Genomic DNA, 72,089 nt, shown 5'->3' with positions numbered 1-72,089 from the left:
ATACTAGTTCAACCCATATTTTCTCAATACATTTTGCTTTGTGGATTGTCTTATTAGTTTTGTAGTGAGGTGAAGTGACTTGAGGTGATTTTCGTTCTAAGGCCCAAGTCCTATACGTACTAACGGGGAGTTAGTAGTATTTGCACCGTGAAGATGAGGAAAGACCCAAGACCGGATCACTAAGATCCAAGATCGACAAAAGCTAAGGAAGCCAAGTCCACACAAGGGTTCTACATCAACTTTGAAGAAATAGCGGGGAGTTATTTTATATGATAATTTGTGTAAATATTAGATTTATTTTGAGGTGGTAACCCTTGTGTTATGCACCAAGACAAATATTTTTAAGGGTGTAAAGGCTTTTCCGCCTACTAAAGAAGCGAGTTTATTATAAGGGAAAATCTCGAGTCTGGGATAGGAGCTCGGGGATTGGACGTAGGGGTGAGTGAATCTATTAGAGGTTGTGCCATCGCGAACCAGGATAAAATCACCGTATAGTATTTTCTTTCCTTGCACTTTATTTTCCGCACATATAAACTGCATAACTACACGGTAAAGTTTTAAAAAGAGATAAAATATTTTAAACGCAATAATAATTTTTAAATTTGTAATTAAGCTATTCAACCCCCCTTCTAGCTTAATATAGCCCTTCTAAGGGACCTTAAAATTGGTATTAGAGAGATGTTTTTTAATGTGTTTGTTAAGTGATTTGCAGATTTACGGGAACAACAAAAAGTGATCCTAAATGGCATATACTAATCCCGTTGCTTGTGGCGAAGGACTGTCAAGTTCACGACCTCCTCTATTTGATGGCACCAACTTTGCAACATGGAAAACGAGGTTTCGCATCTATGCTAGATCTCAAGGAGTCAAAGTTTGGATGGCTATTGAAGATAGTGTTTGCGTTCCTACCAAAACTGTCGATGACATCATCGTCGAAAAGAAGGTTAGTGAATATAATCTAGAGGAAGAAGCCACAATGAATATAGCCGCCAAGGCGGAAATGGTTCTCACAAGTGCACTTGCAGAAAAAGAATATAAAAGAGTAAATAACACTACGCCATAGATTGCATGCTGCAACCCTTCTTCATGGGGTTTCAAAGAAAAGCGTAATAATAGCCTTATAAGTAAATATCAATGACAACCCCTATTTTTTGATGTTGCGGTAGAGTTACAATGTGTTACCAAAATGGCATATATATAAAGATGATTTTTTTAATTTAACTAATTAATCATTATTTACATAAAATTGAAATAATAATTGAAATTTATATATTTTATTTATTATTAAAAGTTAATAATATAACCTTGTTAATTATAACCTAGTTTTTCACCCATAACAAATTGTTTTAGACAAAAAATGAATATATATTATATAACTACTATTTTTAAGTTTAAAAAATCTAACAAGTTATTAGGGGAGTGATTTAAAATATATTAATGAAATAATTTATTTTTCAAAATAATATTTTTAAAAATTATTTTTTAATAAAGGCAAAAATATTAATTTAAATAAAAAATGCTGAAGGGCGAGGTCCAAAACATAAAAGCGGAAAAATCTCAGATAGGTTGAAATTTTAGCAAAATAAAAAGAAACAGACACGGCCGCTCAAATTCATACCCATCCCACACACTCAAATCTCACACTCAAACACTCACATACTCTCGCATCTCAAACCCACTAGAAAAGGTCGCTCTCTTTGTATGAGTTCAAGATTTAGGATTTTCATCAGAAGATTTGGCTTCAAATTTAAGGATTTTGACGAGGCTAATTAGGGTTCCGATTGGAGATTTTAGTTTGGGGCTTCTCGAATCGGAGTTGAAGTTCTACAAGTTTCGGGAACTGAGTTGGATTCGGACTTTCAAATTCACCTTAACAACTAAGTATGTTTATGCTAAGGTTTCATGTTTTAATGTGGGTAGGTGTAAAGTGTTTGATGAAATGTCTGAATGAGAGTTGATAGATATATGATATATTGTTTGCTGTTTATTTTTATGTTAAAGACTTGAAGGTGTTTGATGTATTGATTGGGTGAATTTGTTAGATGTATAATGAACTACAGGCTTTGTGTTATTGCTTTGTTTCATGTTTTTCATTTTTTATTTTTCTTCATGTTCTGGTAGATGATATCAAGTGGTTCTTAATCTTTCTCCGAGTTAGTACTGATGTGGTTGTAGTTGTTTAATTTTGGTCTATGATTTGCTCTTGCTTCTTGGCTTGGTTATCAGTTTTCTACTGCATCTTGTTTAATTTTATTGGTGCATCAACAATATAGAACTGTAAGCTTTGGAAGTAAAACTACTTGGCTACATTAACAAACAAGATAGAGTTGGACATCAAAAAACTGTAAAATGTAGGATTTGAATACATCATAAAGTGTTAGGTAGAGAATATGCTTCATTTCTAAGCTTATTGTAGTTCAATATGAACTTTGGACTAAAGGCTTCTATGTCTGGTGAGCTTTACCTAGACATTCAAGTTTCCTATCGCATGATGATTTATATGTGCGTTAATGTATAGTGAATTAAAATGAATTGCATGGAGGGTATGAAGAGTAGTAGTTCAGGAGGAAGAACATTGCAATCGACAACAACAGTTTCATCTTCAGGTAAGAGAATACAAAAGTAAATGGTGTTCTTTTGCAGTAGGCCCTCTAAAGTCTGTCCTTTAGATTTTAACTAAATTTAAACGTTCCCTAATTTGCTCTTCCAGGTACTCCAGGCTGGGTTTTCTGCCCCTACTCCCATACATGCACAATCATGGGCTATTGTTTTTCTAAGTCGCGACATAGTGGTCATTTTTAAGACTGGTTATGGAAAGACCTTGGGCTACTTGATGCCAGCCTTCAGGCCTCTTAAACAATGTCCAAAAAATCCTAAGTTGGGTCCCACAGTTTTGATCTCGTCGCCCACTAGGGAACTGGCAACACATATTCAAGATGAAGCTAAAAAGTTTGGGAGTTCTTCAAAATATCTTGCACGGTAGACTGATTTTTTAGTCTATCATTTAGTTTTCAACATTTAAATTGATGCACAAGTCTTGGTTAATATATTAAAGCTGTTGGGATAAACTTTAATAATATAAGTGTTATTTAGATGTTTCTTTATTCTTACCTACATAAGCTGTCAAGGTAGAGTTACTATGAGCTTATAATATCTTTAGAACTTCCACTCTCTAGTCAAATGAGTTTAGGACTTTAAAATAACAATTTATCAAAAAGGAAAACAACAACTTAAAATTGTACAGGTCTAGTTAATCCTTCATGCAGTACTTGTGATTTAATTGTTGAACCCTACTGTTAGATCAATTTATTTTATATTTACAATCTCTGCTTTTGAATGGCTGTATTAATATGTTATTTCCTACAGGTTCAAATAAATCAATGATTATGATTCCTAAAGTTTCCAACCTGGAAGGTGCACCTAAGAAGGTGGAAGCCCAAACTGTTCTTTGCAGGTCATATAAGCTTCCTCTATTTTATAAAAGTACATATTGCATTCCATTGTTGCTGCTATTTTTTCAGTCTACTACTACTATTTTTTAAACTCCGCCGCCATTATATAAAATTTTGATTCTTTGCATATTTTTCTTTTAAGTTTTGTATACATCTAATATGGATTTTAGAGACTGCATAACAAGAAAAGTAGGCAAGAAAGTCAATTATCTTTTCGAGCAAAGCAAGCATGGAACAACTCCTAATTATGACTAAAGAGTAGAACATGAAGTAGAAGAATAGTTGTGGATGGTATGGCAGAGCTATTCACCACATTTTCTAGTGACCATGATGATGGCACTCTTGTTACCATGGTCACTCCTATTACTGGATGTGGTTCTACCTAGTCAGAAGCGTTCTAGCAGCATTCTCGTTCTACTTTGTTTTTCTCAGTACTACTATGTTTAGATTTTGAACTGTAACTTTAACTTGTTAAAACTTCCGCTTTTGTTTTATGGTAGGTAGATAATTAGTGGTATAAGGATGGTAGTATGGTGATGGTGAATATAGTGGGTGTATGGGGTAACTGATGTTATGGTTGGTGGATTGATGTTATGGTTTGTGGATTGTGTTAGTTTTAAGACAATGGTCTTATTTATGGGCATGTTAATTTACAAATAGTTCCTAACATTTTTTTTTTGTAAAAGCGTTGCAACAGGTCTTTATAGTATTGCTAATAATCAGTGTAAAATGTTGCAAAAAACACTAAAAAATGACGCAATAAACACTAAAAAACGTTGTAAAAAGGTTGCACAATACCCCCACATGTGGGGCCCATAAATATTATACAGATAGCCCAAACCCTGTTGTAACACTTTTCAAGTCCTATTGCAACCCCATTGGTGTTGCAATAGCATGTTTCTGTAATGGATAACCAAGGGTTGCAATAGGGTGTCCCCAGGGTTGCAAAAAACTCTATTGCAACGCTAAAAATTGCAACCCCGAAAAAAGTCGCAATAGCCTTTTTTTGGCCTTTAGCAACGCTTTTTTGGCCTTTAGTAACGGTTTCTTTAAGTTGCATAATCCAATCTATGGCATAGTATAATTACAAGTCGGCACAAGAAATGTGGAATAAATTAGTGGTAACCTATGAAGGAACCACTGATATAAAAGATTCTCGGATGAAAATATTGATCCAAGAATATGAGAACTTTAAACTCCAAGAAGGAGAAAATATCATCAATATGGAAACAAGATTTACTCGTATTATCGATGAATTATCTCAACTTGGAAAGAATTATACTCAAAATGAAAAGAATAGAAGAGTGCTCAAATCTCTACCTCCAAGTTGGAAAGCTAAAATTACTACTATAAAAGAGATGCACAATCTAAATGAGTATAAGATTGATAACCTATTCGAAAATCTTCGTGCTTATGAGAAAGATAATATTCAGGAAAAGGTAACTCCAAAAGTGGATGATAAAAAGAAAAATATGGCTTTAAGGCCATATTGATAGATGAAAATGACAACGATGAGGAGTTGAATGGAGAACTCCAAGATCTCTATAAAAGTGAAATTGCTTTACTTACGAGACAACTTCGTCGTGTGCTTCAAAGCAAAGCCCAATGATACGGAAAAGGCTTCCTTAAATCAAATAATCAACAAAGAGTTTTTAACTCTAACTGAAGGCCAAATTACTCTCAAAATTATTCTTCCAACTACAAGAGTAATTTTCCGTCAACGAGCTACAACAAAGGAAAAGGCAATCAAATTATGAATACTTAAAGTAATGCCATTGTCTCAACTAATCATCCCGTGTACACTCCTCCAAAACCAAAAGATGCATCTCCGGAGGAAACATAAGATCTGTGTTTTGCATGTAAACAACCCGATCACTGCAAAAGAGAATGTCCTAAACTTTTAAAAGGATGAAGTCTCGTGGATATAAATGGTTGGGATTTAAGTGAAGATGAAGAAGCTCCGGAAGCTAGTGAAGAAGTGGTTAATCTATGCTTGATGGATATCGGAGATGAAACTACCTCAACGGAATTCTCCACTACAAATCAAGAGGTAACATCTAACTACATCTCAATTAAGTCATTATTAGATGAATCCAATGTATCCCTTATACATATGAATAAGCATGATTTAATTGAACTTGTAGTAGACTATAAAGATAAATATAAAAATGTTGAAAGAAGGCTTCACCTATTGTGGTCCGAGAAAATGAAAATAGAAGAAATGCATCATACTCAAAATAAAGAGTATACTCGGATGATGGACTTAAGAGTCCAAGATGAAAATGAGATTACATCTCTAAAAGATCAAAACCATCTTATCAAGATTGAGATAAATAAACTTAGAGAAAATATACTCAATTTTGAAATAGAGAATATATCACTAATTCTTCAAGAAGAAGATATGGTACGTTGTAAGTCATATGTCATAGGCCTATTTGTATATTCGAGGATTCAACTCAACTCAAATAAGAATGTAATAAGTAAATAGTGGATCTACCGTCAAAGAGATCTCACAGAGTAACATCTGTCAAAGGATTCAGAAACAAGGTTCATCTACAGACTTGAGGAATTTATTCACTGGAAGAAGTTCAAGAAATTGATCATGCCTCGGTGATATAAATCAAGATTGTGGATTTAATCAAGTGACAGAGATCTCGTCAGAGTATCATTAATTACAAGGATTTAATCTGAAGAAAATCAGAGTATCAAAGTTAAGACATAAGAAACGTCACGGAAGTTAGTCACTCATGAACCAGACAGTACATCGAGTGTCAACGTTGAAGTGGTGGAATTGATTCATAATTTTCAGTGATTTTCAAAAGATTTTCAGAAGAATGGTTGCTGCTCAAGATTAGTATTAATTCTCTATTAATTAATTAAGTCATATAATTTAATTAAGAAAATAAATTATATCTGCAAAGATTAATTTATTTGATTAATTAAATTAATTGATTAATTAATTCAGAATTAATATTAAGGATTTTCAGAATTTAAATTGGATTAAAAACAGTCTTAAATCAGCAAGACAATTGAAAATGAACTAGCATGACAATCAAGATTGTCATACCGATTGTCATGCCAAGTCATTTCAATTGTCCTACCGAAAGTTCTACTGGGAAGGAGATAGTCTTGCTAGTTCAACTGATTATCATACCAAAAGTCATTGTAGTTCAATCAGATTGTCTTGCTAGTTCAATCCATTGTCCTACCGAAAGTCTTGCCAGCTATAGGATTGTCATTCCAGTTCAATTCAATTCTGTTGAATGAATTAAAAAGAAAAAGAAGCAGCAGAAAGAAAAATAATCATCCAATCAAGAACACAGAACTCGAGAACAAAGAAAAAGAAGCAGACACAAATATTTCATCTCATCTGCAACTTCAAGATCAATTTCTAGATTGTAAAGTTAAATCCAATCAACTAGAAATCTTTATCTTGTTCTTGTGTAACAATCTAGCGGATCAAAATCCCTAGATCTTAATCTCAAATTAGCGTTTAGCATTTGAATCTTTTTATTACAAAAATAGAAAAAGTTCATGTCGAATTTATTCTAGATTTGTGATAATTAATTTGAGATTAATTCCTTGTAATCGATACAGTTGTTGTTAACACCTTTCAAGTTTAATAATATTTTTATTTAACTTGAATTTTGTTTCACATTTTTTTATTCCGCATTTAATTCGATTATTCGGTACTGTTTGTATTCAACCCCCCTTCTACAAACACATTGGGACCTAACAATTGGTATCAGAGCCTTCTGATTAACGAACAAATCAAGATCCTAGACTTTTGTGATTTTTCAACTCCTTGAATTTTTATTTATTCAAAAATTCATAATGACTTCACAAAAAGTTGGAACCGTTAAAATTCCACTATTTGATAAAGAAAATTATATCATGTGGAAGAAGAAGATGCTATTATTTTTACAAGTTGCAAATCCCTAAATATCTGAACTTGTTAAAGAAGGGTCTAAAAACTCCGATGGTTATTGAACCAGAGGTGATAGTAGATGATGTTGTGATTACCATAGCTAGAACCTATCCAAAAGAGCCTGAAGATTTTACTCCTGCTGAGAAGAAAGAAGCCTCCTTGGATGCCAGCCTTCAATTAATATTAATTGATTCCCTTGATCCCTTGATGAACAGACATGTGATGAACTGTAAAAATTCCAAACACATGTGGGAAACTATTGAGGTGATTAATGAAGGCACAGAGGAAGTTAGGGAGAACAACTTGGAGATCCTAACCTCTGAGTATGAATATTTTAAATCAAATCCAGGAGAAGGAATTATTGAAGTGTTTGAGAGGTACAATGCGTTGATCAACAACCTGAACATAAATGGGAAATATTATTCAATCAGGGAGGTCAACAAAAAGTTCCTTTTAACACTGCCAACTCATCTTGAACATAGAATCACTGCCATTAGAGAAGCTAGAGATCTGAGTGAGATTTCTTTGGACAGGCTCTATGGAGTGTTAAAAACCTATGAGTTGGAGCAGATTCAACAGAAGGAAGTCTACGGGAAGGATAGAATGGTTAGCACATCTACTGCACTTATAGCTGAAGGTCAACAACAACAGCAATCTCAACAATTGGAGAAAATGGTACAGTGTTCCAAGGCTGAGGAAAATATGTTAGTAGCAGAATATGATCCTCCTACTACAAATCAATCAAGTGATGATTTTTATTCCTTGGAAGAGCTGGAGCAATTGGAAGACTGAGTCAATGGCCCAAATTGTCAAGAGATTCTCCCATGTCAGATTCAAGAGGAATCCCAAGCTTAAGTACAAGTCCAACTACAACAAATTCTAGAAAGGTGGATCTTCATCCTCTAACACCAGCAGTGGTGGATACAAAACAAGGATGGTTGATCGGAGCACCATCAGATGCTATAACTGCAATGAGTTGGGACACTTTGCCACAGAATGTAGGAAGCCAAAGCAAGTAAGAAAGAACTCTGAACGGGCTTATCTGGCAAAGGGAAGAAGCTGGGATGATACTGACAGTGAAGATGAAGATGAAGGAAATCTTGCTCTTATGGCTATTGATGGAAAATCTTCATCGTCAAGAATAGAGGTAAAACTTTCTGATGCTGAAATGGTTTATCATCTAAGAGGTAACTTAGATTGTGCACGTTGTGATAATGAACTGTTAAGTTTACAGATCACAGACCTTGAGAAAGAGGTCAATGAATTAAGACTTGTGCACATTAATCAAGACAAATTAAAAGAACAAGTATCTTTTCTAGAGAATAGAGTTGACTGTTATAGAAAACTCAAAACTATTCTCAAAGACAAGATCACCGGTCTTGAGACTAAGGTTAGAGCCTACTTCAATTCTTGTTCGAAGGCTAAAGAGTTCTACAGTAAGCAATCTATTAATCAAACATCTGGAATAGGTTATGATTACAATGTTGCTATTGGAGAATTAGGCATAAACTCCCCTCCTCGTGTCTGTGCTAAAGGGAGGGAAGTACCACATGTGTGTAAGGGTGTTGATGAACCCCTCTATAAACCATCAATTGCTGAACCATTTGATGCAACCTCTTCTGTTATTCAGGAAGAAATACGTGCTGAAGATCATGCTAATGAGAAGGTTGTTTCCAAGTCAAGTATGTCGAAAGTTCCAGTCAAAGATGTGAAAGCAACTGAGACTAACTCAGACACACATGAGTTGGATAACAAAAATGCCATGTCTGCCATGCATAAATTGCCTACTATTAATCACTCTCATAAAACATGTGGTGTTTCTAATTGTATGTCTTGTGCTTTTAATATGATGTATGCTTAATTTAATGGTAAGCATATTTCTAATGATAAGACTACTCCTCGTCAGCATGTGAATAACAAGAAGCATGATAGGTCTAAGACTGCTAGTCCTTCTAAGGCTAGAAAGGAGACATTTGTGCCTAAGCTTAAACAGAAATTTGTTAAGGCTGTTTACAAGGTCAAATGTTCAGTCATTGAGAAAGTTGAGGCAATTAAAATTAAAAATGTTGTTTTGCCTGACAAAGGACAGTTCTACAAGTATGCCGGGCCCAACCAAGTTTGGGTTCCGAAGAAGGGCTAATCCATTTGTAGTGCAGGGCATTAAACAGGTGTAACCGGTAGTGTGGATTCTTGACAGTGGATCATCGAGACATATGACCGAGATAGAGCCCTGCTATCAAATGTGGATTGAGAAAGATGGCCCCCTGGTTACCTTTGGAGATAACAGCAAAGGTTTATCTGAGGGATATGGCTGTTTGCAAGCTGGGAATGTTATCATTGAAAATTTTGTATAGTGTGCTAGGTTATTATCAGGAAGCATCATCTAACATATAGCACCAGTGACGAGACTTGAGAATATTACGACATATCAGGCACCTGCTGCACATTACACTTGGAATTGGACTCTAGTAAGATGTGTACAAGTGTACTCCTGGTTGGTGAGTCAAAAGAAGGAAGTCAATGCACCACAGTTCATGGACTTTGCAGCTGTAGATCTATTGGACTATGCAATCTCTTCTTCACAATCTCACTTCAGGTTGGTATGAACTAGTGTACTACTCAAGCAATCGTCAAGAACATGGTATGGCACTCTAACTGAAGTTATTGTTTAATATGAACTAGTAGAGTCGTCATATTTTTAACTCTCTTATCTTTAGGCACAATCATATTGTTTTATATGTGTAGTGATATATTGTTTATGCAACATAACAATTAGTATCTAAAGTACTTGACAAGTATCGGTCAATGATATCTTGTTAACATTATGTTGCAGATATTTGTAAGCCTTTGACATGAATGAGAATTACTTAGACTTTACCCTAAGTGATCAATGTTTTATCAAAAACTCATTCATATTGAAAAACAAAATCAAACTTCTTTCTACATTAGTGATTTCTTATTTCATGTAAAATCTTTTGAAATCACTATTGTAAATCATTTTCTCTCTATTACCATGTGTTCTGTGTTACAGGTTCAGTCTCCAATGACTTTCTTTCATTGACAGTCATGAGGTTGAAAACCCACAACGTCTATCCCAGACTGTAAAGACAATCACAAAAATAGAACCAACCAACACTCTCTTACCACTAAATGTAGTATGAATGAGCGTGAGGGAGATAGTGCCTTAGTGCACCACATAAGGAAGGTTCTGTAGTCAACCCAGTAGCTCTGTCTCCTACATAGATGAGTAGTATTTAAACCGAGACAACTGCTAGCCCCCATACATCTTCTCAAAAAGGATGTAATAGCTGAAAAGGCACAAAAACAGTTACTAGATTCATTCTCTCAACAGGGTGCGTCTATTGAATTTTGCCTGTCGGCCAAGGTATCCGATGTAATGTCACCACTTCAAACATAAACAATTCTTGATGCACAAGGAGAGGTTACACACACAAAGGATGAGTTGACGGAAACAAGAGTTTCGACCATTTTAAGGTCAGATTCGATTGTTCAAGGTTCGTTAATGGACCAATTGCCTTTACAGGTGTTAGGAGAGGATACTGATCCAAAAGCCATATGTCAGTGGTCAGTGTCTACCTCCCCAGGCTTAAATCCCCTGGATGCATCTGCGGATAGAGGATCTGACATAGGTGCAGATCGGCAACTTGTTGACAATGATTCAGATATTACCTGATGAGTCACAAGGAAATGTCTTCACAGACATTAGAAGGGAACTTTGATCTTTATGCTAAATTCGTTGGATCATTGTTTACCTTCCCAGAATTCAAATCTGGAACCCTAAAAGGGAAACTAGCAACTTGTAGATTATGACTCAGATTCATCTGACGAGTTTAACAAGGATGAGGATTTGTGAACTCCCATTGCACCACCTGTGACCTCCTTAAGGATGGCTAAGGTGATTTTCCTTGCAGGTACAGCTGAATGTTGGAGCTATGAGAGAAGAGTGATACACTTGTGAGAATGAGTGTAAACACGAGTGGAGAGAAGAATGAAACACATGTGAGGTACACTAAACAGAATCACACACTCACAGTGAGGAAGAAAGAGAAACTACTTGTTATTTCTTTTCCAACCAAGTGGAATATGAGAATTCCTTCAGACGACTGACATACATTCCTTCTTTAAGGGGGAGATAAAAGCTTAAGTAATAGTTTGGAGGATTCCTCAACTAAGGGGGAGAAATAGCAGGGAGGAAGAAAAAGATCATATGTACACTACACCACACCATTGTTGTTTGTAACTACGGATCCTATTGTACGGGAGAGGTGGTAAACACAAGGTGATTTTCTAGTAAGGGAAGAAGCTATTTTCAAAAGGGGAGTACCATTGGTTTTTATCTGCGGATCCTATTGTACGGGAGAGGTGGTAAACGAAGGTGATCTTCTTTAATCAGTTGATTCTCATAGGGGGAGAAGCAAGAGAGATATGGGCTTCTCAACAGGAAATGTGGTTGTACAAATGAAGATGGAACTACTTGAAGATATGTTCAGTCTAGAGGAACATCTACTTGGAATCTGGAAAATGTTAAATCTAGTCCGGAACTTTTCTACTATTTATTTTGCATTTCTTTTTATATCTTTTTCGTATTTGTTAGTTGAGTTATCCTCTAGGTATTTGTGTGTTAGTGTCTAACAAACAAATAGGGGGAGATTGTAAGTCATATGTCATAGGCCTATTTGTATATTCGATGATTCAACTCAACTCAAATAAGAATGTAATAAGTAAATAGTGGATCTACCGTCAAAGAGATCTCACAGAGTAATATCTGTCAAAGGATTCAGTAACAAGGTTCATCTACAACTTGAGGAATTTATTCACTGGAAGAAGTTCAAGAAATTGATCATGCCTCGGTGATATAAATCAAGATTGTGGATTTAATCAAGTGACAGAGATCTCGTCAGAGTATCACTAATTACAAGGATTTAATCTGAAGAAAATCAGAGTATCAAAGTTAAGACATGAAGAAACGTCACGGAAGTTAGTCACTCATGAACCAGACAGTACATCGAGTGTCAACATTGAAGTGGTGGAATTGATTCATAATTTTCAGTGATTTTCAGAAGATTTTCAGAAGAATGGTTGCTGCTCAAGATTAGTATTAATTCTCTATTAATTAATTAAGTCATATAATTTAATTAAGAAAATAAATTATATCTGCAAAGATTAATTTATTTGATTAATTAAATTAATTGATTAATTAATTCAGAATTAATATTAAGGATTTTCAGATTTTAAATTGGATTAAAAACAGTCTTAAATCAGCAAGACAATTGAAAATGAACTAGCATGACAATCAAGATTGTCATACCGATTGTCATGCCAAGTCATTTCAATTGTCCTACCGAAAGTTCTACTGGGAAGGAGATAGTCTTGCTAGTTCAACTGATTGTCATACCGAAAGTCATTGTAGTTCAATCAGATTGTCTTGCTAGTTCAATCCATTGTCCTACCGAAAGTCTTGCCAGCTATAGGATTGTCATTCCAGTTCAATTAAATTCTGTTGAATGAATTAAAAAGAAAAAGAAGCAGCAGAAAGAAAAATAATCATCCAATCAAGAACACAGAACTCTAGAACAAAGAAAAACAAGCATACACAAATATTTCATCTCATCTGCAACTTCAAGATCAATTTCTAGATTGTAAAGTTAAATCCAATCAACTAGAAATCTTTATCTTGTTCTTGTGTAACAATCTAGCGGATCAAAATCCCTAGAACTTAATCTCAAATTGCGTTTAGCATTTGAATCTTTTTATTACAAAAATAGAAAAAGTTCATGTCGAATTTATTCTAGATTTGTGATAATTAATTTGAGATTAATTCCTTGTAATCGATACAGTTGTTGTAACACCTTTCAAGTTTAATAATATTTTTATTTAACTTGAATTTTGTTTCACATTTTTTTATTCCGCATTTAATTCGATTATTCGGTACTGTTTGTATTCAACCCCCCTTCTACAAACACATTGGGACGTAACATACGTGAAAAGATTCAATTGAATGATAATATATGTAAACTTCACGTCGATCTATTGAACTTAAAGATTCAAAATGAATCAAATGTTCAAACATTTTCTAAAGACAATCTTGATAAAGAAAAAGAGCTATTAGAAACCAATGAGCTTACTATTGAAGCTCAAAGGTTAAAAGAAGAAAATCATAAGCTCATAGCTCAAGTTAAGGATCAAGAAAGATTCCTTAACAATAAGATTGAAGCCTTAAAAAAGATAATGAAAATCTTGAAATTATCATTCAAAGATTTACAAAAGGCAATAAGATGTTGGATCAAATGGTGCACATAAAAACCTCATATAATCATGAAGGTTTGGGATATGATAAGAATTAACCTCCTACACGGAATCCTCAGAGATTTGTATCACCAATAAAGACTTCACCCGAATCACCATCATATAAATGTTCATATTGCAACAAGATTGGACATACCATTCAATATTTCAAATTCAAGAATGGTGAAATTAAGGGGAAACATGTATGGATTTTCAAGGAATCATACAAGAAAGATGATAAATGAATGCCTTACAAGAATATGGAATATAAATATCAAAGGCAACAAAGGTCTCATCAACCTCCCATGTTTCAAAATAGAAACATAATATATCATGTCAATGGTAATGCATTTAGAAGACAACAATCTCTTAATAAGAACATGTATGCTAATTACCATGCTAATAATAGACGTACTGTTTATCATGATTCACCCAGATTTCATGATAGCTCTAGGCATTATCAACCTCAAACTAGGCATTATGCATCTAGAAATATTTATGTGCCTAATGATAAATATACCATGCCTAGATTCTTTCATGAAAATCAAATGTTATGTATGATGTACTAACCTCAGGACCCTCAAGACAAAGGGGCACCTATAAATTTAATTGATCAATTTTGTAGGTTTGTCTTGCCGGGAAACATGACATATGGTACCTTGATAGTGGGTGTTCAAGACATATGACCGGAAATAAGTCACTCTTGAACAACATTAAAAAGGTCACCGCGGGGAACGTAACATTTGGAGATAATAGCAAAGTAAACATTGTCGGCATTGGAGATACCAGTAATAATAATGTTAAAATTTCCAACATTTAATTAGTCACCGGATTACGGTACGATCTTCTCTCCATAAGTCAACTATGTGACAATGAATACAAGGTAATTTTCTACACTACTCATTGTTCAGTTCTAGATAAATCCAGAAAGCTAATCCTCACTTGCCCTCGAAATAAGAATGTATATACATGTGACAAGAGCAAGTGAATGTATGCCTAATCACTATAAATGATGATCCATGGCTATGACATCGAGGATTAGGAATGCCAACATGAAGTTGATAAAGAATATATCAACTAAAGACCATGTACGAGGTATACCAAAGCTAAACTATCATAAAGATCATATTTGTCAAGCTTGCAAAATTGGTAAACAAATTCGAGCCTCTCACAAAGCAAAATTCATGGTATCTACCTCAAGACCTCTCGAGCTATTACATATGGATCTTATTGGTCTGGTTCCTATACAAAGTCTCGTAGGTTGCTCATATATGTTGGTAATTGTAGATGATTATTCACGATCTACATGGACGAAATTTCTCAAAGCTAAAAGTGACGCTTTTGAATTCTTCTCTTCTTTATGTAAAAGGATTCAAAATCAACAAAATAAAACCATAGTCTATATAAGGACTGATCATGGTAAAGAATTCGAGAATTCTAGTTTTACCAACTTTTGTGATGAACATGGCATCACACATAATTTTTCCGCTCCATATATTCCACAATCTAACGGAGTAGTTGAACGGAAAAATAGAACACTCCAAGAAATGGCTAGCATAATGTTAAATGAATATCATCGACCTAAATATTTTTGGGCCGAAGCTATGTCAATGGCTTGCCATATTCTTAATTGGGTTTTGCTACGACCTATAAAGCAAAAGACTCCTTACGAGCTGTATTTTGGCAAAACTCCGAAGTTAAGCTACTTTCGAGTATTCGGAAGCAAATGCCTCATATTAAATTCAAAAGAATACCTTACAAAATTTGATCCGAAGTCGGACGAAGGTATATTTCTTGGATACTCGAATAATAGTAAAGCTTATCGAGCGTTTAATCTCAAGTCATTTGTTGCGGAAGAATCAAAGAATGTGGCATTTGATGAAAGTAAACCACCCGTGAAATATAAAGATCTTGTTGACCAAGAAAATGTGATATTAAAAATATTATTTGACAATTCGAAAATATGGATATCGGGACTCCAGTTCATAAAAATCCATTAGAAATAGACGAAAAGGAAGATGAACTTCCCAAGGAAATTCCTATTATAAAAAGTCATCCACTAGATAATGTTCTTGGAGACTTAAGGAAGGGAGTATAAGAACGGTCACAAGTTCAAAATGTTGTGAATCATCTTAGTTTTCTATCTCAAATAGAACCTAAGACCGCGAAAGAGGCTTTGTTAGACGAGGATTGGATTTGTGCTATGCAAGAGGAATTACTCCGATTTTCTCATAGTAAAGTTTGGGAACTTGTCCCAAAGCCTTGTGATACCTCTATAATTGGTATAAAATGGGTATTTCGAAATAATTTAGATGAAAATGGAATGGTAGTTCGAAATAAAGCTAGATTAATCGCACAAGGATATACCCAAATGGAAGGTATAGACTTTGATGAAACATATGCACCGGTAGAAAGAATTGAATCAATTCGAATACTATTGTCTTATGCATGTCATAAAAATATCAAAGTATACCAAATGGATGTGAAATCTGCATTCTTAAACGGGATATTAGAAGAAGAAGTATATGCAAAATAACCACCCGGGTTTTAAGATGCAAACCATCTAGATTATGTCTATAAATTATATAAAGCTTTATATGGGTTAAAACAAGTTCCAAGAGCTTGGTATGAAAGGTTGAGCAAGTTCCTTTTAGAAAATAAATTTAAGACGGGAACGACCGATAAAACCTTATTTACGAGGCAAGAAAAGATGATATATTGCTCGTACAAATATACATAGATGACATCATATTTGGTTCAACAAATGATGCATTATGTAAAAAATTCTCTGATAATATGAGTAAAGAATTCGAGATGAGTATGATGGGAGAATTAAATTTCTTTTTAGGATTGCAAATAAAGTAATCCGATGAAGGCATCCATATCTCTCAATCAAAGTATTGTAAAGAGATGTTGAAAAAATTTGAAATGGATAATGCCAAACCCATCTCTACTCCTATGTCTACATCCAATAAATTAACGGAATATCCAAAAGGAATTCCTGTAGACACAAAGAAATATCGGGAAATGATTGGTAGCTTGCTCTATATCACTGCAAGTCATCCCGATATTCAATATAGTGTATGTCAGTGTGCTAGATTTCAAGTAGCACCAAAAGAATCTCATTTATCTGCGGTGAAAAGGATATTGAGATATCTTAAAGGAACCATTGACGTTGGTCTTTAGTATCCAAAAGAAATACCATTTGACTTAGTATATTTTTCTAATTCAGACTATGTCGGGCATTTAGTCGACAGAAAAAGTACTAGTGGTACTTGTCAGTTTCTCGTTGGATGCCTAATTTCTTGGTTTTCAAAGAAACAAAATTCCGTATGCCTCTCGACAACAGAAGCTAAATATATAGCAGCTGCAAAGTGTTGTGCTCAAATATTATGGATGAAGCAAACTTTAGCTGACTATAATATAAAGTTGTTAGGAATATGTTGTAAACTTGATGATTAATTAAACAAAACACCTTAGTAGATTTAACTTAGTGTATTTTGTAGCACTCGACGGATAATCTAATATAGTCCCGACGGATAAACTTTACAGTCTCGATAGATGACAGATTAACATCCATCGAGTGAGTAGCTTATGTAATAATAAGAATATTAGCATATTTCTACAAACAACTTTGTGTAGAATCTGTAGGAGTATATGAGTCATTTGACTACTAGTGGATATGCATAAAAGGTTGATTAATTATAAATATAAGATGTCTTATAATAGTGAAATGTAGTCAAGTGACTAATAGCTACCCAACGGATGATCAACAAAGCTACCCAAGGGTTGATCAACAAAGCTTCCTAACGGATGACAAACATGTACCTAACGGATGATCAAATTCAAATATCTGTTGACAGTGACAACACAGTCACATGTGTTGGGTGTTTGTAAAAGGAATGTGGCAGCCTGTTAAGCAGGAATTTGAGAACAAATAAGCATTACCATTTCCATGCAATTGTGAAGTTATTCAAAGATGCTGGAATAGAGTAGTGAAGCAGCATGGAGTTAGACTAGATATGTTTTGTTTTATTATCTTGTCTTATTATCATGTAAAATTGGTGATATATAACCAAGTGTAGCTAGTAGAACATTCAACTAAGCAAACACATTTTAAAGAGAGATAGAAAAAGCTGTACTTGTCAAGAATTTCTCTATAGTTTGTTTGTTCTACTTGTAAAGCAGATGTGAGTCATTTTAAGCTACATAGAGTTCTCAAACTGATATATATATCTCTGGTGGATACATTCAAATCCACTGGAAAGTTTTAAAGCATGTGTTTTATTACTTAGTGTTTTTTGATTTCAATTATCTTTCAATTCCGCACCTTAGTAAATCAAACACACTTATAAATATTTAGTTAGAACCGTTTTTAAAATCTTGAAAAAGGAGCCAGAATTACATCCAACCCCCTTCTGTAATTCTTGTTGTATTGTTACGGAATAACAATTGGTTTCAGAGCAAGCTATTGAAGTACAAAGAGTGTAAAGATCACAACAAATAGCAAGATGAACAAGAAGGATGTTGGAGTCAAAATTCCATTTCTGGATTAAGATAATTATCACCACTAGAAGGTGAAAATGCACCTACATCTTCTTTCCCAAGATGAGGCCTATGTGGATTGCATAGAGAGAGGTCCTCATATACCAATGAGAGCTGCAATTGGCAATGAACCATCTGTTCCCAAACCTAGGCATGAATGGTCAGATCCTGATATTGAGCAAGTCAGGAAAGATAAGAAGGCCATGAACATTTTGTTCAATGAAGTTGATGGTGATATGTTTGATAACATCATTAAGTGTAAAATAGCCAAAGAGGTTTGGGACACAATCCAGATTATTTGTGATGGTACTGAGCAAGTAAGGGAGAACAAGATGTAGCTACTGATTCAGCAATATGAGCATTTCCACTGTGAAAAAAGTGAGTCTCTCACTGATATTTTTAGTAGATTTCAAAAGCTACTAAATTCTTTGAAGTTGCATGGAAGAGTCTATCAAACAAAAGACTCTAACCTCAAGTTCCTTAGATCTCTTCCAAAAGAGTGGAAGCCAATGACAGTTTCATTGAGAAATTCTCAGGATTACAAGGAGTTCACCTTGGAGAGACTATATGGAATCCTAAAAACTTATGAGCTTGAAATTGAGAAAGATGAGAGGATGGAGAAAGGAAAGAAGAAAGGAGGGTCCATAGCACTGGTTGCTGAGTTAGAGAAAGAGAAAGAGATGAAGGTAGAAGCTGTTGAGTCTACATCAAAGGTCTGTGAAAGCAAGGGTAAAGGACTGGTAGCTGAAAATAAAGATCACTTGAGCCAAAATGACATGGATGATATTGATGAACATCTAGCGTTCCTATCCAAAAGATTTGCCAAACTCAAGTTCAAAAAGAATTTTGGAGCAGCCAAGCCAAGTAGAAACATGGTGGATAAATCCAAATTCAAATGTTTCAAATGTGGCTTGGCAGGGCATTTTGCCAATGAGTGTAGAAAGTCAGATTCTAGCAAGAAGAAGTTTGAGCCTGTTGATTATAAACATAAATGTTTTAAGTTGCTCAAGCAAAAGGAAAGGGCTTTCATTACACAAGAAAATGAAGGGGCAGCTGATGGATGGGATGAAGATGAAGAAACAAGCTATGTCAACCTAGCCCTAATGGCCAAGTCTGATGAAACAAAAATAAGTTCTTCAAGTAATTAGGTAATCACCACTAACCTAGCACATTTATCTAAAATTAAGTGTAATGATGCAATCAATGACATGTCCACAGAATTATATCACTTGCGTGCTATACTCAAGTCCCTCACTAAGGAAAATGCTAAAATTGAAGAAAAAAATTTGTTTTTAAGTGAGAGGAATAATGTGCTAGAGTCTCAGTTTATTGAATTTGAAAAATTGAGAATTGAGTGTAAGATTGCTAAGGATGAATTAACTGAGTCCTTAAAGAAAGAAGAGATTTTAAAGAAGCAGCTTGAACAAGAATAGGAAGTGATTAAGGTATGGAAATCATCCAGAGATGTCCATGCTCAAATCACTAAAGTTCAAGGTATTGAGTCCTTTTGTGATGTAGCCTGGAAGAAGAGTAAGGAGAAGCTAGAATCTAAATTGGTTGAAGGATTGTTGACAGATGTGGACTCGACGGATGATGAAAATCATCCGTCGGATAATCAAAAAGATTATCCATCGAGTGACAAAGAGCCACATCATCGGCTGTGAGTAAACCTGTGAGCAAAGCTAAGCTAGCCAAGTTAAATGAGAAATATGGCTCAGTCTTTAAGAACTTTATTCCAGGAGAATCAAGTCAAGTCAGGAAGGAAAAGAAAGTTAATATTGGTCATCTGTCCATCAAGCAATTGAATGACAAATTAGAAAAGATTGAGGTTAAAACATAAGATAAAAAGAAAAACAATAGAAATGGGAAAGTAGGAATTAACAAATATAACAACTACACACCTGACAAATATGCACCCAGAAAAATCTGTGTTTAGTGTGGTAGTGTTCATCATTTGTCTATTAATTGCAAACTTGCTATGCCTACTTCCATATCTGCACCCTCTTTTTTTCTAACATGACTGCCATGCCTACCATGCCTATGAATGCTATCTCTGCTCAGAATATGAATGCATAATTTGCTAATATGCCATTTGCACCTAATCCTTATTATGTTGCATTTAGTATGCCTCAAATACCATTTAGCATGCCTTACTGGAATAACATGTTTGCAAATAGCATGCCTTTTCATGTTAATCAAAATATGCATGCTAATTCTATTTTAATGACTGGTTTCAAAGGTCCAACTAAGATGACTAAGGATGAATCAGAAATTCCCAAGTCAACTGAGATCAAACCTAAGAAACCAAAGAAGAAAGCTAACAAAGAAGGACCCATGGAAACTTGGGTACCAAAATCAACTTGATTTGATTTTGATGTGTGCAGGGAAACATAAAAAATCTTTGGTATCTGGATAGTGGTTGCTCAAGGACATGACTGGAGATTTTACCCTGCTCACTGAGTTCAAGGAAAGAGCTGGCCTAAGTATTACTTTTGGAGATGACAATAAGGGTTATACTGTGGGATATGGCTTGATTTCAAAAGATAATGTCATCATTGAAGAGGTTGCCCTAGTGGATGGTCTCAAGCATAATTTGTTGAGTATCAACCACCTTTGTGATAAGGGCAATTCAATAACCTTTAATTCAGAAGCCTGTGTTGTGACAAACAAAAAGAGCAACAAAGTGGTTCTTACTGGAGTGAGAAATGGGAATGTGTATCTAGCTGACTTCATCTCATCAAATACATAATCTGTCACTTGTCTTCTCAGTAAAGCAAGTCAAGATGAAAGTTGGTTATGGCACAAGAAGTTGTCCCATCTAAACTTAAAAACCATGAATGATCTTGTCAAGAAAGAACTAGTTAGAGGTATTCCTCAAGTGGAGTTTACTAAGGATGGATTGTGTGATGCATGCAAGAAAGGAAAGCAGATCAAAGCATCATACAGAAAGAAGCTTGATTCAACAATTGAAGAACCTTTGCAATTATTACACATGGATTTGTTTGGACCAGTCAATGTGTTATCCATCTCAAGGAAAATATTTTTCCTAGTAATTATGGATGATTTCTCAAAGTTCTCATGTACATATTTCCTAATGTCTAAAGATGAAGCTAGTGAAATCATCATCAATCATATAAGGCAAGTCAACAATCATCCTGATTTTAAAGTAACATGAATCAGGAGTGACATACTGTGATAAGATCATTTTGTGAAGAGAATGGGATTATGCATGAGTTTTCTGCAGCAAGAACTCCATAACAAAATAGAGTAGTGGAAAGAAAGAACATATCTTATTGAAGCTGCAAGGACAATGCTTGAAGAATCAAAGTTACCAACATATTTTTGGGCTGAAGCTGTGTATACTGCCTGCTACAATCAGAATATTTCTTTGGTTAATTAAGCAAAGTGTATGACACCCTACCAATTGTTCAAGAATAGGAAGCCAACTCTAAATTTTCTTCATGTCTTTGGCTGCAAATGTTATATCTTAAGGAATTAAACTGATCAACATGGGAAGTTTGATGCTAAAGTAGATGAAGGAATTTTTGTTGGATATGCTGTGGGAAAGGCATATAGAGTCTACAATCTAAGAACCGGCATTGTTATGGAATCAGTACATGTTGTGTTTGATGACAAAAAGATTGAAGGACTGCAAGATGGAAATTTCCATGAGAGCCTCAAGTTTGATAATGTGGAGATGGTTAGTGATGACAGTGATAATGAAAGTGATCAAGAAACAGTGAATAAGGATAATGCAGAAAAATCTACAATCAATGAAGTAAATAATCAACTTCTGTCGAGTTATAAAATGCTTCATTCGTCGGGAGACAATCTGCCTTATCCGTCGGGAGACAATCAGCTTCATCCGTCGGGACACAAAGTGCATCATCCGTCGGAACATTAAGAGAAGCTGAAAGTCAGAATAGATCACCTACAGGAAGTTCCCCTTTCTCAAATCAAAGATTCACAAACTCAGGGGGAGTTTCTCTTAATCAAAACTCAGTCACACATCAAGACAACAATGAGGCCTCTTCATCTAGAGCTAATCTATCTCAACAAAGTTAATGGACTAAAGATCACCCTTTTGAGCTTATCATTGTTGTTGCTTCTTCTAGAGTTCAAACAAGGAGAGCAACTCAAGAAGAATGTCTATATAACAGCTTCCTATCTAAGGAATAACCAAAGAAGGTAGAATAAGCTTTGTCAGATCCTGATTGGATTTTAGCTATGCAGGAGGAGCTAAACCAATTTGAAAGGAACAAGGTATGGAAGCTGGTACCCAAACCTAAAAGAAAGAATCCAATTGACACCAAGTGGGTATTCAAAAACAAGATGGATGAAAATGACATAGTAGTTATGAACAAAGCTAGATTGGTTGCCAAGGGCTACTGTCAACAAAGAGGAATAGATTTTGATGAAACCTTTGCTCCTGTTGCAAGACTTGAAGCCATCAGAATCTTCTTAGCATATGCAGCTTATGTCAATTTCAAGGTCTATCAAATGGATGTCAAAAGTGCCTTTCTGAATGGTGATTTGGAGGAGGAAGTCTATGTTAGTCAGCCTCCTAGTTTTGAAGATCCAAATTTTCTAGAATATGTCTACTATCTTATGAAGGACACTTTATGGACTGAAGCAAGTAGCCAGAGCCTGGTATGACACTTTATCAAAGTTTCTTTTGGAAAATCACTTCATAAGAGGTACTGTTGATAAAACTTTATTCTTTAGAAATGTTAATGGCTCTAGTATACTTGTTCAAATCTATGTAAATGATATTATTTTTGGCTCTACAGATGAAAAACTTTGCAAAAAGTTTGCCAAATTGATGCAAAGCAAGTATGAAATGAGTATGATGGGAGAACTAACTTACTTTCTTGGTTTACAAGTTAAGCAAGTTAGTGATGGAATATTCATTAGTCAAACTAAATACATTTTTGATCTTTTAAAGAAGTTTGATCTAATGGATTACACATCTGCAAAAACTCCCATGGCTACTGCAACTAAACTTGAATTAAACACTATTGAAAAGTCTGTAGATATTTTAAGCTATAGGGGCATGGTTGGCTCACTTCTGTACTTAACAGCTAGTAGGCCAGATATATTATTTGCTACCTGTCTTTGTGCTAGATTTCAGGCTGATCTTAGAGAATCTCACTTAGTAGCTATTAAAAAGAATTTTCAGATATCTCAAGTGAACACCAAAACTTGGCATTTGGTACCCTAGAGATTCTGGTTTTGATCTAACTGGTTATTCAGATGCAGATTATGTAGGTTGTAAAATAGACAGAAAAAGTACAACAGGAACCTGTCAATTTCTATGGAACAAGCTTGTGTCCTGGTTCAGTAAAAAGAAAAATTCAGTTTCTACCTCTATAGCTGAAGCTGAATATATTGCTGCTGGTAGTTGTTGTTCACATATTTTATGGATGAAAAACCAATTGTTGGACTATGGTCTACAAGTGGATAGAATTCCCGTTTTCTGTGATAAAACAAGTGCAATTTCCATCACTGAAAATCCAGTACAACATTCAAGGACAAAGCACATAGACATCAAGTACCACTTCATTAGGGAACATGTGATGAATGGTACTGTGGAACATTATTTTGTTCCAAGTGAAAAGCAGCTTGCAGATATCTTTACCGAGCCACTTGATGAATCCACCTTTTCAAGGTTGGTAAGTGAGTTAGGTATGTTTAATTATTCTTGAATTATTTCAGATATTTTTGCAAGTTATAATGCAGCCAGAAACTTAATTAATTTTTCTGTTTTGGATGAAATTTTGGCTAAGTCAAAATTTACATCCCGACAGATGCTCATTATCCATCGAGTTTGATCATCCGTCAGAATGTTATTTGTTAATAAAAATCAATTACTTTTCTGGATTATTTTATAACCCGACGGATAATTGATTTATCCTCATCCGTCGTATTGTCTCAATCTTAGTCGTTAAAACTCTGAACGTTATCCATCGGGTATACTTACAGTTTGTGAGTATGACACGACGGATAAGTGACAAAATTTTTACAGTTTATTTATTTTTAAACGACTATTTTGGGCTATTTTGATTGGTTACTTTACTTCACTTTGTTATTTTTGACAGTTTATTTCTGAGATAGTATAAATGCAGAATTCATTTTTATTCTACTCTTTTATCATTCTCAAATCAATTGCTCTAACTTCCTTTCTTCTCCAAAGCAAATATTCTCTCTGCAAATTTCTCATTCTCTAACAATGGCACCAGTAGTCAAATTATGTCTCAATCTGGATATATCTATGAAAAGAACAACTTTGTAGGTCTTGTGAATAAGGAGATTCCTCAGTCTGGAGACTTTCACAAGATGAAGGATTTTGTGAAGAGCTGTAAACTCAGTTATGCTATGCTGGAATCACCCACAATCTACTGTGAAGTTGTGGAGGAGATATGGACAACTGTCGTGTACAAATCATCTGACAAAACCATAACTTTTATACTTAAAGGTAAGCAGTTTTGCATCAAGAGTGACATTGTCAAAGTATGCTTTAGAAATCCAGATAACACTGCTACTGTTCCACACACAGGTACTGATATAGTTAACATGCTAAATTTTATGGGCTATGCACTTTCTACTTCTAAGTTAAGTGAAATTAGGAGGCTAGGTCTTAGAAAGGAATGGAGCTATCTGTGTGATGTGGTAACTAAAGTATTTTCTGGTTAAATTAGCAATTTTGATTCTGTCAACATCTCCATGCTTAACATGTTTTATATGCTAGTTACTGATAAGTACTTTAATTTCAGTGACTTGATCATGTTTGAGTTAGGTTATAAGTTAGGAAAACTTAATAAGAGAGGTAAAAGTGTCTATTATGCTAGATTCTTTATGATGCTTTCTAACCATCTTATTGAGAATATTGCTGTTAAGTAACCCAACCAACAAGCTAAATTGTTGGGTTCAAGAAAGGAGAGTCATTGCTGATCTCAACAGGGTAAGTCACCATAAAGAGGTGCCCCTCCATTACTTTCCAATCATGGGGGACCTCAGGTAAGTGAGGTAAGCACCACTGTCTCCACTCTTCCAACCTCACACATTTCTTTGCCTTCAAGTGGAGCTATGGCATCTGTGTCAATGACCCAACAGATGCCTACCCAAGCTACCAAACCAACAATTTAAAAATCCAAAACTAAGAAAGCCCCCTCTGGTTTCTTTTAAAAGAAATCAGTTGCAAAATCTACTAAACACAAAGAGGGGAGTGTGAAGGAGAGTGAGCAAGGTGAGGGGCATGGTGAAAATCAAAGAAACCCTAAGGATAAGGTTGGTGAGATGAGTGTACCTAAGCCTAGCCACACCACAGTTTCCCAACAAACTGTGGTTATTGATAAGGAAATAAGCTCACTTCTAGTTTCATCCTCCCAAAAGGATGTTGCTATTGAAACAAGCTCCCAACCAGGAGCACATATCAAGAGGGTTAGGGACACAAGTTCACCACAGACCTATGCTAGAAAGAAAAGATCTAAAACCCTTGGGGATGCACCGGGAACACACACACTGCAAACTGAAGCAATAGACTCAATCACTGCACCATCTCAAATTCAGGTTGATGTGGCTCCAGTAAATGTGGAGTTACAATGTAGACATGATTAATACATCACTTCCAAATTCTCCATCTTTAACTCTGTTGGAGAAGCCAAAAATCCAAGCAAGTGAGCATCATCTTTTAGATGATTTGTCGGCTCACTTGCCAATTCTTTCTGAGTCTATTGAGACATCTGTGCCCAAATTTTCATCAATCTGCACAGAGTCTACAATAGTCTCCACTCCAAACTCATTCATTTCTTCTATCCCGGTGGAGATCATTCATCCGTCGAGTAGTGATTGTATCCCGACGGATGTGCCTAACAGCAGTCATCCATCGGCTAGCCAAACTACTACCCCGATGGATATTCCTCATCCGTCGAGAGTCTATGCACAACTTCAAATTTCTTTAATTATCACAAGTGCAGAGGACTTAGTAGTAGTAAAATCACTCTTAGGACTGAGGGAAGGGAGTGAACTGAGTGAGAGGCTGGGTTGCTCCCAGGCAAAAGCTGAGTAAATGAGTGAACCTATGCAGTCCATTTCTTCAGGACTTGCAAAAGTGAGTGAGGGGAGTCCCACCTTAGATGGTGAAGGTGGGAAGCCAAGGGGAGCCCTTGATGTAAAAACAGAGAGAATATGAGAGAAATGCAGGTACTGGAGAGACAAGGATGAACACCATTGCTATTGAGTCAATGAATGTCAGTGATGCAGAAAGGAATAGACTATTTCAGCAAGAATATCAAGCTGTCATAGATTTTATTTCCCTAGATGCTGAGACATTTACTCATCCTACTACAGCTTATCAAACTCTAGTTGTACATGGCAATGAGGAGGCTGAAAAGATGCTCAATCTAGTGCACACAACTGCTTCTCTATAAACAGAAAAAGGTGCAATCACTGCTATGCCATCAAATACTGGCATTGATTTTGAACTGGCTGAAGATTCTTTTGGGGATGCTGGTGGGGATGATGAGGAAGACATCATGAGCATAGGGGGAGATGCAAACATTCCTTCCTGGATGCTAACCAAAGAATGTTCATACTCACATCTCCAATCCACATTGTTCAAGCTCATTCATGACACCCAAACAACCATTCAAGTATCTATAAATGCCAGCACAAAGAGACTACTTATAGCACACCTTGAAGATCTTCAACTGCACAAGATTCAAGCTCTCCAACACAGTCAAAGTGTGGATGAAATAAAGCAAGAAGTTTCTGAAGTAAAACAGGATTTCGTAGCAAGGTTGGATGCTAGACTTCCTGGAACCACCATGACTGAGATAGCTCAGAAACTGAGGAAGGAAGCTAATCTAAATAGAAAGGTCGAGGCTATGGACTCTAGATTATCTGATGTGGAGAAGTCAATGTGTAACATCTGGGACATAGCGTCTAATTATTTTTATCAATAAATGATTATTATAGTGATTATTATGTGAATTTTTGGTGAATTATTTGATGATTGATAATAATATTTGGATGTTTGTATATAATAAAATGTGATGGTGTTAATTTTAATATGTCCAGAATAAAATATAGATAATTAAGGTATTTTTCTGGTAATTTCTGGAGTGTTATATGATTTTATAGTGATTTATGAATTTATTAATTATTTTCTGAATAATTACGAAACTATTTTATAAAGCCGGGAATCGTCCAACTTCAACCGTTTTTACGTTTTTACAACCCGAAACTCTTCCGAAAACTCCTTCCTAACCTAATCTGGTAATTTCAGGACATTTTTCGTGTTTTCACTTTTTCGATCCGGATTACGGTTTGACCCGTACGCGTTCCGACATACAATTTTTGATACGATAATCATTTCGATAAAGCAATAAAACCCGTATTCTCAAAAGACGGGATAATATTACATTATTTTCGTATAAAGTGTTTTATAAGAAGCCCGGTTGGGATAATTATCCAATACGGGTTCCAAATTGGATCGTTTTTGCAGTTACTTAGCGGCTAAGTAACTAATTTATCGATCCAACACGATCCAATATTCCATAAATATATATAGGCCTTTTATTATTTCATTTTATACATAAAATCATAATTAGTCAGTAAATTCCTGTGAAATAAGGAGAAAACCCTAATAAAACGTTGTGTTCTTGATAATGAAACCCACAAACGAGGGCGTTATCGAACTCCGATTCGGGCATGCCATATATCAAATCGAAGCTCTCGAAAAGTACTTTCATAATTAATCATCCATTTTTATGCAGGAATTAAGCTATTTTTCTTATTTATTTGTTTTAATTCAAATTATTTAAAGATTAAATTATGAAAATTTGTTCTTGATGTCGTTGATATGATTTGATGATTCCATCGTGTAGATAATATTTTTCTGGTCAATTTGGTATATTATATGTCAAAAATTGAGTTCAATAACATATAATAATTGAGGTTTGATCTTCTGAAAATTATTGAAAATTTGTTCTTAGTGTTCTTGAGAATCAATCGATCATTTGAAGGTGATTCTGATCTCCAAATTTCAAGTATGAGTAACCAAAGTGAATCTCAGATCACCCTCTATCGTTTTATATCATCAAATAATTTCTAGGATAGATAATTTTTCAATTCATAATTTTAGGGTTTATAGCTGATTTGGGAGTTTCTTGTCTTGAATCGTTTGATGATTTGGATGTGTAAATAAGCTTTATTATCGAATTTGCAATCAAATGGTATATCTAATTGATGATTATAACCCCTGGAGTAGTTTAGTCGAGTTCATGATTTTTTCGAAAATTTTGAATTGATTTTCTGAATTTTATAGTGATTGTTAGATCAATATGATCGTATGAATAGATTGTATATTGGATAAGCTTTGATTTCGTATATATATATTGTTAATTTTGGTTGCGAATTACTTATGTTCGTATTCGCTGGAAAACCGCAATTTCTTGATCGATTTCTATCAGAAATGGTTGTTTGGGGACAATTAGCGATTGATAGCTGGAGTTCTGAATTGCTACGTTAATTTGGATCGATTCGGTATAAAAACCAGTGTAAATGGGCAAGTTTTTGGGCTCGTCGGAGATCACCGGACTCGGCCGGAATCTGGAGAAATTCCAGAAACCGGCGAGTAGCCGGTCGTCTTCTCCGCAAGTCCGGCGACTACGCCGCCTGCTGCAACTGCCGTTCGATCAATTTTCCTGGTTCAACCATTCTGGTTTCTGTTTGTGATTTTTTTAAAAAATTAATGCAAAATTTATTTTTGAATTTCAAAAATTACTTTTAAATTCCAAAAATAATTTAGTCAATTATTTTAAATAATTTACTGAATTATTTCAATTCCAAACCTTATTTTCTTTTATTATTTTTGAAAATATGAATTTGATTTAATTATATATAATTTATTTTAATTAATTATTTATGGATTTAATTAGTTGATTAATTTAATTAATTAATTAAATAATTCTATAAATAGTTAAATAAAATGTAATTATTTTTAATTAAGCCAAATAATGATTTAAAAATCATTTTGAGATTTTAAAAATTAAATAAATGTATTTAAAAGTCAATTAATATTATTATTAATTGAATTATTCTTATTTTATTCATAATAAATCAACCGTTCGTCCGTTTATTACGAAACGAACGCCTATAGACTCAGAAAAATATTCCGCTTCCAATAAGAATATTTTCGAGACCTAAATTCTTTTGTATCAAAAGGGAGTTTGTTCTTTGAATCATTCTGAGTCGATTATTGATCGATAGAATACTCTTTTTGACCCGATTTCAATTCTAAAAATATCGAGACCTATCTTTTGACGATTCAACTTATGTGCTACATGAATTATGTGATTATGTGTTATATGAATAATATGATTACATGCCCTATGTGTACCTGTTATGTGGATAATGAGGTAGCGTATCTTTTAAACGTTATCTGATTGAGATATGATCCTTATCTGTTATTATCGGACAGATATACAATAAGGATAAACATATAGACTAGACAATTATATATTGTCATTTCATTGAATAGTATTGTTTATGATAGATACACATAGTTCGAGACATTCAAAGCCAAATAGAGATTGTAAAAGTAAAGCCTGATTACGTGTAGTCATGAAACGAGCGAATTCAGAATAGAGATAAACCTAAGATGGTAAATGACAAGAAAGGTCAAGTAGTCTGTCAATAGAAATGCAGACACATCAGGACTGAGTGATATAGCAGATAGTTAAAGATCAGAGATTTATCAATTGAGGCAAGTATTCCTAACCTTTCTCCTAAAATACTTCAAATATTTCTTCGTTCCTATTCTATGTTCAGAATAGTTAAATGTTTTTATATTTTGATGCAATTACTCTTATTTATGCAAGTACCTTTTTGATCTTGTTCCTTGATTATCGATTGATCTCTTGAGCAAGTACCCATTCTTTAGGGTTATTTGCGAACCCTGAATCAGGATGTTTTGAAATCAAAATGATTTGACATCAAAATACTCCACGGACTGGATGGTTACGATGAGGGCCAGTGATGAGCTAGGACCCTAAGGGCCATAGATGGCTGGTCCCTTAATTATTAGGCCATAGTTGCCTGGGTACCTCATATGTTGGTTGGGTCTATACAGTTGGGTATAGATCCGCACTGTATCCTGACTGATCAATAGGTTATAGTGCATATGTTGGTTTCTAGTGTCCAATCTAATTTATTGTTGATCTCCATTAACGACATTCCTTCTTGAATAGTTCATAATTACAAAATCAAACAAAGATTTGATTCAAAGGGATGAAACATTGAAACATTCACTATTCTTTTTACAGAAAAATGTGATTTATGATTAAAGGCCAATAAGGGACGACGTTTTGTTCGCCCAACTGTTTTAAATATTTAAAGATGTTTTGAAATCATTCAACAATCGTTTCCAGAAGTTTTTTTGATCTGATACCTGTAAACCATTTATGACACTTGCTGGGCATTTTTGGCTCACTCTTTCTTTGTGAACTCTTATTTCTTTCAGTATCAAATAAAGACAAAAGCGAATAGCTTTTAATAGACAACAAAAGTGGAGAATTTCCAGCTGAAGAAATTAGGAGGTGTCAGAGTGATCAATACGAGGAAATTAGTAATGAGGTAATGAAATTATATTTAGACATTGTAATTTTAGAAGGTTAGATTCTTATTTCATACCATAAACTGTAAGCGATCCTGAATAATCAGGGGTTGTCTATATATTTGTTTTAATATACAGGTTTATATTGTTTAAAGTTGTGGAGTGACACCCAATCCTGACCCCGGATTTGGGGGTGTCACAGTTGGTATCGGAGCTACAGGTTATTGGTCCCTGAAATAAGAATAGGTGGGAGTAATATAGGATCGAAAAGTGGTATAAGATAGGAAAGATCCTACATATACTCATTTTAAGTTTGAGTTGAGTGTGCATTAAGAATAGCAGATCCGATAGGGATTAGTAAGACAGGACATTGTTAAGAGAAGTAAAAGGTAAATATATTAAGGCTATAGATATATTGAGTACCTAGATCCTATAGTTGTGAGGAATCGACAGCTCGACGGAGATTGGGTAAGTTACCCTGCTTTTCATATGATCTTAAAGGAAAATGCGATTGAATTCTGTGAGAATTTTGGGAAGACATGAAAGTTCTAGTATGAGCCAACTTAGAATTGCGTAACTGGTTAAGCTCTAGGCTGGAGGCAATGGGTTGATTGAAGCTAACAAAGAGCCAACGTTGCAAGTTTAAAGGCACCACTGTGGCGAGGAGCTTTTTAGTACTTTTCGGGCACCGCGTAAGGACAATATCTACCCTATAGGATATACTGAAGATTAACAAGAAGATACGACCTTATGTACAGACAAAACGCAGAATTGCATCAATCGGTGGTAACTACGACATCAAAGACGATGATGAAAATATCGAAGATAGTATCGGATGTCAGCATCGGAGTTAGAGTTACGAATAAAATGGTATGCAACGATAAATGAAGTTTTCAGTGGCTAGTGAAAGCGAACTGCATTCAATAAAAAGCAGAAGAGATATTGGAGTGGATGAACCTTAGGTGGTCATTTCATCCATTAGTACCTTGTTGTAGTTGAAGAGAACAAAAACCAACTCATATAATAAGGACGACCAGATGTGCGATTTTCAAAATTATAAAACAAGTTTCCGGAAAAAGACTTTCTTAACAGAATTTCTAAAAGTTCTTTAACAAAATAAGTTTTTAAAATGCGGTTATCGAATCATTACTTGAGTTCTTGTTGTTATAAGTATTAGATTACCCGGAAGAATATTTGATTGAACTTAGTATTGTTAGTACAGAGGGCCAAGTAGACCCGTTAATACAAAGAAGTTTAAAATTTCTTCGGAAGAAGAGTGCAGACCTTGTCGAATAGTATCAACAATCGAATCAACATGCAAAAATGTTATTTATCCAATTCATGGAATTATTAAAGTTTAAAATAGGTTCGTTGACCTAAAAGAAGCCCGAGGATGATTGAAGAAAATGGAGAAATCTTCTAGACAATTGAAGAAGAATAATATTCCTATTGACGGAGTCGAGGTGTTGCAGAATCAACGGTTATATTACGCGATATAGAAGAAATTAGAAATTATAATTATAAATTCCGAAAGAACGCGATTATGGTCGAACTACCAAAATATCAAACATGGAAGCATGACGTTAAAAATATGAAACCTACATGGCAAGGATGAAGCAAGAAGTTAAGACGAAAAATTCAACAAGAAGATAATTATGCTCAGATTGTTAAAATGTTAAAGGCGTTTCCAGAAGATATTCTGAGTCTATCATCTGACGTGGATCTGGAATCTGTTACTCGAACAAGCCTTGAAAGTATGCATCAGCGAAACGTAGATGGCGACCAATGATGTCATTCTTTTCCACGACTACATACACTCTTCTTGATTATTGGATACATGTGAGCTTCTTTCAGTGATAAATATATGAGACAAGAAGAAAATAAAAGTTACTGTATCCCTTTCAAATTATTTCTCTTCTCATAATATTTCTTTTGATCGAGACAAGCAGTGTTATGATGTGACGCTTTGTCGAAATGACGAAGAGTCTGGTGGGACGCCACCTAATCATGTGTTGTATGCCATATAGTATGAAAGACTGGCCATCTTGATTACAAATATGGTTGTCTCATTCCTCTCTAAATCATCATTCATTCATTCCTTTTCGATTATGATTTATTGATTTATGGATCCTTCTGATTGTTTCCTTGTATTCTTATTCTTTACAAAAGTCTTCCAATCAGAATCATATTCACAAATTCTCTTCTTGTATAAAGTCTACTCTTTGAGCATTCTAAAAGAAGTAAAATAACCTCGTGTAGCAGGTGGAATTACTTGTTGAGTATAAAGATGATTGCAAGCCAATAAATGGTGGACATATGCGAATTATTATGCAAATAACGCGGTTATCACGAAGACATCAAATCAGAAGCGAAAATCTGTATACGTGACACGTTTCAAGTCTGAGATTTTGGGTGTGAATTGCAAATAACGCGGTTATCACGACTACATACACTCTTCTTGATTATTGGATACATGTGAGCTTCTTTCAGTGATAAATATATGAGACAAGAAGAAAATAAAAGTTACTGTATCCCTTTCAAATTATTTCTCTTCTCATAATATTTCTTTTGATCGAGACAAGCAGTGTTATGATGTGACGCTTTGTCAAAATGACGAAGAGTCTGGTGGGACGCCACCTAATCATGTGTTGTATGCCATATAGTATGAAAGACTGGCCATCTTGATTACAAATATGGTTGTCTCATTCCTCTCTAAATCATCATTCATTCATTCCTTTTCGATTATGATTTATTGATTTATGGATCCTTCTGATTGTTTCCTTGTATTCTTATTCTTTACAAAAGTCTTCCAATCAGAATCATATTCACAAATTCTCTTCTTGTATAAAGTCTACTCTTTGAGCATTCTAAAAGAAGTAAAATAACCTCGTGTAGCAGGTGGAATTACTTGTTGAGTATAAAGATGATTGCAAGCCAATAAATGGTGGACATATGCGAATTATTATGCAAATAACGCGGTTATCATGAAGACATCAAATCAGAAGCGAAAATCTGTATACGTGACACGTTTCAAGTCTGAGATTTTGGGTGTGAATTGGAGTAGTTAGCAAACCGCATGAGGTAAATTAACCATAAGAAAGTAAAATTGCGTACATCAGACGAGGCAAATAATTGACGGGATAACAGAAGTAGATGAAGGAATTCTCAATAATGACCCATACAAACGATTAATACGTAAGAAGATGAAGCACACTTCAATCATGTGGGAGATACTTGTCCTAAAAATTCAAGTTCAAAGAAATTCTAGTTATAAATAAATTTTGAACGTGCTCTTCAAGGAATTGTTAAGATGTTCAACTCAAGTATGTGAGTTATGGTAAATTTGACGCTCACAGCTAAGCCAGCGACGAAGGTTCCGTATAGAAAGACATAAGTGGAAATGAAGAAATGGGGATCCAATTGTGAAATTTCTTAAGAAGTGACGCTTTAAAACTAAATGAATTCTCTCATATTATGATAATGTTGGTTGAAACCACGTGTTGGTAATCCAAAGTTAGACAAGTTAACTAATGAAAAGAAACGTATATTCTCAAGGGTAGAGGATTTGTTTGATCAGTTGAAAGATGCAGTATAGGTTCTTAAAAGCATCTATATACTAGGTATGAGCCGTGGAAAATAAGATTAAAAGATTTCTTTAAAATAGATTTATGAACAGATATAAGTGATATGAATTGTTAATTAAAGACCTTAATGATAACTAGAAGAATCTTGGAGTAAAGTTTTTGAGAAACTACAGAATAATTTTTTTTATTCACTAGTGATGTTCCGAGATATTTTGAAGGAATAAATGAAAGACATGATTATGTCCCCAGTTTATTAAAAAGATGTATGCTATGTTACTTAGTAGTATATGTAGATATCAGTATGATATGTTCTGAAGTATGGTGAAATGATGAGTTCATGATGGTGGATTGATTTGGATTGGTTGGTTGTTTGATTGTGGGTGTCGGCTTGAGTTCGACTGGTAGTCCATAATATAGAGGAGATGCTGCCCAAATTTTAAGAAATACGCTACCTTTAAAGGAAAAAGTATACCTTTGCATGTTATTCCTGTTGATACTCCAAATAATTGTGATCTCGGTTCCTGAAAGAAGTGGCTGTAGCCAAACTGACTTTATATAATTGGTCTCTAATTTCATTTAGCTAGCCATCACTTGGTTCGATTGATCAATTAAAAAGAGTTAATTGGTTAATTTTACTAAATTATGGTCAGTTAGATGGAAATCAATTCCAATTAGATTAAGTCAAATTCTGATATAATTTTCAGATCCGAAATCAAAGCAATGAGGAATTTGGAAGAAGTGAGGACCCCAGTAGAATTTAGAAGTTTAGCAGAATCAGCGCGATGTTACGGCAAGTGTGCGAGGCTTTAATTGGATAAATATGCCCTTTGCAGTAGATAAGAGAATTAAAATGTTATTTGTACATACGAGTGAGAAGAACGTTTTCAAGAACTAAGGTTTCGAGATAAAAGCCAAGAGAAGGAAGGAAGAGAATGAAGGAGAAATTAATAATCACACCAATATGGATGTTTTTAGATGATTACCGAAATTTTATCATCTACAATAAAGTTTTATTAGAGGATTTGGAAGTATATTGTTAGATATATTTGAGATGTCATGTCTAATGTGTTTCATGTTTAGTTTTTAGATCTTAACAAACATGAAATATCAGTACTTACTGGAATCAGTACTTACTGGAAGTCAGAACTTAAGGATATCAGAACTTAGGTTATCAAAAGATAAATATCAGAAGATAGATATCAGAACTTAAGTACGGGAGGACTTACAGGTAAGGAAGGAAGCTGATTTACAGGAACGAAGATCGAGACTAATACAAAAGAAGATATGCATGGAAAGAGTTAGAGGATAAGAAGACTTGTATAAGATATTTGACTGATATATTTTAGGAGACAGAATTATATTCCATATCAATTAGAAGTTATCTTGTAACTGTGTATTATATAAACATAAGACATAGGTTTACACTATATGTGTTATCATTATCGAGAAGATCAAATATTGTAACCTAACAACTCTCGTGATATTTGTTCATCACTGAGAGAGAACAGTTCCATTGTAACATAGTTTATTATATTGAGTATATCTGTTTCCTGTTACTTGTGTTCAAAATTGATTTAATTGTAATAAACACTGTATTCAACCCCCTTCTACAAGTGTTGTGTGACCTAACAATTGGTATCAGAGCTTATCTGTTAACACACATACAGTAAAGATCCAAACAATCATATCTGAAGAAGCAGAAAATCCAACCAAGCCCACCTAAAACTGAAGAAACTAAAAACACTCAAATCCACAGTCGATATGAGACTATTAGGGTTCCAATATTGAGACCTTCTGAGTACCCCATATGGAAAGTGAAGAGGGTTATGTTTCTGGAAGCTACAGATCCAGAATACCTTGACAGAATTAATGAAGGACCGCATAAGCCAACCAAGCTCTCTGTTGTAGTTATAGATCAGCCAGCAAAGACCATACAAAAGGAGAAAAGTGAGTATACAGCTGAAGATATCTCATCCATTGCCAAGGATGCAAAGGTAAGGCATTTACTGCATAGTGCCATTGATAATGTCATGTCAAACAGGGTAATTCATTGCAAGACTGCAAAGGAGATATTGGATGCTTTGGAGATAAGATGCCAGGGAACTGATGCAATCAAGAAGAACAGGAGGACTATACTCACTCAAGAGTATGAGCACTTTGACTCAAAAGCTGATGAGTCATTAACTGACTTATATTACAGGTTTGTGAAACTCTTGAATGATCTGTCATGGGTGGACAAGGAATATGATCTTGAAGATTCAAATCTAAAATTCCATTTAGCTCTTCCTGAAAGTTGGGATTTGAAGTCTACTACTATAAGAGACAACTATGCTCTTGATGAAACTACTCTTGATGAAATTTATGGTATGCTCAAGACTTATGAACTTGAGATGGATCAAGGGAGCAAGAGGCATGGGAGAAAGTCAAGGACAGTTGCTCTTAAGGCTGATGAGTAATCCCCTAAAGTGGTTATCTCAAAGAAAGGCAAAGGAAGGGCTATCATCATAAAGTCTGATTCAGAATCATCAAATTCTGATGATGAGGATTCAGAAACTGAAAGTTTACCTAAATATATGCTGATGAAGAGATGATGAAATTGTGTGCTCTTATGGTGAAGGGTATCACAAAGATAGCCTACAGGAAATTCAGAAAGGGGAAAGAAGTTTTCCAAGAAAGGTAGAAGTTCTGATAAGAAAGGGTTCAGAAAGTATGAAGGCAAAAGTGCAAAGTCTGACAGAGGAGACAACTCAAATGTCAAATGCTACAATTGTGGTGAAAGAGGCCACATATCTCCTGACTGTAAGAAAGGAAAGAGTGACAAAGGCAAGGCACTTGTCACAAAGAAGAAAAGCTAGACATACTGTTAGGTCACACACACTGTAAAGGGGGGTGAATACAGTGTATAGCACAATCAAATCGAACTCTAATAACTCAAGTAACAGAAAACAAACTTTATTCAAAACAATAAACTCTGTTACAGTATGTAACTATCCTCTCTCAGTGATGAACAAATATCACGAGAGCTGCTAGGGTTACAATGAATAATCTTCTCGATAATGATAACACTTATAGTGTAAACCCTATGTCTGTGTTTATATACTACACAGTTACAAGATAATCGCTAATTGATATGGAATATAATTCTGCTTCCTAAAATATATCAATCAGATATCTTTTCTTCCAAGTATTCCATTCTTCACGGAATTCCTTCTTCATGCATATCTCTTCTTACGTTTGTCTAGAACTTCTCTTCCTGTAAATCAGCTACCTTCCTTATCTGAATATTTCCTTTAAGTCCTGATATTATCTTCTGATAAATATCTCCTGAACCTTAAGTACTGATGACTTAAGTTCTGACTTCAGTATAAGTACTGATTTCAGTTAAGTACTGATTTGTCCTATTTAATTAAGATCTGAAAACTAAACATAAATCATATTAGACATGACATTATCAAATATATCTAACAATCTCCCCCAACTTGTAAATTAGTATAATATACAAGTTTAACAGATATTTGATGATGTCAAAAACATTAAGTACAAATGCATGAGAACTTGACTAGATAACTACAACTTACAGTCCTTAAAGCTTTACCAACTTTAACTTCTGATAACAACTTCAGTCTGTATTCATATCAGAATTTGAGTAGTTGTAGATCTTGACTTGGCTTCACTTTCTGATCTCTCTGATGTCAGGAGTTGTTCTGAGATAATTTTTTAACAAACATCTCTCAGCATATCTAAGTTCATCAATCATCCTCCTTTTAGCATCTTTAAGTTCTGCAGAATCTTCACCAGTTTGAAAGATTGCAGCCCTGAGATCATTAATTTTAGCTTTCCTTATATCCTGATCCAGTCTGATCAAATATGCCTTGTCAGTCTTAAGATTGAATTCTACAGCCTTGTAACCCAGAAAGGTAGTTATAATCTTAGCAGAGTTAGGCTTCATCTCAACAATATCACCCTTGTGATCTCTTTACTTTGAAAGATATATGATGTCAGACTTAACAGAATAAAGCCTTTTCTGTCTCTGAATTTGACTCTTCAAATAGTTTGCAGCACTTTCTGTTATTTTTTCATTCACTTGAAGTAAGAATAATACATGTTCCAATTCTTCAAAATACTTCAGTGGAATGGCATTTTCCCTTATATGATAAACCCTACCATCTGTCATGAAGTACAACAAGATGTGTTCTCTCAAGTAGGTATGGTAAACCATATGTACAGATTCTAGTTGATTCAATCTTTCAGGAGTTGCTCCAATACCTGGTTCACTTAAGGAAGTTGAATCATTGGTTGTGTTCTGTATTCTTCTTTCATCAGCACTACCCAATCCAGATTTATCTCTTGCTTCCTTTCCAGTAACCACTCTTGCTTCAAAACCACTTGCAGCAGTCTTCAAAGGTTGAGTCTATTTGGCTTTGGTGAATCCTGGTAGGAGTATCTTTGAAGGTTTAACATGAGCAATGTCAGAGGTTTCCTTTGATTTATCTTCTGATATCAAGTTAACTTGAGCTATGTCAGAGGTTACTTGCTTCTTTGAAATATCAGAACTAACTATATCTTTACTCTGAACAACTTGAGCCATGTCAGAGGTTGTCTTAGAAATTTTTCTTGATGTCAGAGCAAGATCAGCATCTTCAACAGTAATTTCTCCATCCACAGGAGGAACATAAACCTTGATAGGTTCACCAACTTTCTCTTTGCCCTTAGACCTTGGATCTATCTGCAATTGTGATTTAGCCTTGGTTGCTTCAGAACTTGTTCTTTCTTTTATCACAATGCCTTTGACCTTTGGAAGTTTCTTTTTACCAACAGAAGCTTCAGATTTATAATTGACTTTTTCTGACTTAAGTCTAGCTTCTTCTTCCATCAGACTCTCCAAGTCCATTCCTGGATTTTCTTTCAGAAATAACTGCCTTGATATTTCTTCATCAAGATCCAGAAGTTCATCAGAACTTATCCTTTTACCAGTAGCAGAAGTAATTCTTTTTCCAGCATCAGAACTTGTCCTATGACTTGTAGTTTCGGTTCTTCTTGATAAGAAACTTCTACCTAGACCATGACCTCCACCCATTCCAGAGTTTCCATGGTCATCTTTTTCATCATCCTTCCCCTTCAATGTCTTAACAGTTTTGCATTTGGACTTAATTACTTTCTCCCCCTTTTTGGCATCAGCAGGTAAGAGAAGAGAGACAAGCAATTCCACTGAGGCTTGGATTTCATCGAGTTGAGATTGCTGAGAAGCTTGATGTTTCAAAATATCATCAATCTGAGACTGTTGCTTCTCTTGGGTCTTCTCAATATAAGAAAGTCTGTCAAAGGTAGGTTGGAAGAATTTTTTCTTATCAAGTTTCCTAGTCATATCTTGCTTGAGCAATTCTTCCTTAACTTGACGTAACTCTGCATGAGTTGTTGAATGGAGACCTTGCAGATGTCTAGTACTCAATGCAGTGACTCGAAGCTGTGTCTTGAAATCATCATTAAGTAACATTTCATCAGTTTTTCCAAGTGCTCAGCAAGAATCTTTTTAAATGGAACAAAGGTAACTGAGTTCCATTCCTTAGTCCACTCCTGTCCTCTAGGAGTTTTACTCCAAGGTACTGGTGCTGCTCTTGTAACAAACTTCTTAACTAGTTCAGATTTATGAACAGTTTATTGAGATGCATGTCCTGAAGGACTAGCTTCATCAGAATCTGCATTAATAGCAGCATCACCAGTAACATCAGCATTTGAAGCATCAGAACTGACAGAATCAGCATCTTCTGATAAAACAACAGTATGAGAAGCAATTGAGGCTTCAGCATCATCCTCTAAGTGCTGATCTGTTTCCAAATTCTGATCAACAGCCATATCCTGATGCTCACCTATATTCTGATCATCATCATCTAGATGCAGAGAAGGTGTTGTAGACAATTCTGGAGTTTGAGTAACATCAGGAAAAAGTGTTGTTGATAGATTAATTACCGTTGGAGCTTCTAAGTAGAGAACCTCAGGCACAACCAGGTTGTGAATATCAATTTCAGCACTTGTACATGGGTCTACAGGAGATACAGTTTCATGTACAGGAGACACATATGGTGTGTTTGCCTTATCTGTAGCAGCTTCCTGAGTTGGGGACAATGAAGAGAGAGATGCAGTAGCTTCAGCAAATTCTGGTTCTTTTGAGATCAGAGATTCCTGATCTCCTTCCTTAGCTGTTGCTTCCTCATCATCTGAAGCTGGCCTTTTAGCTCTCTGTTTCTTGTATCTCTTTGAAGGTGGGGATTCCTTGGAAGGTTCAGCAGAAGTCATTCTTCTAAGCCTTTTGAGAAGCTTAAATCCCCCAATTGCAGAATCCTTCTGAGAAGGGACCTTCTCAGCTTCTTTAACAACATGTTCTGATACAGAAACCTGTTCCTCACTGTCTGACACATCTCTCAGAACAATCCTCCTTCTCTTCTGTGGTGTCTGAGGAACAGTCTTTGTCCTCTTGGGCTTGGAAGATGAAGGCTTCACAGTAGGTGCTGAGGATGAAGGTTGAGCTGTCTGTGAAGGTGTGAGATAAGTTTTGAGATATGTTCTGAGAGAAGGTTGAGGTATAGATGTATGTGTGGTATGTTCTGATGTTTGGTGTGGTGTTTGGGATGTGGTGGTAGGTTGAACATCAGGATAAACAGATCTATAGGTTTGAGGATCAGCATTTACCAAGATCTGTTTTACAGACTGAGGAATCTGTAAAGGTCTAACCACCATTTTCTTAAGGTCAGCATTTACCAAGTCATTAAAAGCTCGTTATGCAAGTTTAAAGGGTGGAAATAAAGAACTGGCTAGTTGAGGGTCATCAGCACAGCAAAAGGTATATCTAAGCTGACAGAATCTAGCAAAGTAAACTACATTTCTATCCTCTGTCATCCTATCCCCAATAAAACCTAGCACAGCACTTGCAAAATCAAAATGAGTTTGGTTAATAATAGCATACCCGATGTGCTGACTCATTATTGGAATGGCATCAAAGTTGGAACACTTATTCCCGAAGGCTTTAGTGATGCAAGTCGAAGAAAAAGCTCCATTCCTTTCTGATATGTGCTCGTTTCAACTGTCCAAGCTTAGCCAAACTTTGCTCATACCCCAAATTGGCCATGAGCTGCTGTAGTGCTGGTTCCTCCGGTGTTGATAAAATGCAGCCTTCTGGTAAATGTAAAGCTTTACGAACTGTCCCAGGAGTTACCACATATTCAACATCATTGACTTCAAAAACAATGTTGGGAGTACCAGTAGCACCACCATTATCAAAATGCCCAGTCCGCTAAAACGTCAGAACTTGTTGTCTTGAAAGGACTGAAGGCTGAGTCAATGCATACCCAATTTCACTGTGTGCAAGAAGATCTTGCACAAAATGCAACTCAGATGGAGCTTCATCATGATTTAGGATTGCAGCATAGTTGTTGGGAACGAACTTTGCTCCATCTTTGATCAAATCCTTAGGTGCCATGAGAAAAAGTTGAGAATTAAGGTTGCCTGTAAAGTTTTTGATAAAATGTCTGTATGAATAACAACGTCAGGAGATGAGAGACAGTAAAAGTAAAGAAAGAGAGATAAAGTGTAAAAGTAAATAAAATATTGTAGAATCTTCTCTCTCTCTTACTTATACATGGTTAAAAAAATAACCGTTGGACACCTGTCATACATGTAGCAATAATGAATAGTTAATGGGCACGAGAAAACAGTAATCATTACTTATCACGTGGAGTGTTTCAAGGAAAAAAAATGTTCCACTTACCAAGTAATCCCATTAATTGAGATAAGTCAGTTTTAATTCAAAATTTAAACTAGTCCCACTTATTTAATCATTTTAACTGCAAAACCAATATTCTGTAAAAATATTCAAATGTGAGAATGACCAAAAAAATCAAGTAAACGAGTACTGATATTTTAAAATCAGAACTTAATTTATATCAGTAATTAAAATGGTCATCAGAATATGGATATATCAGGATTTGAAAATGCAGTATAATTTAAAACATCTTAGAGACAACATCTTGCAAAAATATAAAATTCCATTAATATATCAAGAGAATACATCCATGAAATTGAAATTTACATCAGAACATTACAAGATTGTCCTAAGCTACTGAACCTAACATCAATAGCTTTTGTCCTTGGCTAAGAAGCCGGACAAAATTGACGATGAAGAAAAACAGGAAGAAGAAAACAAATTATTTCATCTTCCGACTCTCTACAAAAAGAATAGCGAGTCGAATGATTCGCTCTTGTTGACGGAGAGCTTCCAGCCTTTCTCCTTCCAATCGCTCCAGATGGCGATGGTAGTCCATGTAAAAGAACAGGAGGTGTGTGAGAACCTCCTGGGGAACCGAGTCCCAAATCTCATCAGGAATGACAGTTACGTGCCATTCCTGCTTCCAGTCCTCACAGCTCAATTCCATGTTGAAGGTCTCATAGTTTAAAAACATATTGTAGTTAACCATGATTGTGTTGGTATGAAGGAAAAAAGAGTGAGTATGTGAGAAAAGAAATGATGTGTAGGATGATGTGAGGTGATGGTTTATATAGGAAATAGAATGCCAGGAGACGCGAGGATAATTTAATGCGTATAGGTAGAAATAATTCTACCTCGTCTCCCTAGACTGGGAAGAAGAAAAACAGTCATTGGAAAAGTAAAACAGGGTTTAATGCGCACAAGAAACAAGTAAAAATGACTGTGCATGGACGTGTTCCACTAACCCTAATTGTATTGACTGTTAATATCTTACCCGTTCATATTCTGATTTAAACTAAGGCTGTTTCAGATTTTAACCACAAATAAGTCAAGTAGAGGATCAGAATTTAATATCAGCACTTAGACTTATATCAGAACTTAACAGTCATCAGAACATGATTTCTTAACTCAAAAAATGAATGCCTATCTCTGTGACTCTTCACACAAATTCTGAGTTCGGTTCTTCAGAACTTATTTATCAGAACTTCCAGCAGAACTTGTCCTTTTAATTTATGCAATCTGACACATAAACTGTTCATCTAAAATAACATTGAACGCTACAGTAATTTTCATCATTCATATGGAGTGCAAGTGTGTGCATTAAGCAAAATATCAGACAAAGAGTAAAGTATGATTCACTTCAGTACATCTTAGAATTAAGGCATAACTAAGAACTTTACTTAAAATCTGTCATTATTCTGAAGCCTACTATTGAATGAGTTTATGCATGAGTCCACCTCAACTGTTTTGTGCTTATTTTATGCATCTTTTGAAATTCCAATTTACAATGGCTTCTCAGTGTAAGTGAGTCACGACTGCTTATCAGAATTTATGCTTTTATCAGAGTATTTCTCCAGTAATCATAGAGTGTGAAAAGTCACCAAGAAAAATAATTATTTGCTGTTCTAATGCATATTACTTAATACCAACAATGCACTTGGGTCGTCCCTTCCACATGTTTTACTCTAGATCTTAAAGGAGTACCTGATTTTTATTTCTTGTTTATTTTCCTTTTTCTTTTGATAAGTGAGGTTTTTCAGCACTTAGTACATTCAACAGATTTACTAACATCAGAACTTAACAGATGAGAAACATGATTCCAGTTTTTGACTTAGTAATAAGACAGACAAAGTAAACTTAACTAAGCTCAATATCAGAATTTGCCTGTGTCAATAGATTTCCATATAAATAATTACTTCTAACATGAGATCTCTAGTATATTAAAGACTACTAGGTCAGCATCTAGCACAGTTATCCTCATAGGATTGAATAGTCACAGAAACAGTCATTTCACTATCAGAGTTTAGAAATTCACATCAGACAACAATCAGTACTTAAGCAATTTTTAATTAAGCACAGAATGCACAAAGAGAGTAATATCTGCAAATACTGATCATAAAGTCTGATGCGTCAGAACAAAAGCTAAGCAGATTTAGAGAAAGAACCTGAAACCATTCCAAGTTCATTTACCAATCTTGTAAAGGTAGCTTCACATAGTGGTTTTGTGAAGATATCTGCCAGTTGTTGATCTGTTGGAACAAAGTGCAATTCCACTGTACCTTCATCCACATGTTCCCTTATGAAGTGGTACCTAATGCTGATGTGCTTTGTCATTGAGTGTTGAACTGGATTATCTGTCATAGCAATTGCACCTTGATTATCACAGTAAATAGGGATTTTAACATATGTTAACCCATAATCCAGTAACTGATTCTTCATCCAAAGAATCTGTGCACAATGTACTCTGCTTCTGCAGTTGATATGGAAATTGACTTTTGTTTCTTGCTAAACCAAGAAACCAATCTGCCTCCAAGAAATTGGCAGCTTCCACTTGTGCTTTTCCTGTCAATTTTGCAACCTGCAAAATCTGCATTTGAGTAACCTATTAGTTTAAAATCTGATTCTATGGTATACCACAATCCCAGATCAGCTGTTCCTTTAAGATACTTGAAAATTCTTTTCACAGCTGTTAAGTGAGGTTCTCTTGGATCAGCTTCTTGCACAAAGACAGGTAGCATACATGATATCAGGTCTACTAGCAGTTAGATAGAGTAGAGAGCCAATCATACCTCTATAATCAGTAATATCTACTGATTTACCAGTGTCCTTATCCAGTTTTGTTGCAGTGTCCATAGGAGTGGATGCACTTGAACAATCTTGCATTCCAAATTTCTTCAGCAAATATCTGGTGTACTTGGTTTGACAAATAAAAGTGCCTTCTTCATTCTGCTTGACTAGAAGGCCCAGAAAATAGCTAAGTTTCCCCATCATACTCATTTGATATCTTGACTGCATCAATTTGGCAAACTTCTTGCAAAGTCTGTCATTTGTAGAACCAAAGATGATATCATCAACATATATCTGAACCAGAAGTAAGTCATTTCCATGGTTGAGGTAGAACAGTGTTTTGTCTATAGTTCGTCTGTTAAATCCACTTTCCAGAAGAAACTGAGCTAAAGTCTCATAACATGCTCTTGGAGCTTGCTTAAGGCCATAAAGTGCTTTATCAAGCCTTTAGACATGATTAGGATATTTAGGATCTACAAAGCCTGGAGGTTGTTCAACATATACTTCCTCCTCCAATTCTCCATTGAGAAAAGCACTTTTCACATACATTTGAAAGACAGTAAAATTTTTGTGAGCAGCATAAGCCAAAAATATCCTTATGGCTTCCAATCTAGCAACTGGTGCATATGTTTCATCATAATCAATTCCCTCATGTTGAGAGTATCCTTTTGCAACCAACCTAGCCTTATTTCTTATAATTATGCCATCACTATCAGTTTTGTTTCTGAATACCCACTTTGTACCAACAACAGATCTATTCTTTGGTCTTGGCACTAGGGTCCAGACTTTGTTTCTTTCAAATTCATTTAACTCTTCCTGCATTGCTTGCACCCAATCAGCATCTTAAAGAGCTTCTTCCACTTTTTTTGGTTCAGTCTGAGAAAGAAAAGAATTGTAAAGACATTCACTTGAAGTAGCTGTTCTAGTTCTGACACCTGCATCAGGATTTCAAATTATTAAGTCAGGTGTATGTGATTTAGTCCACTTCCTTGCAGATGGAAGGTTTTTTCTAAAACTGGATGCTCCCCTATGATCCATGCTATCTTCATCACCATTTTCTGATGCTCCCCCTGAAACTATGCTCTCTGAGTTGGATTCTTCAGAATTTAAGTTTTCAGAATTATCAGAACTTGGCTTATCAGAACTTGATGAATCAGAACTTGAAGAGCCAGATGTATGTTCTGATGCTTCTTGAGATGTGGTTGTATCTTGAGTATGCTCCCCCTGTATAGGTGCATCTTCCTTTGGCGTAGTCACCACAGTTTCAATAACATTAGAGTTTAATCCATCAGAGTTTGCGGTATCAGGGTTTAGACTGTCAGGATTTTCAGTATCAGAATTTAAGTCTTCATTTTCAAATCTCAACTGATCATGATCATTGAAATCTTCAAGTCCAGTAATCTTCTTATCATCAAAAGAGACATTGATAGATTCCATGAACACTCTTGTTCTCAAGTTATAGACTCTGAAGGCTTTTGTGGAAAGTGGATATCCAACAAAGATTCCTTCATCAGCTTTTAGATCAAATTTGGATAGCTGTTCAGGGTGAGTCTTAAGAACAAAGCATTTGCATCCAAATACATGAAAATACTTCAGATTTGGCTTCTTTTTCTTCACCATCTCATATGGTGTCTTCCTTTGCTTGTTAATGAGTGTTGCATTCTGAGTAAAACAAGCAGTCTGCACAACTTCAGCCCAGAAATAGGTTGGAAGCTTTGCTTCATCAAGCATTGTACGTGCAGCTTCAATGGGAGTTCTATTCTTTCTTTCAACAACTCCATTTTGCTGTGGAGTTCCAGGAGCAGAAAATTCCTGCTTGATTCCATGGTTTTTGCAGAACTCTTCCATTAACAAATTCTTGAACTCAGGTACCATTATCACTTCTTATTATCTTCACAGAATCTTTGACCAATTTATCCAGTTGCCTAACATGATCAATCAAGATAGGTGCAGTTTCACTTTTTATGTGCAAGAAATACACCCATGTGTATCTGGTGAACTCATCCACTATGACCATAGCATATTTCTTCTTTGCAATAGACATGACATTTACTGGACCAAATAGATCAACATGTAGTAGGTGATAAGGCTCAATAATTGATGATTCAGCCTTGCTCTTGAATGAGGATTTCCTTTGTTTAGCCTTCTGACAAGAATCACAAAGGTCATCAGGAAGCAAATACTGACTTTGGCAGTCCTCTCACAAGATCTTTCTTGACTAATTCATTTGTATTGTTGAAATTTAAATGAGAGAGTTTCTTGTGCCAATTCAAGCTTTCTTCAATTGATGCTCTACTCATCAGATAGATTGTAGAACCATCAGTACTTGTTGAAAGCTTGGCTTCATAAATGTTACCACGCCTGTATCTTTTCAGAACAACTTTGCCTGTAGATTTACTTACAACTTCACAGTGTTCTTCAAAGAAATCCACATGATAACCTCTGTCACAGATTTGACTAACACTCAGCAGATTGTGTTTAAGTCCTGAGACTAGAGCTACTTCTTTAATGATGATATTCCCAAGATTAATATTGCCATATCCCAATGTTTTTCCAATGTTGCCATCTCTATAAGAAACACTTGGGCCAGCCTTCTCCACAAAGTCTGATAGCAGGGCTTTATTTCCAGTCATATGTCCTGAACATCCACTGTCCAGAACTAGGATGTTTTTCCTGTTGCCCTGCAATAACAAAGATCCACTAATGATTAGTTTTAAGGACCCAGACTTGCTTGGATCCTTTGGCCTTATTAAGTTTGTTAAAATTTGCAGCGGATTTAGCATCAGAGTTTATGTTAACAACAACATATGAACAACAACATAACGTTTGCTTATGGTCATTTCTACGCTTAACAAATCATATAAGTCATTCGAGTACCCTCCTCTCCACCATTTTTAATAAATTAACCGTTACGAATTTTAAGGCGACGCTTTCGCGAATACCCTACCAACTGCCTAGTCCACTTTACATAATTGTTTCATACTCTAATTAGTCATTTAAGGGCCTTAACCAAGGTTTCAAAGTAAAGCGAGGGATAATGGTTCGTTCGCAAAACGCCGTTACTTAAAACGGTCGTTTCTCCTAAACCGTATATCGGATTCAAGCGAACCACATATCAAAACGAAGCTCGTAACATGAACTATCTAAAAATGGTAATGGTAAGAATCTAAAAGTGAGTGCACGGGTCCTTAAGTTAAGAACAAAAACAGTCTCTAGGAAAATTGGGCATTACGACGGCTATAACTTAGCAATTCCCAAATTTTTACCCAATCAATTCAATATTAAACCACCACCAATCAACACCATTCCACCATCATTCAACCACAAATCAACCATACAACCAAACTTCATCCAAATTCTATTAAATCAGTCCCTTACTTCATGTTTTATCCATCTTATTCAATCTCAAACAAGAGCTACTAACTATACTTAGGGTTCATCAACCAACAACCAAGATTTATAACCCAAAATCATTATAATTCCAACCAAACTCTAAACATACAAGAATCATGCTCTCATGAACTATAACAAACAAAACCAAACCTAATACTCAAAGTAAAGTTAGGGTTTGGAGGGGTTATACCTTCTTTGGAGAGTGGAGAATCACTTAGGAAACCTTAAATAACCACTAACTATCTCTACTAAGCTTGGATCTTGAAGAAAATATAAGAAAACACAAAGTTAGTTTCTTGAAAACACTATTCACCAAGAACTTTGATGAATTGATTAGCTATGTTAAACATGGAATCTTGAGCTTAAACTTATGGCTCATCTAAGTTATGAATTATGGAAGTTAAAGAAACAAACCTCTTGATTTTTGAGGTGTGTAGCTTGAGTTTTGAAAATTCTCCTTTGCTTTTCATGGAAAAGCCGAGAGCAAGAATGAGGGGGGAGAAGAAATGCTTCTTGTTTGGTTGCTTTCCCTTTTTATTTTGTTAATTACCTTTTACCATGGTAAAAAATGAATGGCTTAAAATCAACCAACAATTCCTTCCTTTTTGGTCATGCTTAGGTCATCATGCTATGTCATCCTCCCACAATTGTCCTCTTCTTGTTGGTGAGATGACATCACTCCCCACTAATCCTTTGATTAACTCCTAATCACTTGGATAATGACCGCTGATCTGTTATACGGTTCGCTTAACTTTCGTTCTCATTTATCATTTGAGGGATCATACCCGGGATCTTATTACTTGGGTTCCCCTAAACCTTTCTCAATACATTATATTCCTTTTATGATCCTCTCTTATAATCCTTGAATTTAAATCCCTTTAATCATGTTACCTTATACTCAATTTTTTCGGTATCTGGTGGATTTTCGGGAAAAATCAAAGTGTTCGGATTTGGATTCTGACGATCTTTACATACACTTATATACCACATAGAGTACTAATAATATCTCAGAAGATCAATAAAAGAACCCCTACATAGTGTGGTATGAAAAGTTTTCTTATTCAGCATAATCAGCAAAATCACTATTCATAAGGGTTTCAAAAAAATTCCAAAAATTGGGGTTATTACAGTCTCCCCTCCTTAATAGGATTCCGTCCCGGAATCAGATAGAAAATAAATAGGGATACTCTCTTAACATTGCACTTTCTAACTCTCGAGTAAATTTTCCCACATTGTGGTCCTACCACCAAACTCTGCCTAGTTTGATAACCCTTCTCCTAAGCACTTGTTCCTTTTCAATCTATAACCCTTCCTGGTTGCTCCATATAGGTTACGTCTGGTTGCATGTCTATGCGCTCATTTGCCCCTATTGTCTGGCATCCGAATTACACTTCCTTAACATTGATACGTGGAACACGTTATGAACTTGCTACATGTTCGGGGGTAGGGCTAGCTCATATGCTAATTTCCCAATACGTCTTAATATATCCAAGGGTCCAATAATTCGTGGGCTTAGCTTTCCTTTCTTTCCGAACCTCATCCATCATTTCCAAGGTAATACCTATAACAGCACTAGGTCCGCCACTTCCTATTCTTTGTCCTTTCGTGTCAAATCAACATACTTTTTATGTCCATCTTGGGCTACTACCAGCCGCCCTCTGATTAGATATATTATATCCTTGGTCCTTTGGACCACTACTGGCTCTGAGCATCTTGCGCTCTGTAACATCATCCTATTATAAGGGAGATCGACATTGTCTTCCCTCAAGGATCTCATAAGGCGATATCTCAATACTGACATATGACCTATTGTCGTAAGAAAACTCAATCCGTGTTAAGTGACCATTTCAAATTCTTTCAAGTCTATTGCACAGACTCTCATCATAGCTTCTAGCATTATAGCTTTTGCTTCTCAATACCCATTCTTTTCCAGTTCGTAGTCATTACTATCTTCCGTACATAATACTATACTGGTTACACTTTTGCTCGTTAGCATTCTATAATCTTTTAATAATTGCGTCAACCTTAGTATCACGAACGCGTTAGATTCGGAATACCACCGCACTGATACTACTCCTTTCTAGCTGCTTCTATCTTTGAAAGCTTGATCCATCGTATAGAAGTAAAAGAATTTATTGAGAGATCACTATGATCATGAACACTTGTTATATCGCATAGTAAGTACAGAAGGTGGCCAGCCTTTAGTACTTGACAAGCAATTAAACAACATGTGGTATCCTACTAGGCTTCTATCACACAGATAGATAGTCATTCGACAATACCTCCCCTTCTGGAAGGGTTGTTCTTCTCAGCTTACATGAAATGAAAAGAAGAGAAAAGAACGAATTGAAGAGAATTGTATATGAAAAAAAAATACTGCCACAAATATCTGGCTTGGAATCTACCTCTGAACTATAGAGGTTTATCATAGGAGAACAAAACATATGTATCTATATCAATATCCAGTATTATCGCATCGTATTTCACATGCTTAAATATTTTTGCTATTCCGTCCATCATTCTATGGACCCATGCTCATCCTCGAGCTTATACACAATCACCTTTGAAACTCCCTCGACATCGAAAATCGAATCTAAGATCTCATTCTAGAAATCATCGTTACTAAAATTCTATGCTTGCATCACAACCTTCCTCGTATAGTCATACGACCCTCTATTGATAAGGAGGAATAAATATTCAATAGGTAAATAATCTACTTAATTAGTCTATTCAATGATAACTTATACATCACCACAACCCAATTAGTGGTACTCAATCTCAACATTCATTACAATACAACTCTCACAGTTGTCATTGTCTCATTATTCATAGACTCATTGGAGCATCACTATGGTCCACCACTGACCTACTGTAATCATTCGCTTTCCATGAAGTCTTAATAGCTAACCATACGAAGTCCATACATATCGTATCGAATTCTTTTAAGGAGGTAACATGATCACCGTTCATGATTCATGAAGAACACTCTTGATCCTGACGTACATTCATGACATGAAGCAGATAAAATGCAGAAGAGTTTTAATGAAAGCAATGATAGTAGGTTAATACCATTCTTAATCATATGCCTTCAATAGAAGACTTAACTCAAAGGTTTGTTTAGTCCTTTTGAAACATGGTCCTGGCTTATTATCAAGATAGTACCTTCTAAGATAGATAGCCCGCTCATGGCGATTACACTAATTAAACCTTTACCAAACTACTATTACGGTTGGGTATTGCACAGTCATCAGAAGGAATGTCAATCTTCCAAACCATAATACAACCTTCACGGCTTCAACCATCATCACTGTATTCCTCTGGCACGAGCGCCTATAATTCCTTTCTTACACTCAAAGTGTCGGCCACCTCATTGGCCTTTCCTAATAGTAATAGTTCCTTATAATCAATGTCATTTTAACCACCTTCAACTAAATTTTCTACCGCATTTCAAAATACTTCTTGTGTGAAAATGCTCTTCCTTAAGCTTTGGTGAGAAAAAAAATATATCATAATTTTCCCATAATTTATTTCCTCGGTCTTTGAATGTGAACATTGTCACGACTGACTCTCGATCATACTTTGGACGTCTCTTATCTTCAGTACTTCTCGTTGTCACCAATCTCGACCCTCATTGGGTCGATCTATATTTTCTTATGGTTCATACATGCCCACCTGGCATTATTATAATTATGACTTTTGTTGTTTATCTCAACAGTCATCTCAATGTTGGGATATCTTTCATACCTGACGTCTCCCTTTCTGGGTATAATGCCACCGGTCTTATATTTCACATTCTTGAAGGTCACTTCCTTCATCCAATTCTCCTAATTTCTTACTTTCTTGTCTCCTTAGTCTATCCGTGTCTCATTATTTATCCTTCGAACTATCTCAAGGTTTCCTCGAATCCTCCCAACTTAAAGGGGATAAAATATATGTATCTCTTATGCCTTCAACCGTCAACTTTAACTCATGGTGAATCACCCTCATCCTGACGATCATATACTTTTCTAATTCTATTACTATGAGTCTTTAGGGTTTCCTCATACCCAACTCCCTTATCATTCCTCAAACTCTATTGCCTTTATATCCCTTTATACTCCTTCCCTTTTTAGTCTTTTATTTTCATTTCTATTACATTCATTACATGAACCAACACAACATAAGCATTGATTTCAAACATCACGTCGTTCTGGGATTCTTGTCATCCAAGTGAATCTTGACAACTTTTACAACTTAGCTTCATAATTCATCATACTCGTCCGCCTTTGTTCTGGCTCTAAAGCTTTTACACTATCTCCATAACCTTGGGAATTACTTTCCCGAAAACAATTGACCGAACTTTAATCAGTTTATTCTAACCTCTGGCTCCGTGCCTTTCTTTGTCTTTCACCAGCGGGTGGCCTCTCTCTTAGGAGGGTAAGTGACAAAAACAGTCTTTTGTGATTCATAACTCATTTAAAATCTCAAATGATTCCTATATTTCCTTTAGCCAAGCTCTTACCTCGACTGGGTCAGCTTGTTCTTTGGAACTCTGAGAGCTTAGCGACTTAAAGGACCAGAAAGAATTTCTCACCGCATTGTTTCCTCAGGGTGGTGGTTGGGGATAATAGTCTAAGTTCTGTCTAGAAAGGTCCATAAATTGTTATATAGGAGTATCGTCTCGGGTCTCCTTTCCTTACTCGACTTCTGTTTCCTTAATCTGAATGTTCCCTCCTCCTCCCCATAATCGGGGTCATCCTACATATTTTAAATCCTCATTTTCCACTTCATTATGTTATGGGTTCCTTCTATCTTGATGGCGACCTCCCTGACTATCACGTTCAGGGTTTGCTCTTAAAACTTATTCCTCAAACTAGCTTTTATCTAAGATCTCATCTTTAAGCTCTTGAACATTTGGAAGCCAAATTCTGTAGGAATACCTCATTATTCCCTTACCATCTTTCTCGGTATTAATCTCTTATCTATTTGTTGGCTCTCTGCCTTCATTCATCACTTTTTCTGGCACAATATGTTTTTTCCAAAAATTTGGGCTGTATTGCAATCTCAAACAGCTTTTCGGTACCGGCTCCGATTACCTTCACTTCTATTTCCATTTTCTCAAAATCTCTTGTAAACTTTCCCAAAGACATTATCATCTTGAGTCTCTCCTTTATACTAAGGGCATTAGCCACCATTTTGGCTTTCCCTGGATGATAAAGAATCTCATAATCGTAATCCTTGATTAGCTCTAACCACCTCCTCTGGCGCATGTTAAGCTCTTTCTACGTGAAAGTGCACTAGAGCACTTATGGCTTGTGTAAATCTCGCACTTCTCTCCATACAAGTAGTGCCTCCAATCTTTAGGGTAAAACTATTGCCACGAGTCCAAGCTCATGGGTGGGGATATCGAATTTCATATTCCCTTAATTGTCTTGACGCGTACGCGATTACCTTGTTGTGCTGTATAAGAAGCACCCTAATTCCTTATGCGAAGCGTCACTACACTTCACAAAATCTCATTTTCCATCCGGCAACGCCAACATAGGGGTCGTCACCAACCTTTGCTTTAGTTCTTAAAAGCTTTTCTCGCATTTCTCTATCCATTCAAACTTCTCAGTCTTACGAGTAAGCCGCGTTAAAGGGCTACTATCTTTACAAACTTGAACGAACCTCCGGTAGTGACCGGCCAATCCTACCTCTGGTAGTTCCCCTAACCATGGTCATCAATTCCTCAGTGGTCCTTTATTCACTCATGTTAGGATCCTCCACGGGATCCTCCTCAGCAACAATCCCTTCTAGGACAACATCCTCAACCGCTACATCCTCAATATGAATATCATCTGAACCTGCGTTAGGACGCTCCATCGGATCTACAATCCGATCTCCAATTAGTAATAAAACATCATCGCGCTGTTGCTCCTCAACCTCAAGGTTCGGAGTCCCGCTACCATATACGATAACGAACTACGCCTCTATCACGATATTTATAAGGGTTCCCATAAGGGTTTTAACTGTCAGCACTACGTTAGGTAGCCCGACTATGAATTAGCAAGAGTTCTTATTATCTTAGTGAACTTATTATCTTAACGTCATATCATCTCTAAGGTTTATAACGCTTGGCTCTGATACCATTTTTGTAACAACCCCAAATCCGGGGTCGGGGATCAGGGTTGTCACGAGTTCCATTTCCCTTAATAACACCCAATCTTAATAAACAATCAACTACTCCTTTCTGTGACCCATAATAAACACACACACCACAAGTTATAGTCTCAGAGGTGAATATCCAAAAATAACACGAGTCATTTTATTCCACAATTATATGTCATTACATCTTAAAAGGGTTTTTGAATAAATTTACATTTATTTGCCATTATTACCATTCATAAAGATACATAAGTCTGGTACATCAAAAGTTGAAAGCTTAGCCTATTGGTAGTTCCTACCTCAGCTACAGCGACATCAACGCCTATAGGAAACTGTCAACCGTTTCCTATCCGCTCGCGAATTGGGAGCTTGGTCCTGTTCATCTTGTCTATCTGTTGTTGTGTGATGAAAGAAGAAAGCAAGGGTGAGCAACAAGCCCACCAAAATAATATGTATAATGATTAACAATATATGAGCATTCTCATAGTACTCATGAAAGTCTTGGTCAAAAAGAAATGAACCAAGTTTGTTATCTTAACGTGACCAAGTCACAAAATATTCAATATATATATATATACATATATACTTTTCACAATCTTTGAAATCCTCTGACATGTATAATATACACAGAGTTCCAGTTTATAACTGTATAAAAATATCGTTGCAAGGTGATCTCATATATCTAACCTTGTCTCAATGTTTTTCTGAAAATCTTTGACATGCATAAGATAATCATTTACTAGATATAAGTTTAAAAGATGAAGTTACAAGAAACTCCAATATACTTATATCTTTTCCAAATACTACTTAAACTACCACCATTCAAGTTATAATCAGTTTCAAAAGTTCATCACACTGATGAGACTACAAGATAAGACTTGAATAGATTCAATCTTTGAAATATCATTTGAAAGAAATGAAGTTACGAGATACTTCATTAAATCCCGATATATATATACACCTATATATATATACATTTCATACACTCCTTGAAAACCTCTGTTATGAAAATTATAAACAGAGTTGCAATATCCAATGAATTTGGAAAGGAGAAAACCTTGGCATAAACTTGATATCTTGCTGATCAGGCAAAGATACCAATAAGTAACCTTTTCTACTAGTAGATGGACGAATTCCCCACTGGTCATCACCCTGGCCGCAATAGGACCTTATGCTGGACTGCCACTCAGCCACTTACGCATTTGATGGACTCCCACTGAGTCACTTACACTTTCATGGACGCCCACTGAGCCCATGTTGCTTATGCCGACTCAAATAGATGGACTTACTTCCCGAACGTTGGGTAAGTAATCAATTCATTTATCAAAACTGCAACCTCGTTGCGAATATAAAATACACAATAGAGCCGGACCCCTCAGGTTTTGAGCGAGTATTTAAATCCCCTTTGAAAGGAAGATCTTAAATATAAAAATGAGTTTTGGGATCCGCTCTAACTTTTAAAATCATTTTGAAGACTCGAAAACACTTTTAAGAATGTTTGGAGTAATGTTGATTTAATGAAATAAATCAGTCCCGATATATTAGAAAATATCTGAATATTATTATTTAAATAATATCCCCATAAGGATAATCTCTTTATAAATAATTTGAAGTAGAAGTTTTAAAACTCATACTTGAAATAAATATTAAATAACCAAAGATATACTTATACGAAAGTACTATCTTTATTTGAATAATCGAAGATAAGTTTGATTATCGAAAAATTATTCTTTAATAAAATAAAGAATATTATTTAGTAAATAATCGGAGTCATAAGTCCTCGAATGAATATTCAAAGTAATATTCATTAAATAGAATAAACAGAGTCATAAGTCCTCGAATGAATATTCAAAGTAATATTCATTAAATAAAATAAACCGAGTCATAAGTCCTCGAATGAATATTCAAAGTAATATTCATTAATAAAAATAAAGTTATCGAATAAACCTTATTCGATTAATAGTTTTGAAAACTATATATATATATATATAAATATATATAATATACTCGAGTAGAAAATTTGCCTGAGTGCTCCGGGGTAGACTTAAGCTTAGAGTGGGTCCGGTAACCTATGAACAACAACATAATCCGGAATTAAACCACAGGTCGCTTAAGAAACTAGACTTTAACCAAATAAAGCCTAACGTTTGCTTATGGTCATTTCTACGCTTAACAAATCACATAAGTCGTTCAAGTACCCTCGGCTCCACCATTTTTAATAAATTAACCGTTACGAATTTTAAGGTGACGCTTTCGCGAATACCCTACCGACTGCCTAGTCCACTTTACATAATTGTTTCATACTCCAATTAGTCACTTAAGGGCCTTAACCAAGGTTTCAAAGTAAAGCGAGGGGTAATGGTTCGTTCGCGAAACGCCGTTACTTAAAACGGTCGTTTATCCTAAACCGTACATCGGATTCAAGCGAACCACATATCAAAACAAAGCTCGTAACATGAACTATCTAAACATGGCAATGGTCAGAATCTAACAGTGAGTGCACGGGTCCTTAAGTTAAGAACAAAAACAGTCTAAGGAAAATTGGGCATTACGACGGCTATAACTTAGCAATTCCCAAATTTTTACCCAATCAATTCAATATTAAACCACCACCAATCAACACCATTCCACCATCATTCAACCACAAATCAACCATACAGCCAAACTTCATCCAAATCCTATTAAATCAGTCCCTTACTTCATGTTTTATCCATCTTATTCAATCTCAAACAAGAGCTACTAACTATACTTAAGGTTCATCAACCAACAACCAAGATTTATAATCCCAAAATCATTATAATTCCAACCAAACTCTAAACATACAAGAATCATGCTCTCATGAACTATAACAAACAAAACCAAACCTAATACTCAAAGTAAAGTTAGGGTTTGGAGGGGTTATACCTTCCTTGGAGAGTGGAGAATCACTTAGGAAGCCTTAAATAACCACTAACTATCTCTACTAAGCTTGGATCTTGAAGAAAACATAAGAAAACACAAAGTTAGTTTCTTGAAAACACTATTCACCAAGAACTTTGATGAATTGATTAGCTATGTTAAACATGGAATATTGAGCTTAAACTTATGGCTCATTTAAGTTATGAATTATGGAAGCTAAAGAAACAAACCTCTTGATTTTTGAAGGTGTGTAGCTTGAGTTTTGAAAATTCTCCTTTGCTTTTCATGGAAAAGCCGAGAGCAAGAATGAGGGGGAGAAGAAATGCTTCTTGTTTGGTTGTTTTCCCTTTTTGGTTTGTTAATTACCTTTTACCATGGTAAAAAATGAATGGCTTAAAATCAACCAATAATTCCTTCCTTTTTGGTCATGTTTAGGTCATCATGCTATGTCATCCTCCCACACTTGTCCTCTTCTTGTTGGTGAGATGACATCACTCCCCACTAACCTTTTGATTAACTCCTAATCACTTGGCTAATGACCGCTGATCTGTTATACGGTTCGCTTAACTTTCGTTCTCGTTTATCGTTTGAGGGATCATACCCGGGATCTTATTACTTGGGTTCCCCTAAACCTTTCTCAATACATTATATTCCTTTTATGATCCTCTCTTATAATCCTTGAATTTAAATCCCTTTAATCATGTTACCTTATACTCAATTTTTTCGGTATCTGGTGGATTTTCGGGAAAAATCAAAGTGTTCGGATTTGGATTCTGACGATCTTTACATACACTTATATACCACATAGAGTACTAATAATATCTCAGAAGATCAATAAAAGAACCCCTACATAGTGTAGTATGAAAAGTTTTCTTATTCAGCATAATCAGAAAAATCACTATTCATAAGGATTTCAAAAAATTTCCAAAAATTGGGGTTATTACATATACTCTGATCCTGTAAGTACTGATGTCATTGAATCTGTGGTAACCACTCCAAATGAAATGCACTTGTCCAGGGGGAGGAAGCTGGAAATCCTCCACATCTCAAGACTCTCAAGAAGCATCAGAACCTGTCACTAGCTCTTCAAGTTCTGATTCATCTAGTTCTGATGAGCCAAATTCTGATAATTCTGGAAACTCTGATACTTCAAATCCTGAAGGATCCAAGTCAAATTCTGAAGTCTCAGAGATCATAACTACAGGGGGAGCATCAGAAAATGCTGATGGAGATAGCATGGATCATGGGGGAGGATCCAGTTCTAGAAGTCAACTTCAATCTGCAAGAAAGTGGACCAAATCACATACACCTGACTTAATTATTGGAGATCCTGAAGCAGATGTCAGAACTAGAACTGCAACATCAAATGAATGTCTCTATCATTCTTTTCCATCTCAGACTGAACCAAAGAAAGTGGAAGAAGCTGTTCAAGATGCTAATTGGGTGCAAGCAATGCAGGAAGAGTTAAATGAATTTGAAAGAAATAAAGTCTGGACCCTAGTGCCAAGATCAAAGAACAGATCAGTTGTTGGCACAAAATGGGTGTTTAGAAACAAAACTGCCAGTGATGGCATAATTACAAGAAACAAGGCAAGGCTAGTTGCTAAGGGTTACTCTAAACAGAAGGGTATTGATTATGATGAAACTTTTGCAACAGTTGCTAGATTAGAAGCCATAAGAATCTTTTTGGCTTATGCTGCGCACAAAAAGTTTAAAGTCTTTCAAATGGATGTGAAAAGTGCTTTTCTTAATGGAGAATTGGAAGAAGAGGTCTATATTGAACAACCTCCAGGCTTTGTAGTATCAAAATTTCTAAATCACGTCTACAGGCTTGACAAAGCACTTTATGGCCTTAAGCAAGCTCCTAGAGCATGGTATAAGACTTTAGCTCAATTCCTTCTGGAAAGTGGATTTCACAGAGGTACAATTGATAAAACACTGTTCTACCTTAACCATGGAAATGATTTACTTTTGGTACAGATATATGTTGATGATATCATATTTGGTTCTACAAATGCCAAAGTTTGTGAGAGGTTTGCAAAGCTAATGCAGTCAAGATATCAAATGAGTATGATGAGAGAACTCAGCTATTTTCTGGGACTTCAAGTCAAGCAAAATGAAGAAGGTACTTTTATCTGTCAATCCAAGTACACCAGAAATTTACTGAAAAAATTTAGAATGTAAGATTGTTCAACTGCATCCACTCCCATGGTCCACTGCAACCAAGTTAGATAAAGATACTAGCTCATCAGTAGATATTACTAACTACAGAGGTATGATTGGTTCTTTACTCTATTTAACTGCAAGTAGACCTGATATCATGTATGCTACCTGTCTTTGTGCAAGATTTTAGGCTGATCCAAGAGAACCTCATTTAATAGATGTGAAAAGAATTTTCAAGTACCTTAAGGGTATAGCTGATCTGGGATTGTGGTATCCTAGAGAATCAGATTTTAAGCTAATAGGTTACTCAGATGCAGATTTTACAGGATGCAAAATAGACAGGAAAAGCACTAGTGGAAGCTGCCAATTTCTTGGAGGTAGATTGGTTTCTTGGTTTAGCAAGAAATAGAAGTCAATTTCCACATCAACTGCAGAAGCATAATATATTGCTGCAGGATGCTGTTGTGCACATATTCTTTGGATGAAGAATCAGTTACTGGATTATGGGTTAGAATTTTCTAAAATCCCTATTTACTGTGATAATCAAAGTGCTATTGCTATGACAGGTAATCCAGTTCAACACTCAATGACAAAGCACATAAGCATTAGGTACCATTTCATAAGGGACCATGCGATGGAAGGTAGAGTGGAATTGCATTTTATTCCAACAGATCAACAACTAGCAGATATCTTCACAAAACCACTATGTGAAGCTACTTTTACAAGACTGGTAAATGAACTTAGAATGGTTTCAGGTTCTTTCTCTAAATCTGCTTAGTTTTTATACTCATGCATCAGACTTTATGATCAGTGTTTATAGATTGTTTTACTTTTATATAATCTGTGCTTAAATTGAAATTTATTAAATGCTGATTGTTATCTGATGTGGATCTTTATACTCTGATAGTGTTTTGAATGTTCTGTGACTATTCAATCCAATGAGGATAACTGTGCTAGATGCTGACCTAGTAGTCTTTAACATACTAGAAATCCTATGTTTGATTTAGTTGTTTATGTGGAAACTCATTAACACATGCAAATTCTGATTTTGAGCTTAGTCAAGTTTACTTTGTGTATCTTATTACCAAGTCACAAACTAGATTCTTGCTTCTTATTTGTTAAATTCTGATGTCATTAAATCTTAAGGATGAACTAAATGCTGATAAGCCTCACTTATTAAAAGAAAAGAAAAGAAAATAAAAGTCAGGTACTCCTTTGAGATCTAGAGTAAATATGTGGAAGGGAAGACCCAAAGTGCATTGCTGGTATTAAGTAATATGCATTAGAAAAGCAAATAAAATTTTCTTGGTGACTTTTCACAATCTCTGATTACTAGAGAAATACTCTGATAACAGCATAAATTCTGATAAGCAGTTGTGACTCACTTACACTGAGAAGCCACTGTAAAAAGGAATTTCAAAAGATGCATAAAATGAGCACAAACAGTTGAGGTGGACTCTTGCATAAATTTGTTCTTGAGTAGACTTCATAATTGATGACATATTTTAAGCACTTTTCTTAGTTATGCCTTATTTCTAAGATGTACTGAAGTTTATCAGAATTTAATCTTAATCTGATATTCTGCTGAATGCACACACTTTCGCTCCATATGAATGATGAAAATTACTGTGGTGATTACGTGTTTTTGACAAACAGTTGTGTCATTTGCATAAATTATGAGGACAAGTTCTGATGAAAGTTCTGATGATTAAACTCTGAAGAATTAAGTCAGTATTTGTATGAAGAATCACATAAAAGATATTCACTTTTTGAGTTCAGAAGCCATATTCTGATGACTGTTAAAATCTGATATGAGTTAAAGTTCTGATATTAAATCCTGATGGAATCCTTGATGCTAACGTGACATTATTCTTTACTTGACTTATTTAGTGGTAAATACTGAACTGATCATAATTAATCAGAATATTTAGGTGAGATAAAAATAGTCATAATCATTAAGGGTTAGTGGTAAACATGTTTGTCTTGAAAAAGTGCATGTGCACAGTAATTGTTACTTATTTGCCAGTGCCCATTAACTCCTGCTTTAACTTTTTACTGAATGTTATTATTACACATCTGTCTAGGGAGACGAGGCATCGTTATTTCTACTCTTAATCGTTAAATAGTCCCGAGTCCCTTGGTATTCCGATGGCTATTTAAACCGAAAATTCATGTCGGCCAAATCATCTTCCATTTCCTCACAAACTCACTCTCTCTCTTAATTATCATCATTTTTCTTCTTCATAAACAAAAATGGTTCTTTTCAACTTGTTCATGAACTATGAAAATTTCAATGTAGAGTTGAGTTGTGATGACTGGCAACAGGAGTGGCATGTCATCGCCATTCCTGAAGAGATCTGGAACTCTGTTCCACAAGAGGTTCACACATACCTCTTGTTCTTTTCGATGGACTATCAACTCCATCTTGATCGATTGGAAGAAGAAAGGAGAGAGGCTCTTCTTCAGCAAGAATGGATCATCCGTCTTGCAGTGCTCTTTGTCAGCAACAGGAGGAACTAGTCGATAGGTTTTCTTCTAGGACTAAGGTTGTTGATGATAACCATCTTAGACTAGGACTATCTTGTAATTTTTGCATGTAATCTATAAATTTCATGAAATGTACTCGTTTGATATATTAATGAAATTTCCTTTAATTGCAAGATTTAGTCTGTGTTTATCTCATATTATGTGAATGTGAATCTATTTGAACTGTATCTTTTGATGAATGTTTGATTAAAATTATGGTCAATAATAAATTGTGATGAAGAGGACACATTTGAAGCACAGGTTCATGCATCAGAACCTGTGACAGTTGGAGCTGAGAATGTTACTTCTCAGAAAGAAACTGCAGCTCAAAGTTCTGATACTTTGAAGAGGAAATCTGTAAGTTCTGAAGCTGCTAAAGAAACTCCTTCACAGGCAATGAGACTAAAGAAAATGAGGGCAGAAAGGTACAAGGCCAAGCCTATATCTGAGGATTCAACTGAAGCTGAGGAAGGGGATCAGGAATCTTTGATCTCATCAGAATCTGTGGTAATTGAAGCTCTGCCATTCCCTACTCAAGCTCAGGATACCGTGTCAACACCTCTGGTCTCTCCTATTAAAGCTATAGATGATGCTGAAAAACAAGCTACCACTTCTGAAAGAGATATTCATAATATGAATATACCAACTGTTCTTTATCTGGAAGCTCCATCCACAGCAGCTCAGCAATCTCCAACTCATTCTCCAATTTTAAATGCTGAGATACCATCTACACCAACCACACCAGCTCTGGAGATAAATTCTGATGCTCAGAAATTAAATGAAGTTGTTCCTGAATCTCCAGTTGCTTCACGCACTATTGTGCTGTCAGAACGTAATGAGTCTTCCTTAAGTTCCGAAGATAGTGTTTCTGTTGAGACTCCAGTTCCCATTCTGGGCAAAGAAGTATTGGTAAAGAAATTTGTTGAACAGGATGCACCTATTCCTTGGGAGGATACTCACAGAGGTGTGGAGTGGACCAAGAAGTGGAATGACACTGATTTCATTCCAAGCTCTAACAGTTCTGACAGAGCATATTGTTAAAGCTGATGAGTTGCTCATAAATGCTGATTTAAAGACACAACTCAAGATCACTGCTCTATCTACCAAACATCTTCAAGGTCTACATTCTTCTACTCATGATAAGGTTGATACACTAAAGGAAAAAGTTGATAAGCTAGATCTACAGCTCAAGCTTGACAAGAATAGATATATCAGACTTACTCTTGAGAAAATTGAAGCCATTGAGAATATTCAAGAGAAACAACAGGCCCAAATTGATGAGGTCCTGGCTAACCAAGCTTCTCAGAAAGCTCAAATGGATGAATTCCAATCTTCAGTTGAACTTCTTCTCTCTCTCTCTCTCTCTCTTACTTCCTGATGATGCCAAAAAGGGGGAGAAGGTAGTTAAGTCCAAATGCTCACCTACTCAAATACTGAAGAAGAAGGATGATAAAGGTGATGACCAGGGAAACTCTGATAAGAGCAAAGGTCAAGGAAAAGTTCAAGGAAAATCTTCACAGAAAATAATTTCTGATGTTAGCAAATCTTCTACAAAAATAAGTCAAGTTCTGATAAACAAAGTCCGATGTCAAGTTCTGATATTCTGATTCAGTCAGGATCTAAGGACTCTCAGAAGTTTTTACAAACTCTGAAGCTAAAAGGGAAGCAGACTACTGTTTATTACAAAGATCCTAAAATCCAGACACTTGATGAGGAGATAGCTAGAAGATTATTTCTGAAACAAAATCCAGGAATGGATTTGGAAACTCTCAAGGAGGAAGAAGCTATATTTGAAGCTGAGAAGACAAATATTAAGTCTAAAGCTTTTGATGCAAAGAAACCTCCAAGGCCTAAGGAAAAAGGCATTGTGATCAGGGAAAAGTCAAATTATGAGACTTCAAAGTCCAAGACTAGATCACAAACTGAGATTGATCCTAAGTCAAAAGGAAAAGAAAAGGTTGGTGAACCTTTAAAGATTGAGAAAAAGATAAGTTCTTCCGTTCCAGTCTATCAAACTACAATGCATGATGATGATTTGATAGAAGATGAAACTGTTCAAATTCTGAAGAGAAGAAAGATAATTGAAGAATCTAAAACAACCTCTGACACTAGCTCAAGTTGTTCAGTATGAAGAACAACAAGTTACAGAAGAAACAACAAATTTAGATCAAGTTGATTTGAAAAAGATGACAATTGCTGATTAGAAGAAGCTGTTATGGAAGAAATCTACTCCAGTTGAACCAAAATCCAATCTTATGATTAATCAACTCGCAACATTTTGGTTGAGAGCCAAGCAACCTAGAGATAGAGCTGGATTAGGTTCTGATGAAGAGAAGATACAAACAGGAGTAGAAGTTACTCTAAGAGATCCTTTCATGTTGACAGACAAACCAGTATGAATAAATCAAACAAAAGCACCTTGACAAAGTGTCGTCTTCTCAAATTGTGATAGATGCACATGATAAGGATAATCTAAAGGAGAAATTGATCTTATTTCTCAATGATGGACTAACTTACAGACTAGCTAATACTGATGTGCTAAAGAAGTCTGTCAGAGAACTTCAGCATATTCACTATCTTCTGGAAATAAAATCTGATGTTACAAGAAGATGGTTAGAATACATTTTGAAGGCTATAAGAGATCTACTCAGAATCTCTGGTACAAAGGCTTCTCAGTATATACCAATGATTACTGAAGATGATGGTAGAGAAATTCCTATGCTGAAGAACTCTGCTAAGGTGGAATTATTCTGAAAGAAAGATGCTTATGTTATAATGAAAACTCTTCACATCCTAGAGTTATCATACTTGGTGATGGACTTGAAAGAACATCAATTCAAGCTCTCAGAATAGCCATTTATCAAATTGGTGACAGTAAAGATGAAGAACTAATGTAGGTCAAAACACAGTTAGTTAAAGTTCTGAGAAAAGCTGAAGATAAGCTGGTAAAAGATTTTGTTAAGAATCATCATGGATTCAGATTGATCCAGTGATGTTGGTAAAGCTACAAGGACTATAAGTTGTAGTTAATAGTCTTATTAAACTCTCATTGCATTTGAACTTAAATGTTTTTGACATCATCAAATCAATTAACTTGTACATTTTTGCACAATTTACAAGTTTGGGGAGATTGTTAGATATATTTGAGATGTCATTCTAATATGATTCATGTTTAGTTTTCAGATCTTAACAAATAGGAAATATCAGTACTTACTGGAAGTCAGAATTTAAGGATATCAGAACATAGGTTATCAGAAGATAAATATCAGAAGATAGATATCAGAACTTAAGTACGGGAGGACTTACAGTTAAGGAAGGAAGCTGATTTACAGGAAAGAAGATCGAGACTACTACAAAAGAAGATATGCATGAAAGAGTTAGATGATAAGAAGACTTATATAAGATATCTGATTGATATATTTTAGGAGACAGAATTATGTTCCATATCAATTATAAGTTATCTTGTAACTGTGTAGTATATAAACACATACATAGGTTTACACTATATGTGTTATCATTAGCGAGAAGATCATACATTGTAACCTAGCAGCTCTCGTGATATTTGTTCATCACTGAGAGAGAACAGTTCCATTGTAACAGAGTTTATTATATTGAATATATCTGTTTACTGTTACTTGTATTCGAAATCGATTTGATTGTATTAAACACTGTATTCAACCCCCTTCTACAGTATTGTTTGACCTAACATATATAAATATAGAATGACAATGTAATAAGAATTATTCCCAAAATACCGGAGAACTCGCGAATACAAGTATTTGATGTATGATATAAGCTGACAATGTTGGCATGTGAACTAAAGAAGGAGATGTCTTGATTATGCAGGAAAGATGATGTATAACGTGTATAGCCCTCAATAATTTGAAATATATCTTCAATGCAAAGAAGCCAGAGATGTGACAGAGAATAGTTGGAGTAGATTAAAATGAAAGTTGTGCGATTAGTGATTATATGAGTAAAGCTAAGGAAATTGCTGTTAATGGATTTTGATAGTTCTGTTAACAAGAATTCAAATATTTATTAATAGAAAGCTTTTATTTCAGTATTAGCCACAGAAAGGCTTATCTAATGATAATCAAATCAGTATAATTAGAAAGAATGGATTGCTTATATTAAAAAGAGACAATGAGTCATGAGAATGGAGAACTTGGCTAGAAAGGAAAGTGGAATAAAAAAGGATGATAAAGAAATTTTATAAGATTGTCCAGGATATAAGAAAGTTATAAACATCAGGATGCCAGACTAATGTAGGGCATGAAGTGAGACACCTATATTTGGAGTTAGGAAATTCATTCGAAGACTGCGATTAAGTATGGAAATTTAAACGAAGGTATGGATTAACATGACATGAGAATGGAAATAAAAGGACATGTAAGTAAATGTCATTTTTTAATGAAGAATCAAAGCCAGTATCAGAAGGTGAACCTATTACCGTAATTTTTTTTAAAATAATATAGCTCGTAAGGAGCGATATCGAGAATCACTTGAAAATTAAAGATGAAGCAACCGTTATTTAAATTATTAAGGATATGTTATCTCAAATCTAGTCATTCTCTTTTATTAATAAATAGTTTATCCAATAAGGGATTAGTTGCTGCTGGAAGAAATGGTGGTACGTCATCAGATCTTGGAATTGATTATAAATGATCAACCCTATTTGATGGGGGATGTGACAGAAATATTTAGAATATGATGAATTATGTCGAACTAGAATAGTATATACCACTTCTAGATGTACGAGCATTATGTAAGGCAGAACTAAAAGAAAAGAATTTGGCTAAGTGTTGTTCACTCAAGGGATTCAAGTTATTCCAAGAATATGATGCAAGACATAAATGTCAAAGAAGACTTTATAATAATATGACATAACGAAAAGATTAGACGTTATATGTGATTAGACGTCAAGGGAAAGCATTGCAGTCAGCTTTGTATGAGAACTCCTTGGAACCAAAATAAATGATAATGTGCATAAGAATATGCGGGTGATACCTTCAGGTTAATAAATTTTCTCTATTCGATTGTGAGTCAGGGAAATAAGATATGATAATATGTTTGTGCATCAATCGTACCCATTTGAGATTTTCTCGTTAACTCTTAACTTTAGTGTAACTTCGAGAACGTTGGAAATCAAATACCCCATGGCCTCAAGTATATCATTCGCAGAAGAAGAAGAAGATTACGGGAACGATTAAAGAGCCTCGAATGCGGTTGGGAATGTTCATAAGCACAAATTACTAGAATTAGAAAAAAATAATTAATTAAGATGTGTTATGTTGGTCCTTCCTAGATAGTAAAATAGGCAGAATAAATAGAAGTGAGTTGGCTTCACTGCCACCCGTATAGCGGATTCATAGGGTCTTTATATGTATATACCCATAAAGAGTAATTTATCTCCATTATATATAGAAGATGGAGATTTAAATTGAGTTATACGAGCAACAAATAGAATATGACTGTCAGCGAGAAGATGTTAAATAATGAGTGATGCTGCGAGTAAAAGTTATGAAAAGTTGTAAGGTTGAGGGATCAACCTGAGGAAGTGGAAGTGAAATATTTGAATGTATCATTATCTGATCCTTAGTAAGATTCTAAGGACAGAATCCTTTTAAGGGGGGAAGGATGTAACATCCGGGACATAACGTCTAATTTTTTTATCAATAAATGATTATTATGTGAATTTTTGGTGAATTATTTGATGATTGATAATAATATTTGGATGTTTGTATATAATAAAATGTGAGGGTGTTAATTTGAATATGTCCAGAATAAAATATAGATAATTAAGGTATTTTTCTGGTAATTTTTGGAGTGTTATATGATTTTATACTGATTTATGAATTTATTAATTATTTTCTGAATAACTACGAAACTATTTTATAAAGCTGGGAATCGTCCAACTTCAACCATTTTTACAACCCTGAAACTCTTTCAAAAACTCCTTCCTAACCCGTGTTTTGACTTTTTCGATCCGGATTACGGTTTGACCTGTATGAATTCTGGCATACAATTTTTGATACGATAATCATTTCGATAAAGCAACAAAACCCGTATTCTCAAAAGACGGGATAATATTAAATTATTTTCGTATAAAGTGTTTTATAAGAAGCCCGGTAGGGATAATTATCCAATACGGGTTCCAAATCAGATCATTTTTGCATGTTACTTAGCGGCTAAGTAACTAATTTATCGATCCAAAATGATCCAACACGATCCAATATTCCATAAATATATATATCCCTTTTATTATTTCATTTTATACGTATAATCATAATCAGTCAATAAATTCTCGTGAAATACAGAGAAACCCTAATAAAACGTTGCGTTCTTGATAATCAAACCCACAAATGAGGGCGTTATCGAACTCCGATTCGGGCATGCCATATATCAAATCGAAGCTCTCGAAAAGTACTTTCATAATCAATCATCTGTTTTTATGCAGAAATTAAGGTATTTTTCTTATTTATTTATTTTAATTCATATTATTTAAAGATTAAATTATGAATTTTTTTTTCTTGATGTCGTTGATATGATTTGATGATTCCATCGTGTAGATAATATTTTTCTGGCCAATTTGGTATATTATATGTCAAAAATTGAGTTCAATAACATATAATAATTGAGGTTTGATCTTCTGAAAATTATTGAAAATATGTTCTTGGTGTTCTTGAGAATCAATCAATCATTTGAAGGTGATTCAGATCTCCAAATTTCAAGTATGAGTAACCAAAGTGAATCTCAGATCACCCTCTATCATTTTATATCATCAAATCAATTCGAGGATACATAATTTTTCAATTCATAATTTTAGGGTTTATAGCTGATTTGGGGGTTTCTTGTTCTTGAATCGTTTGATGATTTGGATGTGTAAATATGCTTTATTATCAAATTTGCAGTCAAATGGTATATCTAATTGATGATTATAACCCCTGGAGTAGTTAAGTCGAGTTCATGATTTTTTCGAAATTTTAAATTGATTTTCTGAATTTTATATTGATTGTTAGATCAATATGATCGTATGAATAGATTGTATGTTGGATAAGCTTTGATTTCGTATATATATATATATATATTTTGTTAATTTTGGTTGCGAATTACTTATGTTCGTATATTCGCCGGAAAACCGTGATTTCTTGATCGATTTCAATCAGAAATGGTTGTTTGGGGACGATTAGCGATTGATAGCTGGAGTTCTGAATTGCTACGTTAATTTGGATCGATTTGGTATCAAAACCAGTGTAAATGGGCAAGTTTTTGGGCTCGTTGGAGATCACCGGACTCGGCCGGAATCTGGAGAAATTCCAGAAACCAGCGAGTTGTTGGTCGTCTTCTCCGCATATCCGGCGACTACGCCGCCGGCTGCAACTGTCGTTCGATCCATTTTCCTGGTTCAGCCATTCTGATTTCTGTTTGTGAATTTTTTTTTAAATTAATGCAAAATTCATTTTTGAATTTCAAAAATTACTTTTAAATTCCAAAAATAATTTAGTCAATTATTTTAAATAATTTACTGAACTATTTTAATTCCAAACCTTATTTTCTTTAATTATTTTTGAAAATTTGAATTTGATTTAATTATTTATAATTTATTTTAGCTAATTATTTATGGATTTAATTAGTTTATTAATTTAATTAATTAATTAATTAATTATATAAATAGTTAAATAAAATATAACTATTTTTAATTAAGCCAAATGATAATTTAAAAATCATTTTGAGCTTAAAATAAAGGTATTTAAAATTCAATTAATATTATTGTTAATTGATTTATTCTTGTTTTATTCATAATAAATCAACCGTTTGTCCGTTTTTTACGAAGCGAACGCCTCTAGACTCAGAAAAATATTTCGCTTCCAATAAAAATATTTTCGAGACCTAAATTCTTTTGTTTCAAAAGGGAGTTTGTTCTATGAATCATTCTGAGTCGATTATTGATCGATAGAATACTCTTTTTGACCCGATTTTAATTCTAAAAATATCGAGACCTATCTTTTGAAGATTCAACTTATGTGCTACATGAATTATGTGATTATGTGTTATGTGAATAATATGATTACATGCCCTATGTGTACTTGTTATGTGGATAATGAGTCAGCGTGTCTTTTAAACGTTATCTGATTGAGATATGATCCTTATCTGTTATTATCGGGCGGATAGACAATAAGGATAAACGTATAGACTAGACAATTATATATTGTCAGTTTATTGAATAGTATTATTTATGATAGATACACATAGTTCGAGGCATTCAAAGCCAGACAAAGATTATAAAAGTAATGCCTGATTACGTGTAGTCATGAAACGAGCGGATTCAGAATAGAGATAAACCTAAGATGGTAAATGACATGAAAGGTCAAGTAGTCTGTCAATGGAAATGCAGACACATCAGGACTGAGTGATATGGCAGATAGTTAAAGATCAGAGATTTATAAATTGAGGCAAGTATTCCTAACCTTGCTCCTAAAATACTGTAAATATTTCTTCGTTCCCATTCTAAGTTCATAATAGTTAAATATTTTTATATTTCATTACAATTACTCTTATTTATGCAAGTACCTTTTTGATCATGTTCCTTGATTATCGATTGATCTCTTGAGCAAGTACCCATTCTTTCGGGTTATTTGCGAATCCTGAATCAGGATGTTTTGAAATCAAAATGATTTGACATCAAAATACTCCACGGACTGGATGTTTACCATGAGGGAAAGTGATGAGTTGGACCCTAAGGGCTAGAGATGGCTGGTCCCTTAATTATTAGGCCATAGTTGCCTGGGTACCCCATATGTTGGTTGGGTCTATGCAGTTGGGTATAGATCCGCACTATATCCTGACTAATCAGTAGGTTATAGTGCATATGTTGGTTTCTAGTGTCCAGTCTAATTTATTGTTGATCACCATTAACGGCATTCCTTCTTGAATAATTCATAATTACAAAATCAAACAAAGATTTGATTCAAAGGGATGAAACATTGAAACGTTCACTATTCTTTTATAGAAAAATATGATTTATGATTAAAGGCCAATGAGGGCCGACATTTTGTTCGGTCAACTGTTTTAAATATTTAAAGATGTTTTGAAATCATTCAACAATCATTTCCAAAAGTTTCTTTGATCTGATACTTGGAAATCATTTATGATACTTGTGGCATTTTTGGCTCACTCTTGCTTTGGGGACTCTTATTTCTTTCAGTATCAAAGGAAGACAAAAGTGAATAGTTTTTAATAGACAGCAAAAGTGGAGATTTTCCAGCTGACGAAATTGGGAGGTGTCAGAGTTATCAATACGAGGAAATTAGTAATGAGGTAATGAAATTGTATTTAGACATTGTAATTTTAGAAGGTTAGATTCTTATTTCATACCATAACCTGTAAGCGATCCTGAATAATAAGGGGTAGTCTGTATATTTGTTTTAATATACAGGTTTATATTGTTTAAAGTTGTGTAGTGACACCCAATCCTGACCCCAGATTTGGGGGTATCACACAATGGCCAAGATACTTGTTAATCAGGAAACTCAGACTGCTCTGCTCCAACAATTGGTGGCTGCTCAACTCCCTTCCTCTCAACAACTTGATGCTAACAAAAAGGGGGAGAAAGGCTCATCAAGTGAGGGGGAGAAACAACTCAACATTTAAGTCAGCAAAGTAATTGTGCCAACAATTGCTTTCACTAAGCCACCTGCCATGGACATCATTGACATCATAAATCTGGCAGCAGCAAAACTGGAATCAAATGACAAACTGCTAAAGATTGATGTAGCAGCAGTTGAGAAGGAACTAAAAGAAAAATGGAGAAGAATAGATGCAGAAATTCAACAGAATTTTGGACCAATTCAGAAACCAGACAAAATCTTTAATCATCACTCTCAAGTCAAGCAGATTTCTGTGAATGAAATAAGTTTGAATAATCTGAAAAAGGGTCAAACATCTTGTATAAAGTCTTCAAAGGAAAATCTGGTCCTGAAACCTAAAAAAACTACTCAAAGTT

The sequence above is a fragment of the Apium graveolens genome, chromosome 10 (genome assembly GCF_009905375.1).
Source record: "Apium graveolens cultivar Ventura chromosome 10, ASM990537v1, whole genome shotgun sequence".
Taxonomy (NCBI): Eukaryota; Viridiplantae; Streptophyta; class Magnoliopsida; order Apiales; family Apiaceae; genus Apium; species Apium graveolens.
The sequence above is the reverse complement of the archived record's forward strand: the minus strand, read 5'-3'. Positions refer to the sequence as shown.